Source organism: Lolium perenne, chromosome 3 (assembly GCF_019359855.2).
Source record: "Lolium perenne isolate Kyuss_39 chromosome 3, Kyuss_2.0, whole genome shotgun sequence".
NCBI classification, from domain to species: Eukaryota; Viridiplantae; Streptophyta; class Magnoliopsida; order Poales; family Poaceae; genus Lolium; species Lolium perenne.
Window position 1 is genome coordinate 192,932,159 of NC_067246.2, and position 72,089 is coordinate 193,004,247.

Consider the following 72,089-nt stretch of genomic DNA (forward strand, 5'->3'; position numbering starts at 1 on the left):
AGATCTGCTCTTCGTCTCCTTCTTCGCTCGCCCCCGTCGCGTTCGCCCGCACGGCTATGAGGTTGCGCGGTGATGCGTCGCTCACCGGCGACTCTGGCGCCGTGACGCCGCCGTGGGCGCTGCCGTGGTGGTGATGGCGCGCTCGCGCTCGGTGACGCCAGGCCTGGCCGCGGCTTGGCGCTGTCGTGGTTGGCCCGTGCCGCCATGGCACGCCGTGTGCTCCGCTCCAGGTACGCGCGCCTCCATCCTATTCCTTGCTTCTTCCTTCTCTGTCATGCTCTACCACTTGAGCTTGTTGTGCATGCGTGTGTGCTACTGCTGCACTTCTGGCTAGCTGCTGCTGTTGCTCTACTGCCATGGCCATAGGTGTCTTCTTCTTGTTCTTGCTCTGGCCCTGCGGCCTTGGCCGGTGTTACCTTGGCCACGCCGGTGCTTGTCATTTTCACTAATTTCCTGCTCTGTGCCTCTATTCTAGTTGCTATGCTTGCCAGAATTCAAGTGTGTTCATGTGTGATTCCCTGGCTTGATTACAGTGTGCAATTTCTTGCAAATTTGCAAGTGCCAGTGCTATCCTAGGCTATAGCTTGTGCTTGATTTCATGAGTATGCTCAATTGAGCATTACTGTGGGCTTAACAGTGTTATTCAATATGATTTGATGTGTGCCTTGCTTGTGCATCTTGATCCAGTGGCTCATCATGTCTTTGATGTGCTCTGGATACAATCATGAATTATTATGTGATTATCTGTGAAGCATCTATTGATTAACTGTGGCTACTATCTTTATATAATTTGTGAATTGATGTCATGATTGATTCTAGCCTGCCTTAACAGGCTCTAGCAAGCTCTGGTGATCAAATGATCATCACTTGCTTGTTGATTGCATGCTTCCTTACTGCCTGTGCCTATCTGGTGCTCATCCTGGTGTCTGTGTGAACACATACTTGTGCTGGTGTGTGTTGATGCTTGCTCAAGCATCATCTGATGCTTGCAGTGAGCCATTGGGTCACTGGAAAGATGTTGGTGCTTTGGTTACTTATCTGTTTCATTTATCTGTAATTCCTTGCTTGGCTAAGTGGATAAATGATGTGAACTGCTTGCAGTTGTGATCATCTTACAGTTAATTTAATTGAGCTAGAGGGATGCCAACATCTGTTGGGGACCCTAGCTCCTTTTTGAACCCATCTGGGTGATGATATCTGTGCATGGCTTCTCTGTTGGGTTTGGTAAAGTGGTTGAGGTGGCCCTGACAGCAATTCTTTGCTGTTAAGGTAGCTCCCACCTTTGTTGGCTTGCTGTAATTTGGTGAATGCATTACTGGTTAATCCCTTTATGGATTCCCAGTGGTCTTTGATGTTGACAAACATGGATAGACACATATTGTCTATCAGTCTGATGGTGAACCCGGTTTTAGGTGCTAGGTGACTTTGGTTGACTAAGTAGGTTCTTTTCCTTGCTGGATTGCCTTGGTTAAGCCACTGACTTGGTCTAACCAGTGTTCCCTTGGTGATTACCTAGAAGCTCACCCATGTTTGCTTGCACCACTGACTTGGTAGCCAGATGATGACACAAACAGGGTACTCACACCCTTTTGCTTGTGTGTGTTTGATGCACATGCTTATTTATGAGCAAGACAGATGCTTGCTCATGATTCTTTGTGTATACCTCACTCCAGCTCCAAGAAATGGGTGTTGGTGTAGAGGATTGCTTCAGTGATTTGCTTGATTTGCTTGCCCTTCTTCTCCTTGCAAGCTTGTGATGCTGGATTAAGTGTTGTGGTTGTTTGAGCAGGTTGAGCAGCAGTGGTTGTTCTTCCTGTTCTTGAGTTCTTGTGTTTCTGATGAACTTACCCAGTGATGTCCTGTCGATGGAATGGCTAGGGTTTATTGTGGAGGCTTTTATGTGATCTCCTTCTCCTTCTCTGATCGACAACAAGGCCTGGCAGCCTGTTGGTGACTCACTAGCTGTGTGTGTGTGCTGTGCTCCATGCACACAGCCTTGTGAGCAGGCTGTGTGTGTGTGTAACCTGATGCTTTGCATCTGGCTTGGGACTTGGCTGTGAGATGGATCAGCTCGGCAGCTTTGGTCATATCCTCTAAATTATCATTTCTTAGCTAACCTGCCAAGTGGCATTGCCACTTGGCATAATGTTGTGTTGGTTTTGTTTGTGTGCAGGGATCAAGCAATTGATCAAGATGGACCTGAAGATTATCAAGTCCAAGATCAAATGAAGACTACTTTGTAGTAATTAGGATAGAATCTTACCTTGTAATTTTCCTTTATTTTCTTTCTTCTATTCTGCCCATTTATGTAATGAGTTGTAACATTTCATATTACTATCCTGGATATTGTAATTGACAATGTATTATGTGTGATTATCAATAAAGCTCCCATTTTCCTTAATGAGCTTTATATAATTGTTGTACTATTTATATTCTTGATTACTTATAATTTTTTATTAAATTATCTCAAGTTTGAATTATGAGATATCAATTTGATGTTTGAATTTGAAATTCAAATTCAAATTTGGTTTGAATTCAATCATGCAACTTAATTTTGAATTCAATCATGCAACTTAAGATTGTAATGCAATCTCTCTTCTCTCTTCTCAAAACCCTAATTTAGATGAGTAGGAACAAGTTTGTCGCACTCTCGAAACCCTAACCCTGTAAGGTGTCGAGAGAGAAGCTTGTCCCCCTCTGATGTAGTTTTGTTTTAAAAGCGCGAAATTTCCCCGGAATTTACGATGCAATGCACATCCCTTTCTAAAATCTACCCCTCGATCGTCTCTAAACCTGGGACATTACACTCTCGAGACTGTTTGAATCCGACGTGGCCCAAAAATAGGGCCCCCAATTCAACCCTGAATAATAGGAGCAACCTGACGCTGGACAAAAGCGGCAAAAAAAGCAAAATATAATCCTATTTTTGTAAGGCGTGGCCTAAAAATAGCGGGCACGATCGAATCCTATTTCACTTTCCGTTTCCTTTCCCCCTCCCATTTCATTTATCTTGCCTGCTCTATCGTGGTATCGCCACGGCATATGCCATGGGGTGGCTAAAGTCGAGTGCTTCCGGCCTTGGCCTACGGTCAACGGCGGCTCCAGGAAATTGCTGGTGGGTATTCCCACCAGCCAAAAAATGTTCTCAAAGCAAACAAAAACACAAGCAAATGCGTATAATTTTCACAAAGCTTAGAAAAGCACAAACAAAAGCCTATATAGGCTATATTTTCAGTTGGACAGTAATTTCAGTAGAACTATAACAATTATTCCAGTACAATACATAATACTAAAGTGCTTAAATCCATACAAATCGAAGTACAACAACAAATTTCAATGGAAAGAGGAAGTACCTCTTACAATATAACTTTGCGGGCACCCTTTTGGAAGAGATTGATGACATCCTCATCCTTCACTTGATTGAATAATTCTCTCTCAACAAATGTAACCATGCAATTGTTTAAGTAATCATCACCCATCTTGTTTCTTAGCTTATTCTTCACATAATTCATGGAGGAGAATACCCTTTCAACACCGGTAGTAGCTACTGGCAAAATCAGTACCAACTTGAGAAGCTTGTAAACAATAAAGTACTGTGCATGCATATTTATCTCCACAAGCATAACTGAAAGCTCAACTATATTCTTCAAGTTTTTGAACCTTTCATCTCTACGCACATGAGTTATATACATGTCTAGTTGCCATGGAATTCTTGCCAATTCATCAATTGTGAAATCAGTAGCATAAAACTGTGAAGCAAGCTTGACCAACTTATTTTGATCATAAGAGGCAAATGAGCGAACGGGAGAGAATGCTGCCATGCAATTAAGTAGTTCTGTGTTTACCTCATCAAATCTGCCATTTAGTTCTGAAGTTTGCCTATCAATCACACTCACAAACATATCAACATGGAAGCGATGGTAATTATCTGCACCATTAAAGAGATCACCTCTTCTAGGTCGACCAACAGGATAGTAACGAGCCTTCATATCAACAACTTTGATGTTGTGCTTTGTACAGAAAGATGTTACCTTAATGAGGAAATCGTCCCATCCGGGATCAGACCTCAAGCCCGCCAAGTGATACTTCGTATTGTCAAGTAGTTGAATAGCATGAACAATATCTTGGTCTTTTGTTTGCAAAGCTCTACTCAAGTCATCTGTTTATCCAAATATTTCTTGCAACAAGTGTGCCATGAAAACAAACTCAAATGACAAAATTGATGTCTCCACTGATAGAGCAGCTTGAGCCTCGACACCATGGTACTCTTTTCCAATCTTCTTTAGGACTCTCTTTATTGCAGCATATAGAGAGAGGACACGGTTCACTGTCCTGAAGTGAGAGCACCATTCTTTTTCTTCATCTACATAACAACCGAAACAATGGAAAATTTGAGTTATGAACAAATGGCCTACTCTGATTTTCAATCTACTATTGTTAGTGCTAGTTTAGTAATCTACAGCTCTTCTAAATGCCTAAAATACCAATTTGGTGCAAGTAATTTCGAATTTAATAGACAACTATGAACATCCAAATCCTAAATCAAAATGGGGAAGAGGCAAGAGAGAGAGGATTCGTACCTGCCGAGACGCCGAGTCCTCCTGCCCTCCTGGCCGCAGCCCGCAGGTCGCCGGTGAGGTGGTCTCCGTCGGTCGCCTCCGGTCGCCGCCGGTCGCCCTGCCCAGCGCCCCAGCTGCCAATCGCCCCGCCCAGCCGCCTCGCTAGGGTTGGCTCTCTCTGTCTCGTGCGGTCGTGCGGAACGATACGGAGACGGGAGACGGAGGCTGGAACGCTCACGCTGGGTCGTTCGCTGGGTTCTGGGAGGAGGCAGCATCCCGCTTGGGCCTAATAAAAAAAGTTTTGGGCCAAAATGTATTGGTATGCCTGGGCATACAGGGGCATACCCCTGGCGCCGCCCATTCCTACGGTGGTCTCCTGATGCGGGTATGAGCACGAGCGACACAGCAACGTACCTAGGTTCGGGGCCCTCGTATGGAGGTAACACCCCTACTCCTGCTCTAGAGATGTATATGATGTATAAACAGTACAATGGTGCTCCTTGAGCTATGGCCGGCTTGAGAGAGGGCTCGAGGTAGACGAAGGCCTCTCTCCCGAGCGGTTCTAAGTGTGAAAGAGTAGAATGGATCGATCGGTCCCCCCAAAGGGGTGCTACTGAGCCTTATATAGTGCCTGGAGCATTAGAGAGAAGTCCCTATAAGCTATGGCGCCGGCTCCGCCGGCTCCAGCTTGGTTGCGTGGTCCCGAGGCGTCCGGGGGGCCCCGGCTGCCGCCCACGTCTTGTCCTTCCTATCGCGGCCGACAGGGACAGGACGGAGCGAGCGACGGGCCGTAGGTCGGATCTAGCTTCCGGCCGTAGCATGCGGCCCCTACGTAGCGTCGCCCCGATAAGTCGGGCCATGATGGCCTGTCACCACGCGGATCCCTGTTGCTCTGCAGTGTTCCGGGATCCGCGGGATTGGATGTCCTCGTGGACTTTTGCACCCGGATGACTTTTCTAGAGCCTTCTCCTGCAAGGATCACCAACTCCTGTAGCCGGCCACGGGAAAGATGAACAAAGCCGGATATGGCATGTTGAAGCTGGCTCAAACCATGGCTCAGTCGGCCATGGCCAAGCCAGCGTAGACATGGTTCCAGTCGGCCCCAAGGCGGCCGACCACGGCTCCAGCCGGCTGCTCCTCAGTCGGCCTTGGCCGCGGGCCAACCGCCCCTGAGCCAATTGTTTCCATCTTTTGCCATACCCGGGGTCTTCCCCTCGACACGCTCCCCTTGTGCCCATCTCATCAGGATTCCGCCAAAGTGTTGAATCCAAAGGGACCACCGAAGTCGATGGTGGTGGGGCCTACACCAAGGCACCCATGAAACCGGCGCCAAAGGAGAAGGTGGTAGACGTGTCACCGAATGTGTGGGAGAGGGACTGCATCCGACGGGACTACCCGACGGCGAAGAATCGAAGCAGCGGCATAAACTAGAGCTAAAGAAGGTTCTAGCGCTCCGTGTATCCGCTTGCCAAGGGTTTAGGCCGGGTGTTGCCACCATATGGAGTGTTTTGTCGTTCATACACTCAAGGGGCTCATCGCCATCAACCCTGGGCTACTTCATAGAAGGCAACGGCAAGACTCCACGCACAAGGTTCTCCCCCAAGTACTCGCCCCCTCCAGAATTTGACAATTGTGAGCATGGTGGGTTCAATCATAACGCCATGTTTTCGCCGAGCATCAACGATCCCTGTCAAGATGTGTCCAGTGGGGCAGCGAACCTCGACCTCAACTGCCCTACGTCGACTTGGTGGCGCCCCCTGCGGCTCAAAGAGACGCGCTATCGCTCGTTTGGTACTACCGGCATGCCGAGCGCTAGCAACATGTCGACAGAATGATGGCTAGTGGCTTCGATGCTTACGAAGAGGTACGTGACCGCCGACAATGTTCTTCTGCGCATATGGAAGTGGACTCAAGGCCGGATTTTGTGTGCAATGTTACAACAACGATGACACCCTTCATGAAATTATTGCCGATTGAAGCAAGGATGTGGTTGTAGGTGCCGTATGAAATGAGGGTAGAGAAGAAGAAGAGGTCACATCGGGTAGTGCCGCCTATGCTATCAAGAGTGACGCAAGTTGCAATGAGATGTTGGAGAATCAGAACACTAAGATCAAGCTCAAGGAGCATGTTGCTCTGAAAAATAGGAAGGAGGACTTCGTCTTCATGACCACCAACACATTGTAGATGGATGGCAAATGAAAATTCTATGAAAAGTAAAGATTTTTGTTTGGAATGCTCTTCACGGTGCTAGCCAATAGACACATTGAAACCTCAGTCTCTTTCCTTGTCCGGTCTGTAATGAATAAATCAGAGTTAACCACCTAGAATACAAAGGTACCACACACAAACAACATATCACATTAAAATTGTGTGGGTTGTAAGAGATACGAATCCGCTTGCCCGACGGATTTTTTAAGTGTATGCGTTTATTTAGGGCCTGAAACAACCCATAGCATGGCTTTATCTTATTGATACGTTACAAAAAAAACTTCATTTGAATCGTCTAATTCCTTTGTACCGAAGAAGCCTGTGCGCTCGCACAGGCTTTTCTGGTCAAAACGTATCTTGTCTTTACCACTCATGACCCCGTTTTAGGGGCTCCTAACAATCGAGCACGGGCTTTTCTGGTCAAAACGTATCTTGTCTTTACCACTCCTGACCCCGACTGGAGATAGTCTAGCGTCATTTTGCCTGATTACTTGGCTAGGCGAGCTTTCTTGCTGACTAGTCCAGAAACTAATCCCTGGCTAAATACTGGACCAGACCTTCCTTGTCTGGTGGTGAAAATATATATAGCAATTACGTACAAGCTGTCATTATTTATTTGTATGTAATAATAAAATGTCACCAACACCAGTTTGGGCAAATAATGTTCAGCGTCAACATAAATTGATCACACGATAACACCGGCAAATAAATAAGCAACTGATCAATTGGTATTCAGTAACAGATACATGTGGTACAAAAAAACTCAGTTAACATTGATCATTATTTGTCTGGACAGACCGAAATAGAATATCTATGTCCAGAACCAACTTGACTAATTTACAACTATGGGGACAAAGGTTGCAACCGCAGGGGGTAGAGCAACCCCCAATACATCCAACTACTGCAAATAACAAGTTCACGGTTCACAAAAATTTGAGAGTAACTGTATTATGCCAAAAATGTTGTAGTCCAACAAGTGCTCAGGTGGCACTCTGCGACAAAAAGAACCAACAAGGCAACAAATTCAAGATAGGCTTCGGCAAAAGAATCATAACATCCTGATGCTGCCTGGCAACAAACCATGGCAAAGCCTCATTGTAACTGGGGTAAAAGGTTTGACCTTTCACCAGACAACATGACAGCGAAAAGGTACAAGCTGGAACTGAGATAATCACCGGAGATTGAAAGATCTCAGCTGCCAATTAATAATTTACTCTTCAAATGAATGCATCGAGAAGTCGATCCCTGCGCTCGAAACACCTCATTCAGATATTCTGTTGTGCACTTGGTTAATTGGGCACTGGCTCCAGTTCTAAAATATGTTCTCTTCCAGCTGCAACCAGGCTGCGACATGTTGGCGTGTTTACCTCATGCTAAGGTTGCTCAGGTCATCCACAATGTGCACAGTTCCATTCAAGGTGCCCGCATCGCCCTCTTTGATTTTTGCTTCTGGGTTTAGCACATTTCCATTTTCTGTTGAACTCTCAAAACTACTGTCAGCAATATATGACGTAGCACTCCTGGCACCTTCAAAGTAGGTTGAGCATGGGAAGTATTCAGCGCAGCGTACCTTCCACCCTGCAGAAACAGCGAGGTTAATCGTGACAATATATAATAAACAGGCCCAATATAAAGGTACCTAGCCAGGCCAGGGACCAGCGCAGTTCAATAGTGTGCCATATGTTGTCAGTTTTTTATGAGCTATTCAGTTCAACAACCACAATACTGTTCCATCATGATATACATATAATCATTTTCTGTAAACTGATGGTGTACCCACAGCATGAGGCACGCCATCAGACCTCAGAAGCAGTACATAACATTAGTGACAGCAGGATACTGCACCCAGTGGACAGATATGCAATGGCAACATCACGAAAGCAGCAGAAGGAAAACATCAATGAAATGTACTTCCTCCGATCCAAATTAATTGACTCAACTTTGTCTAGATGCAGATGTATCTAGACGCATTTGTTGACTACATACATCTGTGTCTAGACAAAGTTGAGTCAATTAATATGAATCGGATGGAGTACAATAAACAAGTTGGGGATGCCATATTGAAACTTACTGTTCGCAACATCATGTTCAGCTAAAATAGTATCCAGCAATTTATGAACATTAATACAATCTTGAATGCCCCATTCCTTAATGGGACCAACCACACCGTTTCTGCATAAAGTACAAATATTAAATAAATACAATTTGCATAGCAAGTGAACGAAATCAGAGGCTCTATCTTTACCCTGACGCTGTGTTATTTGTTGAGTCCTCAATTAATTTAATAGCCTGCAACTTCTTATCTGGCTCCAAGAGGTACATCATTTCAGCTGCTGCTGCTCTGTGTGTCAAAGAAGCTAGCAAAGAGAGATTTGGATAAGTAAGATTACTGAGTAAAAAAAAGGTCCATAAACCAAATATGTATATATATATAATTACCATTGTGCTTTTCAAGAAAGTTACTATTTACTTCAACAAGAGATTTTCCATGTAATTGCCTGCAAGGACACGCTAGTCAAATACTGAAGCAAGTGCATACTGATAAAATCAATCAGTAGCTTAGAACCTTAGATCTGGTCGTTCAGCTTCCAGAACGTTCCAAATTAATTTTTCAGAATCAGTTCCTGGGGCAGGAAGACTGTTTATCTTGTGGAAGAATCTTATCTGCAGAAGGAAAGATCAAGCAGTAAATAAATAAAGAACAGGTTTACTAAAGAACTGCTTAGCTCAATGATAAAATACAAATGAAATCTGGATAATATGTATACATTTTGATATATTGCATTTGCTAAAATTATAGAAGTGTTATATTTAAATATACACTACGAACATACTAAGAGTAATTCTCAGAAAGTATTACTCCCTCCGATCCGAAAAAAGTGTCCAGCACCATAGTATAATTACGTTTTACAATTATCACCTTCTAAATTCAGCTAAATTCACAGAAAGAAGCACAACAAGAACGCTCCAAGGCGTAGCAAATCCAGGGAATCAGGAAAAGGTAGCCTCAAATGCCAGATTCGTGGAGTCTTAACGCTGATCCACCGCAAGGACGCCCGCCACCCTCGCTGCCCTCCTCCTGGACCGCACGCCGCTGTTCCTGGCCGCAATCGAGGTCCCGCCGCCGCCCGACGCCCTCTGACGCCGCGGAAAATTCTCCGATGCTGGGGCCTCTCGAGGCCGTCGCCGGCACGCACGAGCCGCTGCGCATTGAGCCGCCTCACCTTCTCGCTTTTGCCGTCCAAAACGCTACCAATTCCGTCCGTGCCGGTCGATTTTGTCCCTACCGGAGATCGATTTTGTACAGGCAGACGCGCCGCGAGCTTGATTCCTTGCATGAAGGCGACGACCGGCGGGAGGGTGGCTTGGGTGGGACAGGCGGGGGCTGACGGGAGGATGGCTCAGGCGGGGGCCGGCGGGGGTGACTCAGGCGGATCCGCGGATGTGATGGGGAAGAAGAGGGTGCGGGTGAGCTGCTGCGTGCCTGCGTGTGTTCAATGCGGTGGAGTGCGGGCTGAAGGAAAGAAAATCACGGGGTTTTTTCTGCAAATAGCACGTTCCGACACATTTTCCGGATCGGAGGGAGTACAGAATTATCAAAAAAGAGCAACCTGATCAGATTAGAAGCCAAAAAGTAACAACTTTGTCATGGATAGTGACATGAACACCCAGTTCCTAGAGGGATTTCATTTCTAGTTGATGAACTTGGTCACAACGAAAAATACTTGGTAACTTTCATTTAGCTATGTAATCCGGAAAGAATTTAAGCATTAAAACAATAATGAATCCTGTAGCTCAATAGCCATTCCTTACAGGGCATTACTATATACAAGTTTCAGCTCATCAACTGATTCCTTCCAAACCAGGGGGGAAATTTCGAGTATAAAAAGGCTGATCAATTTATAGTGCACCCAATGTGTAGGCCTAATTCTGTGCTGACAATGAAACCAAAATCTGAGCTAGCATACTTTCTACACAAATATGTCAAACTCGTGGTGCCAACGTCAGGCCAACAGAATTTAGATTAGTATGACGCCAAACCCTGACCTCTGGAGTCTAAAATATTGTTAATGCAGTTATACATAAATTTTAATAATTAATAAGTACACAATGAAACATAAATTTATGATGTTCCATATACTTCTTATAGAACAATCTAAGTGCGATGTGTACTTTTGGATACTTACCAAACATCGGTGACTGTCTGGACTATTTTCGTCCAATCTAATGAGCTGTTTAACTGCCTGTAACAATAGATAGATAAAGAGTACTAAGAAAACTATTACACCAGATTAAAATAATATATCTATTTCTAATTTATAAATACACTACAACATCAGTTCATAAGTAGACAATTCTGTTTGCATATATATACTATGTTAACTCTTTTTACCACTATTTTAAGATTATTGCTATGATTAAAGTAATAGTACTCCCTCCGATCCATAATAAGTGTCGGGGCTTTAGTTCAAATTTGGAACAAATTGAACTAAAGCTTCGACACTTATTATGGATAGGAGGGAGTAGTAGATTTGCCATAAAGGTCTGCAATATTACGATACTAACTAACATGTTGATGTACAACCGTATATTGGGAAACGTCCCAATGAACAGAACAACGTCTATTTTGAAATAAAGCACTATGCAGAACTCATTTATTTCGCGGATTTCACCTGGATTTCGTTTTCCGAAACCCCAACTACACTACAAAGGCAATAACAGCTTGGCTATACAATGGCGAAACAAGTACTCCTGTAATGATATATTGACATATGCACCGCACTTGAAAGTTAAGAATACTGGTTTACAATGGTGTTGCCAGGATGAAAAATCAATTCATTCGGCAATGTTATAGAATCTTATATATTAGGAAAACACAAATATACTACATAGCATACTAATTGTAGATATCCATATGTTTTTTTGTGTTGGTAAAATTACAATACATAAGTTGATAGAACATTCTGACAAATACTTCATCATAAAGAAATAAGATGTCAAAAAATTTAGTACCAACCTATCAAAGCAATAGAGGTTCTATCAAATATGATCAGGCAAACTAAAATCTTAATGGTCAAGATTATTCCCAACACATGAAAAGGAAAGAACAGGAGACTCGAATATCCCAAAAATACTGAGGTCGATAGTAACAGACATACCTGAAAAGCGAGTAAAACCTTTTGCTTTCTCATGTTAAGTTCAAACGAAAGTAAATGGGTTTCTAATGAATCTGACGAATTGTTCTGCAAAAGCTTCAGATATTTCGTGGCTTCTGTGAGTGGATCTTCAACCTGCGAACAGAAACACATAACCAGCATGAGAATATTTGGATGAACAGCTCACACTATACAAATCCTTGCATAAAAGAAATGAAAATTATTCATTGGCCTAGAAGATCAAATCTGGTGTTCTTGAAGAGCAGCACTACAATGAGTGTACAACTGATGGCTTAGAAAAATAATACCTGGACCAGTTTTTCACCATGTGGATCCAAATCAACCGGTCTTGATTGTTGTTTCTTCCCAGATTTCGTACTGTTGGATGAAGTTGTTTCATCCTCTTGTTTCTCTTCAGCCTCCTGGAGAGATTTAAGGGCAACATAAGACAGGCTTTTAGTAATAGATCTGAAACTAAGTGTGTAGTTAACAGATCTGAAAGAAAGTGTGTGGAGGTTACCCTTTTAGCACGAGCTTCTGCCTTCTTTTGCTTTTGCCTCAACTTCTTCCTCTGAGCAGCTGGCAGTTTTGACATCTCATCATTCTCCTCAGCGGATGATTTCGATGGAGAATCATGTAATTTCATGTAACACCTACAATTTGTGACGATAGCTTTACTAAACTTCCTGAACAGAAGTACAAAATAATCAACAGAAAAGAACAATAGTAATCATTACCTGATAGCTCCTGCAGCAGCCTTGTGAAAATATTCATGAGCATGCAAACGATCTTGAAACTTCAGCATAGAGACGTACGCCCGTAGTGTCATTTTGCGTAAGCAATATGAATGGAAGTCAAATTGATCTTCAGTCATATCGGTGTAATGCTTTTCAACAGACAGGAAGTTTTTAAGAGCCCTGCCAAGATCACCTTGCCGAAAATAACTCTCACCAGAAGCAAGCTCATACCTTAAAAGAAACCACCGAGTTAGACTGAAAAAAATCTTGAAAAATGGTGATGTCGAGGGGGGGGGGGGGGGGGAGGGGGGCACGTACCACATGCACTGCATGTCATGGAGATTATTGTGCTGGTCTCCGTCTTTTGTAAACAAAACAGCAGTCTTCTCAGCAAGCCCGACCTTCACAAGGCGAAAAATAAGGAGTTGGTGTACTGTTCACATCCATGGGATGTTCGCCGACAAACACAATGTAATACCAAAACGATTCGCTTCTACTGAAACCAAACATCAGCAACAAACATAGTTGTGTCTTTAACTGAATCATACCTGATCAGCTTGAAGCATCTGCATTACACATTCACTATTTAAATAACGATCAGCAAGGTCCATGGACCTAGCTTCATTTGCTAATGCTGCAGCTGCAGAGAAATTGCCAGCATGTTGCAATATATTCCCCTGAAATAGAAGTATGTGCAAGCATGGTTATTAACAAAGAAATATGCCATCTAAATTAGTAAAACATGGTCAATTCAACACAATGTACAGTGAAACTGAGTAAATTTAGTTACAGTTATTTAAAGGAGGAATAAGAGCAATAAAATATAAGTGGAAGATTGATAACTGGAGGAAGAAAAGGTGCAGATTAGGCAAGACAAAAGATGGTTAACAAAGGTAAATAATTTTACTTCTTGGGAAATACTCCCTCCGTGCAGTAAAGTAAGATGTTTTAAAAATATTTAAAATTAGACATATTTAAAACTAGATGGAATCAAAAGAGTGAATCTACACACTAAAAATTAGACTAGATACACCAAAAAACGAGTGAACCTTCAAAAAAACAACACGTCATATAAAACTAGACGGAGGGAGCACAACTTATTAGGAAATACAACAGAACCTTGCTGGTTATGTACCCAAAGCCTGAAACAGCAGTGCAACAGTGGTGGAAAAACTACGATATAGTCTACTCTATGTCTCTATCAGCAGTAACGCACTAGCATATGGTACAAGCAGCACCACACTGAGAAACCACTAAGTAAATTTTACTTCCAAATAATTGTAAAACTTTAACCCTGTATTAGAGAGATGTACTAGCATTTAGTGGCCATAATGAAAGAAACCATCAACTACAAGTAAAGTTTAGTTCCAAATAATTGTGAGATTCACAGAGAACCATATAATTAAGAGATGGTGATAAAGCTTTTTCACATGCGCGCACAGAGAGGGGGTACCTTTATGGAGTACAAATCAATCACAGTTGGTGTGTGCAAAATTGCCTCGTCAATTTTATCTAGAGCAATATCATACTGGCTCCTTCTGTCATAGTGCTGCATCAAGACATGTGACAAAACACAATGATGCAACTGAAAGATTTAAAGTATCTCGGTGGTTCATCGAAAGATATATAAAGTGTTCAAACCAAATGCTAACCTGGGAAACCAGCAACAGAGTCCACATGAGCGTGGACGGGGGTTCCATCTGTGGACTGCAAGAAGAAACAGATAAAAGAAATAAGTTGCTAGATTAGCAGATCAAGTCAAATTACAGTAACAAGCAGCTCATATAACAACTGTTAGTGGTAACACATTGACTGCATTTTAAGGAGTATAATAGGTACTACCTCCGATTCAAGGAATAAGGCGCCCTCGTTTTACGTGCTTTTCGTTTGACCAAAAAATACTTTAAATATATAAAGATTGTTTGTATGAAATTAGCATCATTAGAAAGTGTTTTTCAATACGAATCCAATGATACTAATTACATATAATTTAATCAAGATTTTGTTCCACAATTTTTATGGTCAAAGTTCGTCTTGAAATACGTGTGCGCCTTATTCCTTGGGACGGAGGTAGTAGCATTTTTTTAAGCACAAGCATGCTTGGAAAGAGAAACACAATTGTAAAGCACTTTCAAGTTAAGACGTGCAGCATCACATCACAGAGCTGTGTATGACTTCCAATAGCATCAACACTTTGCAGTGGGATATTTCCACGATACAACTTTGGTGTCTCATTATTCTGTCATATGAAGCAAGTGAGTATCACTGTTCCTTGTATAGGAAACATTGAAATGATGCCACTGCATTCTACCTCATTATTTCGTGCATTTTGAAGGACGCAAAATAAAGAAGAGCAGAAGATAAGAAAGCTGATATTGCAGTAGAAGCACATAAATATCTTGATATGCTACCAAGTGTTCAATTAGTTGCCGCAAAGAGAAAATGTCTCGGTTGGATGTTAAGAAATTACAACCTGACACGAAGATTTGGCCAATAAAGGTGTCAACCAATAAATATAAAGTTCCAGATTGATTGGGATACAAGAATACATGATACTACCCCCATTCGAATGAATGACGCTTTTTTTTAAGTCAATCTAAGCAAAGTTTGATCAAACTTTTAGAAAAATCTATCAACAAATATGATATCATATAGATATCATATGAACATATATTTCATGATGTATCTAATGATATTTTTTATTTTTAATTTTGCATGTTAATGATTTTTTGTAAATACTTGGTCAAACCTTAGATGGTTTGACTTTTCAAAAAAAAATATATGCCTTATTCATTGAAATGGAGGTGGTATATCGGAAAATAATGGCCAGGGACAAAGGATTACCTTCCAGGAAAGCATCCAGAAGTCCTAATTGAGTCTTCTAGCTTAAGAAACAATTGCTCCAATATGTTTGCCTATTAATGAGATTCAGACTTGTCCGGTAAATGCACCTCTGACTTGTAACACGAACAGTAAAATAAGAAAAAATAAATGCTGTTGACTACTCCAACTTGTGTTACCTTCCCAGGGTGCTCATAAAGCGGGCTTAAATCAGAGAAAAGTGACGGTACTCCCTACAAGATATGTGGCACAATACGATCAATTATAACAATAAGTAACAGCATGCTGCCCAGTAAGCCCCAAAAATCTTAAGGTGAAATGTCCCACACACCTTTCAGGTACTAACAAACTGTCAGTTCAAAATTACTATAATTACCTTGGTTAATAGAGGTCTGACATAATTATCTGCTGCCTCCTGGAATTTATCACCTTCCAGGAAATCAAGAGGTATGCGCTGTTGCAAAGAAGGCACGGGAAAAGTTAGATTTGCCGGTTCTTGAGTATATGACCGACCTACAGTCAGTATATAAACAAATTTCGAATTTGCGTATAGAACAAATTTTGACTTTGCGTATAGAACAAACTAAATCTCATCAAATATAAAAGGAAATAAAATATGCCTACATCTTTGGTATTTTTGTTGTGCCTCAAAGGTCTCAACCATGGATACTCGAAAGAACCAAAATAATATCAAATGCAAATGAAATTACAAGTTATGATGGTTTACCTTAACAGCTGATGACCAACTATATTCTTCCTTAAGTGATTTATATAATGCACTTAGCCTTTCAACATCATCAGCCGAGTATTGACCATTCTCAGAGTAAAGTCCAAGGCACTTCTGCAAGGCTATCAAATACCTGAGCAGAACAGGGTGAAATTAAATCCAGAGTATCAGAAGTAGGTTTACCATGCCAGCTAGAACCTTGCACAAGATGTAAGGAGGTACAGTATTTCTACTAGCATACAAATGAGTTCCAGAATCAAGTTGACATCATATTTTAGGTCAAACTTTGCAACACCTCCCTTTCTAATCCCAAACGTGTGGCTGTTTATAACTTCATGCTGTTAGAGGGAGATTGAAATACCACTGGGAGCATTAACCACACCGCCACTCAAGCCTAAAGGGGCTAGGATTTGCAAAGTTTTGCCACACAGAAATTGTGCATGTGGAGGCAGATGATCGTAACCAGCTCAGAATACAAGTAGCTTAGATGGTCAAAATGCCGATTGGATAAAGTTTCCTAGCTTCATCTAACTGCAATAAAATTCTAGCCAGGTCACATATATGAAAAGGCGATAATTCACCAAAGCTTCTAGGTTTGTACCAACTGATAAAATGCCTAAGTTGGTTAAAGAATAATAGTGCATAAAAACAGTTACCCTCTGAATGATTATAGTACATAAAATACAGGCACGTATCTAATCTGATGAAAGACAAACATAATATGTAAAGAAAGTAACAGCAAAAGTACATAGACAAAAATTACCAACGAATGCAAGCTTAAGGATGAGTGTAAGCATCTTACTTGTAGTTATCAGGATTCATAAAAAGGAGGGACCTATATATTTTCTCAGCCTCCTCAAAACGGCGAAGTTTCAATAAAATGCAGGCCATTTGTTCTCTGAATGATAGCTTGTCAACCTGGTAGACGAAATTTAAGAAGACAACATGTTATACAGTAGTTCTATTTTTTTCTTTTACACATGGAAAGATAACACTTACAATTTTGCTCTCCATTTTGTGCATCTCCTCGAGGGCTCTGTCCAGCATCCCACATTCCTCAAGCAACGATATCTGCAAAACCATAATAGCATGATAATGAATAGCAAGAAACAATGCGAGTTAATTCTAAAGTAGCATTAAGTATCTATCGAACTAAAGGTGTAGCAGGGCAAGATCGAAGACAGATAATTATACCGCACACTGAAACCATGTACTTCCTCTAGTCACAAACAAGTGAAATTTGAAAAATTAATACAAAGCCCACAGCACAACTTTGACCAGCTATTTTATTTTATTCATGGAGGATGGTAATAGTATATAATATGAAGGATGGTTTTTAGACTACACAACTCAACTTCATATGTCCAATCTAAATGTTCATAAATATAGTGACAACTGAAGCTCGACCATTTACAGCAGCATGCGTTGAAGTAAGAAATCCCACTAAATATCACTTGACTGATTTAGAAACCACAAACTTTATCGAGAATGAAAGTGGAGCTAAAGCAATAGAACTGATACTGCACACAGAACAGAAGTCACACCAAAACAACAATAAGTCTATAGCAACGTAAGAACACAATTAAAATGGCATAAAATTAAGAAGGCAGCAAAAACATAAGCAATGCTCAAACAAGAGATGGCCAGCAAGCTAGTGTCAAGATTGCGGAATGCTTATAAACTTTCCAAATATTATGCTAACAGCACTATGTCAGCTATTACATGTAGTTATACTAACCAAACCATGACATGAAAAACATATTTGATCCCTAGAGATATCTGATCTGCTGTGAATTAAGGTTAGAGTTCACTGTGTTCAATAAAGTTGCAAGCAGATACTGACAACATTGTTACTCGTACTGCAATTCCAACCGAGAAAAGTGAGAGAAGTTGTAGGCACCTTATACAAAAGCATTTCACCGTGTTCATATCGCTCATTTTCCGGAGGATAGTCATCTTCCAGTGTCCCCTCATAGGCCTCCAGTACTTCTATTGCCTTGGAAGAACTACAAGTAGGTGAAAGAAACGACGGTGTTAGTGATGAGGTTTTGGCATCATAAAGGTTACATCTTGCCATATATGAAACAGCAAGCAGCATCTGAATAAGAAAACGAGAAAACCCTCACAACTGACATAGCACAGAGATAAGACAAGAACAAATACTAGCCTGCCAAAAAATACAAAGTGGCATTCGGTTCATTAGTTATGCCATTGTTGCGGAAGCAATCCAATAACAACTGACATGATATGTGAAGCCATGAGCTTTTAGTCAAGTCCACACTTATTTACTGCTGAATTAGGCATATCACACAAGGTCTTGTTAAGAATTTGACAGAGGTTCTGAACAGTACCGCCTGGTACTTGAGTTTTACCATTCCATGTTTAGCATATAAATTGAGCATGAGATCAAGATCTTATTTCTTTGCTCAAATGCTCATATAAGTCGTATTGATTGATCTAAATTGACCACTACCAAAGAAAGTGGCGTACTTGGAACTCAAATGATGAGCTACAGCAAAGCCAATCCAGTTCATGCGGTGATTTGGCTTTAATGTCAAAAGCTGTTGTCTAGTCTCAACAAAGCCAGATAAGTCCCTCATTTGTGCCTGTGAAAACAGAAAAATAAGATCGGTTTATTAGAAGGCAGAAAACCATTTATAACACTTGGATCACTTACACAAATTACTTTGAATAACAGACAAGTATAAAACATTTTGAAAGCATTGGAATGGTAAAATCAAACAGAATTTCTTAGGGAGTGTTAGGTAATGTTACCAACACTAGTAACAAAATATTTCGGCATACAAAGTTAGTTATATTATTTTCCTCCAAAATCAAATGCTTGGGAGTCCAAACATCTACAAATGCTTATGAGCCAAGTCTATGATGAAAAATAGATGCAACATTACATGAGAAATAAGTAAAGATGGATGCAGCCATATGTTAGGCAGCAAAGTTCACTTAGGCAAATTAAGCAAAAGTTGTTTATGAAGAAAACAGGGGGGAAATACAATGGTTTATCGTACCAACCTGGAGAAGTGACAAGTCACGTAAAATTTCAATGTTATCTGGATCGATCCTCAAAGCATTTCTGTAGCATTTTATAGCTTCCCTGTATTCCCTGTCTGATCTGTAAAGCAACCCGTAGACATGCCAGCACACATGACTCTTCAGATCATTCTGCAAAAGTTAGGTGCAGATCGATACATTTTAGTTGTACTGTCATAATGATCACAAAACAAAATTAGGGCCAAAAATCCCTTGTACAAATTAAGAAGGAACCTTCAAGCCACGTCGAACAAGCTCGTATGCTTCAGATTTCCGGTCCATGCAATTTAGTGTCAAACCTTTCATCGACAAAGTTTCTACAAGGAACAAGAGAAAGTAGTTATGTGGTAAGACAAGGCTGCAGGGAGAAAGAAAACAACAGTAGAAGTTAAAACAAAATCAAATGCTAACCTCCATGATCAGGAAACTTTTTTAATATGGAATCTGCAGCCTTCAGCCCTTTCTTGTACTGCTTAGTTTCATATGATTTCTGCATACACAAACGTAATGAAATCAGAAAACTTGGGGGTACGGAACGTTAAGAGGGGGGAAACCATCATGCCACAGCCAAATAGATGCACTGATGCTATTAAGCATAGAGTCGTGCAAGACTCAAAAGTAGCACACTCTAAAAGAGCAAATTATGTAGCTTCAACAGTTGTAAAAGAGCATTATCTATGCTCCGGTCATCAACCAAAATGTTGAACAAGAAAACCAGGCTCCTACAAAGTAATCAAAAGTTGTATCTATTACATTATTCCACCTCCTGCATAGTTAGTACTCGTGTTAACATAGACAGAAACTTCAACATGCCCACGTAGTAGAACTCCGAGTCCCAAACTCTGGATATCGCTCAATGCTAATGGGGCAATATTGAAGATGCAGGTCCCCCACTGACTTATGGCACACGATTCATTACGATGATTCAACTATAGATGTCAATAAGGTCGAGAAGACGCGATATCTTTAGCTTTTAGCACCAGCAAATTCGAGAAAGTCGGCCTCGTGAACGAAGGAAAGCTCGACCTCAGCCGTGAAGCAGCTGCCAGGCGCTATACTGGCGGAACCACCGTTCTCCCAAGCTACAGATTCCCTACTGATCCAACCCTCGCAAATCAAAGCTTCAGATACCAGCCTGACGACCCGAGCAATCACCTAGACAGCGAAACCGCTGGGTACGGCCACTCCCGCAGAACATCACGAATCGCCGGACTGGCGAATCGAGCGGGGCGCGGCCAGGGAGCAGCGGATTCGGAGGCCGGACACGAACAGATCGATTGGAGTAGCGGGGGGGGGGGGGGGGGGGGGGGGGGGGGGGGGGGGGGGGGCTTACAACGATGACTTTGAAGAGGTTGGCCTCCTTGGGCGGGAGCGAGGAACCCATGGCTGCGGCGGCGCGGCGGCGCGGCGCGAACCCTAGGTGGCGGGGGGTGAGGAGAGGAGAGGAGAGGAGAGGGTTTTGGAGGCGCGGGGGCGGGGCGGCGGGTGGACTGTCTAAAGTTGCGGTGTGGTGCTCTCTCTCTCTCTGTAATGGTAGGCGTGGCCGCTTCGGCCGAACCCTACCCCGTCCGTCTCTTCTTGTGTCGCTCGAGGCAAAGAGATCAGAGACTTGTGCACACACGCCACTCTTGAGTTCACCGCGTTCTGCTCATAAAATTGTCCACATAAATGGGGCAAATCTGAGCTTGCGTGGTTAGGAACATGGTTGTTCACGACATCTGCCAAACGTGAGGATCTAAACGGACGTGTTGGACCGTCCGTTTATTTGGGTGGCCGGGCGGACACGCGCACAAAGTCCCGCTTTCGCGTGTCTCTTTGGGTCGCGCGCTGCGTCCAACGCGGCCAGATTTGGGTCGTGCCATAGAAGTTGGTATTTCCCTTTAAATTCACTATCAAAGCTAAAAAATCATAAAAATATATACAAATAAGTTTAAATGTTCAAGATTTATTACATAAGATTATTGTCCACGTACTCAATGATAAAGTAGTATTATTCAAATGAAAATGTAAAATGATACAAATGGACTAGGCATTGTTTCCTTCGGGATTTTCTTCATTGTTGTTGTTTGCAGCATTGTTGTCAACATGCGCACACGCGTGCTCAACCAAATCAGCCTGGAGCTGGTTGTCTACAGCTTGATCCAGAATTTCATGGTGCACATGAAAGATATCCTGGAATGATGCCAGACCACATTGAGGAGTAACCAACTCTCCCTGGCCATCCCACTCATTATCAAACAGTGAATCATCCCGCTCTACCTCAACAATCATGTTATGCATGATTATGCAAGCGATCATCACCTCCCACATAGTTTGCACACTCCAGACTCTAACAGGGTGTCTGACGATAGCCCAGCGAGCTTGGAGGATACCAAACGCCCGCTCGACATCTTTCCGGGCTACCTCTAGCTCTTTGGCAAACCTTGCCTCCTGCTCTGAGTTGGGACGTCGGATTATCTTCACGAGTGTAGCTCAAGGTGGATAGATACCATCAGCAAGGTAGTACCCCTTGTTGTAGTGGTGGACATTGATCTCAAAATCCACGTCAGGGGACTGGCCATGCGTTAGCCTATCAAACACCAGAGAGCGCTGCAGCACATTGATATCATTGTGCGAGCCGGCCATTCCGAAGAATGAGTGCCAAATCCATGTGTCATGTGAAGCAACAGCTTCAAGAATCACTGTGCACCCCTCAGAATGGCCGATGTATGCCCCCTGCCAACCAAAGGGGCAGTTCTTCCACTCCCAGTGCATGCAGTCTATGTTGCCAAGCATCTCGGGAAATCCCTTGGAAGCGTTGATTGATAAGAGATGGGTTGTGTCCTCTGCATTTGGTTGCCGCATATATTCTTCACCGAACACACCGGTCACTGCTCTGCAGAACTTGTACATCGCTTCCAAGCAGCTCGACTCTCTCATGCGCATGTACTCATCTACGAAATCACCGGCAACATCATATGCGAGCATCCTAATCGCTGCCGTGCATTTCTGATACGAATAGAGGTCTACCTTGCCAATTGCATCCACTTTGGCAAAGAAGTAGTTGTCGTATACCTTGACGCCATCCATTATCCGGGTAAACAACGATCTGGACATCCGAAAACTACAGCGAAACATGACCAGCGTGAACAATGCCTTGCGGTAGAAGTAGTCGTAGAAGAGCTGGTCGTGGCCGCGTTCTCTTTTGCGGTCCAAGGCGGTCGCGCGCCCCGGCAAGGACCCCGGTACACGAGGATCTGCGAGACATTGTGCTCGTGGATGATTAGCGCTACCTCCGTGAGAAAGTCGTCGTCAGACTCCTCGTTTGACGATGTGTCGATGAAGTTCTTGAAGAAGTACTCGTCGTCGTTGTCCATGATCTACAGATGAAATGGGAAAAAAATTAGATCGCCCATTTCATCGAACACCTCGCAGGCGGAGGCCATCCAATGCGTCTGTAGGGACCTGCAGGAAATGGTCGTCCCGGCCGACTTTCGGCCTAGAAATACGGTGCACGAGAGCTCACCTCTGGCGAAGCTGCTGACGGCGGGAGGTCTCGCCACGGCGAGAGGACAATAGTGTCGGCGACGACGTCCTCCAACTCTGCTACGAGGCCGCAAAAGCACAGCGCTAAAGCGCGGGGCCGCGTCCTATGCTTCTGCACCGCTTGTCGGCGTCTCGACGACGGTGGCCGGCATCGACATCGCTCCCAAATCGCCGGAGGAGGAAATCATCGCCAGAGACATCTACATCACCATGCCAACCTCCGAAGTGACGTGTGAGTAGTTCATCCATGGACTATGGGTCCATAGCAATAGCTAGATGATTGTCTTCTCCAATTTGTGCTTCATATATAGATCGTGTGAGCTGCCCTACATGATCAAGATCATCCTTATGTAAGCCTACATGTTGTGTTTGTTGGGATCTGATAAATATTGTATACTATGTTGAGGTCGATTATATATTCATGGCATGTGTTATTTGTGATCTTGTATGCTCTCTGTTGCAAGTAGATACTCTGGCCAAGTAGATGCTTGTGACTCCAAGAGGGGGTATTTATGCTCGACAGTAGGTTCATGCCTCTAGTTTTCTGGAAGAGTGACAATAACTGCTAAGATTGAAGATATGTTGTTGCTACTAGGGAGAAAACAACAATGTTTTATCCGAGGGTAATTTTATTGTTTACTTTACACACATTGCTTAATGCGATAATATATTGCTTGCAACTTAATACTGAAAGGGGTTCGGACGATAACCGGGAGGTGGATTATTAGTCATAGATGCAATTGGATTACGGTTATGTATTATGTTGTAATGCCCAAACGAAAATCATAGTAATCATCTTGTCATGTATGGTCGATATTCTGTTAATTGCCCAGCTGTAATTTATTCACCCAACATACTATTTATCTTTTTGGAGAGACACCTCTATTGAACTGTGGACCCGGTCCTTTACTTTCCACTGATAAATTCAACCCCTGCAATCTTGCTCTTTTACTTACTGCAATTCTTGTTCTCTTTAATTACTGCAAACATATATTTTCACTCGATACATCTAATCCTTTGTGTTCAGCAAACCGGTGAGATTGACAACCTCACTGCAAGTTTAGCAATTGGTTGTGTTGTGTGCAGATTCCACGTTGTTGCTGACGCCGGCAGTGCGCCCTGCCACTTGTCAGCTAGTAACACCTTCAGAAGTCACGCCTTTCTCCTACTTCTCGATTAAACATTGGTTTCATACAGAGGGAAAACTTGTTGTTGTGCTCATCACACCTTCCTCTTGGGGTTTTCCAACCGCTTCCACAACAAAGCTTAGCAAGATTGTCAGCGCCATAACCGGAGCACCATCAAGATTTTCTAGCGCCGTTGCCGGGGAGAAAGAGGATTTATGCAAAAAGGAGTATCTCATCTCCCATCTCTTTACTTTGTTTTAGTTTTGCTTTGTTTATTTTATTTTCTCTTGTTTGCTTTATTATATTAAAAATATAAAAAAATTATTTTCTGTTAGAGTTGTCTTTATATCAAAAACATAAAAAAATAGTTTTTATTATAGCTGTTATTTATGTTGCTTAGTTTTAATTTTGCTAAAATGGGTTCTGCTGAAAATACTAAGTTGTGTAACCTTACTAGCACCAACAACAACAATGATTTTATTTTTACACCTATTGCTTCACCTGCTCCTGAAGCAGCATTCTATGAAATTAAACCTACTTTATTAAATTTTATTATGAAAGAGCAATTTCTGGTGTTAGTACTGAAGATGCCGCTTCTCACCATAATAATTTCTCCTATAAATGATGCTAGAGTACCCGGCCAACCAGCCCATCCAAAGGGGCAAATCAATCTGGGTCACACGTTTGCCTCTGCACAGTAAATCTACTATCCCACTTTTCACCACAGCCGTTGGATCGGTCAAAATGTTTCTCACTCCTTCGGCTTCGGAAAGGCTCCATGACGCGTGGGACCGGCCATGTGCGGGCCCCGATGACGAGAGGCGGACACGCCCGTTCCTTCAGTCGCCTTGTTTTTCCTCTCCACAGGGCACGGGTGAAACCCTAGATCGCTCCTCCAATCCCCGGGCCTCATTTCCACCCAATCCCCGTTTCTCCTCTCTCCTCCTCTCCAATGGTGGCGCGCCGCTCTCCCCGGCATGGAGACGGACGGGAGACCGCACGCAGGCGGGCTTCCGTGCGGCGGCGCCATCGGCTGCGCACGGCGCCCTTGGCCGCCGCGACCTGCTCGCGCCTCCCGACGCCGGCGGCCTCCTGCGCATCCTCTGCTGGAGGCGAGCTGCGGGGAGAGCAGACGGGGCCGGACGGGACGGCTGCCGTGGCGGACGAGAGGAGGCACTGCAGGAGCAGGTTCCGGAGGAGGGCCCCGGCGGCGCCAGCGGAGTCCTCGCTCGTGACTTCCTTTCATCTCCCCGCGGCGGTTGGTGGTGCAGAGAAAGGCAACGAGCCGCGGGAGCGCACCACGCGCGTGCAGCTCGTCCACCAGCGGCGGCGGCGACACGCACGACGCCCATGCCCCTCCTTCTCAGCGCCTTTTCGTCCCCGTTAGGCAAGTGAGTTCCTGCTTCCTTTCTTTGTCTCTCGTCGATTGGATGCGGGTATTGTGCTTGTGTTCTTGTCGTTGTGGGCTACTTTTGCACGATGTACGTGTCTTCTTTGATGCTTGTCGATGCGTGTGTCTTCTTTGCAAGATGAAGGAACACATGGATCTGCTGTGTTCTGCTTGGTGTGTGTGTGTTGTTGCCGTTGTGGGATACTGTTAGATGTGTGTCTATCTGAATTCAAGTTTAATACATGGATCTGATGTATGTTTGTCATGGATATAATTTCACATGGTCTGTAGGTTAGATGACAGACAGCAGCAATGCCTCCAATAGAGGCCTCAAGCAGGTCACATGTAGGTGTCTATTCTTTATTGGTAAGTGGCATTTTCGTATGATCTTTGCCAGTACAATCTTAGTGGTAATAACTTTCCAGTAATGATTTTTCTTATTTTGATCCCTGGATCTGTTTTTATATGAAATAGTAGCCTGTTACTAATTGTTTATTTACTCTAGCTCTTGCATTATGTAAATGTTTGATTCAATTCTTCTCTAAGATGGTAAAGTTTTATTTCTCGCTTTGTAGATGTGCAGCCGCGGCTTGGAATGTTGTATTTGGGTGGCGGAAGATTCCTACGACGAAGGTGACAACGACCAAAGACCTTTGGTGCATTATAATTTAGTGGTTGATCCTAGGTGAATGCAGAATGCCTACTCTATTTTATTACTTTGGCATGATTTCTATACATAAGGATTGCATTAGTTCTTCCAGAAAATAATTTATTACTATTGTAGATTGGTTTTATTATGCTTAGCTGCAGGTGAGTGGTGAATTCAGTTTTACGTAAATAGCTTGCAATCTGACATGGCTTTAAAGTTTATGGTAAACAAACAACATTCGTGGAAACCTGATGATAGGAGCACACATATTTCTATGACAACTAATCAATACAGTATAGCAGAGTAGTCTATTGAAAAAAAGGATGCAGGCATAAGAAGAATTTTGTCTAACGGGTCTCTTTTTGCTAGCCAATATTGCTTCTTCTGGAATTTAGTCTTTATCTTTATAATGTATAATATGAGCCTGATTATTTTCTAATATGAGTGTCCTCTGTGTTGCTAATATGAGATTGTTCTCTATTTCACAGCTTGATGATTTGCGAATTTGAGTTTGTACTTTGTTTCACAGCCTGAAGATTTGCTAGGATTGGTTGTTCGCCTGTCCTTGCCGTGCACCGCTTTCTTCTACTCCGAAGGTTTGCTTTCTTTTGGCTCTGTAGTCTGTATATGGAAATAAATACATTCTTGCTTCAGTTCCCCTCGCCTCTCTTAACACTGTTGCATATCATTTTATGCACAAATTTACCTTTTCTGGTTGCTTTTCCTCCCACTGAACTGAATACAACTAATGATCAACATAGTGTCTCGGATTCGCCACAGAAAGATAGTGAATAAAACGAAAGAAAGGCAATGTCCACCCATTTAAATCAATCTACAACTTTACATGTGAAGCCACCATTCTTATAGGCTACATCCCGGGGTTCCCTTTACCATGCTGATTTATTCATGTTCAAAATAATTGTTCGTAGTGTACGCTTTAGTCAAGAACATGATGGCATTTAAATCAATCTACAACTTTACATCCCGGGGTTCCCTTTACCGTGTGTAATGTTTATTTCCATGTATGCTTTTGCTTTAGGATGTTTAATGCACATGGGGCTCAACCACTTATTGCATGCAATATTTCTGGTCATCATCTCCCTTCCATCAATTCTTGAGTGGTTTGCTCATCAGGGTTTGAACTTTTTAGTACTTAAAACCAATATTACTTGAAATTATTTCACCTGATTTATCATTTGTTCTTCCATTCCGTTATTTTGACTCTGCTGCTCTCCTATCTATTCACAGAAATGCTACCTGAATTTTTCTTTCTTCATAAGAGATCATTTAGTTGGTATTGTTGAATGTTACAGATTCTATTAACCAACTCTGTTACAGCTGACAGAGTTAAGTGTATAAGCTAGCGACAGAGGCTGCAAGCATGGCTTACCTAAGTGGAGCGTCATTTGTTGTTTAAATTTCCTACTATTTGTGAGCTGACACCATGCTTCATTCTCTGTTTCCAGATACCGTGGTTCTGTCTTCGTGTCTGATGGTACAAAAGAAACTGAATTTGTGCTCTCTAACTTATTCTGAACTTGTTTTTCTTATATTGTTTCTAGGACTATCACTTAAGTCTCGGGATTTGCCGGCATTGTTTCTAGCTGTTAGGTTGTACATCATCTCACCCACACAATGCTTTGGATTCGTACACTAGCTACTACTCTTTTTGTCATTTACTTGATTCGATTGATGAGCTCAACATATATATACCAGATTCTACGCTTCTACTGCCATTTTGGCGGTGTAAATGGTATATAATAATGCATTTGTATTCTAATTAGGTATTGATATGTCGTAGATGGAGAGCAAGTATATGCATTTCAGTATCTCGCCTAGGGCATAAAATTTACATTTAGATGCAACTAAATAGTTGTTTGTACCATTTTTTCCGTTTCTCTCACCAATAGTGAGTGCTATATTGAGCTTGATGATGTACAGTATCAATGCTTGATCAGTTGTTTGGTTCAGTGATTGGTTGCAGTTCGGACATAAACTTATTTATTATTGGATTATTTGTATTTCGAGAGGCTTACCGATGTTTTTCCCTAAAGGGCTGGTGTTTACTCATAGAGGTTTGTAGTCAAACATGTTGGAGTGATCCATAATATGTCCGTTGTTTCTGTAGAAAGTATGGTTAAGCTCTACTGATCTCTTTCCAAACTCTGAAGATCATTTGCATTTGTCAAGTTGATGAGGATGGTCACTGGATCAAGATATATAGAATGAAGATCATAATGCAAAGTAAGTGTACATGCGTGATTCATGACCGGTCAAGTAATTACCATACAACAAGTAGTATCTACTTCCCTTTTTTAGATGCATCTGGTCATTATCCTTGATTAAGTTGATGCGCTGAAAAGCAAGCAACCGCTAAGCTTCCTAACATTTAATTTCATATACTGCACTTTTAAATCGTAGATTGACATTAATGTCAACATCTCATGGGTGATAAGGAAACTATCTTTGCAGATGAAATCTTGAAATATGGCCGGTCATGCCATGACAATGTAATATTTTCCTTAATCATATTAGAGCATGTCCACCGTTACATTACTGACAGTTGTTTATCTAGCACGGGGTAGTCTTTTTTGTTGTTATCATCTTTAAGAGTACATTACTGTTAGATGACGTTTACCGATATTATAAATTTGCTTAACTGAGACTCTCAGCGTATGTTGCACTTTTTTGGATATCTGGTCGGGAGTGTTGTCGATATGCAGAAAACTTTTTGCAGATGCACATCATGAACTTGTGTCTTCCTTTTGTCATTGCGTATTTTGCCTCTGTTTCTTATTCAGCATCGTCGGTCATATTTTAAATTGTAAGATCACTCTCACTTGGATAATTGAACTTCTATAATTAAATAATCTGATGCTCTCTCATAAAAGTATCAAGTGTTATTTTCATGAAACCATGTCGTATGATTATCTTTCATGCAGTGATAAGCTGGCTATTCTGGCCTGTTTTGGTTCTAGAGTAACATACAAGTTTTAACATAGTCATTGACGTTTCCTGATTGGATTTGTAGCTGTAGAAGTTTATGTTCTTCCTTGCATGGTCTGCATTTTTAGAGCTTCTACCGTCAATTTCTTTTTGAACTTGTTTCTCCTATAAATATTGAAAGACTACCCTCTCAACCAGGCCATCTGAAAGGGGCAAATCAATCCGGTTGTGCCATTAATTTATTTTTGCCTCACTTTTAAATTTCCCTTAGATAATCTTACCATTACTATGATATTAATATTTCATGTAAATCATGGTTCATCAAGCATAATCAGTAGGTCTTTCCCAAGATGTTCTATTTTATATATGCGTTTTTTTGCACAAAAGCAACTGCATCTCTCTTGTGGCACTAATGCATGCCTATCTTTTTAAATTTCCCTAAATAATCGGTTATTTAAAGATGAATCTCTCTTGTGGCACTAATGCATCTCTCTTGTGGCACAAAACCAGAAATTTTCTTGTGATTTTAAGATTTTGTTACACAAAAGATGAATATTTGCAAGCATAGATATGCATGTGAGTGAGCAATTGAAATGCCACTTGTAAACAGCTCTTGGTGACTAAAACTATTTATGTTGTTACTTACCATGCAGAGAATGCCCCAGTGTGCTTCTTGGTACCATGATAAGACGAGTTGAGACATATGTATATACTTTGAAGGTCCATCTGGCCGTGTTAATTCATAGTGATGCCTTCTTCATTGGATTCCTCCCTTTATAAAGCAACCCACGGAAAATCCATATTAGGTGCCCCTCTCTCTTTGCCCTCTTGATTCTTATGTCTGATTCCAGTTTTCTAATATAAATTTGGCTTAGGAAGGAACATCATGGAGGCCGCTTGCCGCATAAGAGGCTGGAGCGGCAAATTTGGTGTGGCTGATCCTCCATGCAAAGGTCTTCAGTTCATAAATTATTGCTCCTTACTTTTGTCTCTTAAGGAGCAGCCACATGCTTTGTTTCGTTTGTCCTATAATGTGTATTTAGGCTTTCGCCACATCACCGATTCTTGATTTTTCTATCTTCCACCTTTTAGCAAAAGAAAGTAGAGAATAAATCAATGAACGTTTTCTTTTAAAAATTACTATACCATTTCATCGGATGTAATAAACTTAAAATAGTTATTTGTGGCTTTAGTTTGCTGCTTAAATTTCATTTTCTATTGTGCAGATATTTGCTAGGTTTAGGTTCAGATTTAGGTTTAAATCTGATTAGGAATAATATAGTAGACACCTTTTAGCTTTAGATTTTGTTATGCCTACTTCAGTAGGAACAATATGAGGATTAGGATGAAAAAAATATGCCTAACAAAAAAACACTGCTTTATTTTCCTGTTCTCCTCGGTAAGAAGAATATAATATGATGTGAGTCCAATATCGCAGGCTGAGGTCCAACACTGACCGCAGGCAAGCCCCATGGCATTCACCGCTTGTCTACGTGTTGCTGGAGGATGGCTCACAACATGCGAATCATTTAGCTTAGGTGAGATCTTCTCTTTTCCACTTGGGTTCTTTTTCCTTATGTCTATATTTATGAATTTCTATCGCTGTTTTGCACATTCCTTGCTGGGAATAAACAGTGGGGAAGTTTGAAGGCATTTTATCCAGGAAAATGTGCATGCTCCAATGTATGATCAGAGTTTTTAGTTAATTATGTTTGCTTCATCTGATCCTATGTGAGAGTTCCTCTCTCTGTTTTTAGTTGATCTTCTTGCATCCTTTTTTTAGAGTATACTACGTAGCTTCCAGTACAGCTACTTGCAAGTATTCCAAACTGTAATCTATCCAATCTATCAATCAGTAACATGAAAATGGAAAAGCTTTTCGAAATATAGCATGCAACATTCATGAAAGTCTTCATGTATTTTATCAAATGTTGCTTTCTTACCCGGTGGTCTGTGGTCTTTCTTCTTCAGTTTGAATGTAAAGAAAAGATCTACTAATATGGTTTGCATATATATAATTTATAATGTTTTTCCAGTCTCATTTCATAAGCCAACATGGTAAGATCTCTAGCGAATTTACTCTTAGTGTCTATTGTAATATTTTAATTCAGTACTAGAGTTATCTTTCACTCTGAAAACTATGTGAGAGTTCCTCTCTTTGTTTTTAGTTGATCTTCTTGCATCATTTTTTTAGAGTTTGCTTGCTCAAACGGAACTAACAGATGACTTCTTTGTATAACATTAATATTGTTTGCATTTATGTTCTTTCACTTTGATAGATATTAGCATTCAGGTTACTGCCTGGTGGACCTCAGTATTTCATTTCAGTTTACAGTGTTGCAGATCTCCTGTTTATTTCTTTTTAATTGTATATTTTATTAGAATTGAACTTTTAAAGGATGTGTTCTGCCAATGGTATTACTGATGGTTTAAAATGCATCCTTCATAGTTATGGTTCAAGAATTATTTTAGGTCACCTCTAAAAAATAAACAGGAAGCAGACCATCGCAACATTCAGTTCGACCATTCAAAATCACGTCCTGAAAGTATCCCTAAGCACTTCCCTGTTTCATGTATATATTGATAACTTTTTAGTTCTTGCACTTTCAGTTTTAAACCATTGTATACATCAAAGTGCCGAAATATATTTTAAATTATTATCTTGTGTATACTACGTAGATTCCAGTACAACTTCTTGCAAGGCTTCCACACTGTAATGTATGCAAGCTATCAATCTATAACTTGAAAATGGAAAAGCTTTTCAGAAATATAGCAGGCAACATTCACGAAAGTCTTCATGTATTTTATCAAATGTTGCTTTCTTACCCGGTGGCCTGTGGTCTTTCTTCTTGATTTGAATGTAAAGAAAAGATCTACTAATATGGTTTGCATATATATAATTTATAATGTTTTTCAGTCTCATTTCATAAGCCAACATGGTAAGATCTCTAGCGAATTTACTCTCAGTGTCTATTGTAATATTTTAATTCAGTACTAGAGTTATCTTTCACTGTGAAAATTTATTATGTTACCTTTTAGATTTTAAATAAGGAGTCATCCATGGAGTCATCAAAGAAGGGACCGAGACGTACACGGCCGCGGATCAAGAACCGACCTGGCGAGATGCCGTCTGCGGCACCTTAGGAGGAAATGAGAAGCATGGGGAACTCGACGGGGGAAAAGGTTGATTTTGCTACGGTTCTCTTGCCCGATCCTCATAGAAGATAGACAGTCCACACTTGAAAAGGTGAATGATCCCCTCCTTGCCCTATGAAATTGTCCAAGCAACACTTTATCCCTGCATGGTGGTTGGCTTAGACGTATGCCGTGTCGGTCGAAGGGGTGACCTTAGTCCTGGTGCTTTGTCCATGTCACTCCTTCCTTAGTGAGCGCGACCTCATTTCCATGGGTGAACCCAGCCATAATGCCTCTCTTGGCTTATTCACATCACTGAAGTTCCAAATACTCTACTTTGTTCCCCTTTAGTCTCATTTAATCTTTCATGTGTATTTTGGTGCATGGTGGACACAAAGCAGGAGAAACAAATATCATGTGCTCTATTCCATTCATAATAAACCAATATTTTTTCGTTCTGTTGCATAGGGTGCAATGATGAGTTGATACTGACATATTGGAATGCCAGCTTCGGAAATGGAATATATGGTATGATCATACATTGAAAACAAGGCTGGAGCACCGCTGCAACTCATGCTCACTAATTTAAGCTCGAGTACCCCAAGCTGCAATTCTTCAAATATCTTTGGCATGTTTCTTGATGAAGTGCCTTTTGCTAGCCCAAATCTGTTCTTAAATATTATATGCCTCCACCTTGATGCCTTTGTGCTGTGCTCTCCGTGCATTCCTAACAGAGTATAAATGGTTTTAGGATTTAGGGTTGTATAGTTCATATATTCTTTATGCAAAAAATTCTACTGATTAATGACTTCAATATCGTGAGAAACACATTTGTCTGCAAGGCTGGTACATCAAGTGTAAAATTAATGACTCTTCTGGGTATTGCTCTTTCTTACCTGTCCATTGGTTATATCTGAGTGTGGGGCTGATCATTGGGTCTACATGTTATCTTGGGTTCCCTTTGAACTTTTTACTTTTTTTGAACTTCTGTGCAATTTCAGTTGCACTTGATTTCTGTTGTTCCGGTTGAATGTTATGTATGATGTTTCCAGTTTCCAAAAGAAATGTCTTCCGGCCTTGACAGTTACCAGATCTGCGTAAAAGTGTTTGTCCAGATTCTCCTCGCACGGGCGCGCCGCGCCAATCTTCCTTGTTAAGTATTATGGTCGTGGGGTTTTCCTTGAAAAATACTTATATGAGCTACTATTTCTCTTTTGCCTTTGCCTTGAAATTGTCATATCTAATTGCAACACCTTGATAGAATGTTGTGTCTACAATTATACTAAAACATTTATTAAATTTCAAGCTAATGTTTAATACTAAATAAGCTAAAACTTATAATTTAAATTTTCATTTGATTCTGTCATTTGCGCGATAGCGCAACGGGTCATCTAGTTTTGTTGAACTTTGTGAGATGCAAAAATATAAGGATATAGATGGTGACATTATAAAACTGAAATGTTTTCTTTCTCTTTGAGAGGTAGAGCTAAAGATTGGTTGTCATCTTTGCCTAGAAATAGTATTGATTCTTGGGTTAAATGCAAAGATGTTTTTATTGGAAAATATTATCCTCCTGCTAAGATTATATCTTTGAGAAGCGACATAATTGAAAGGATCGTATGCCGCACCTAGAGGGGGGGGGGGGGTGAATAGGTGCTAACCAATTTTTAGTTCTTTTTCAATTTAGGCTTGACACAAAAGGTAAATTCTCTAGATATGCAACTAAGTGAATTTACCTATATGACAAGGCTAACAACTAAGCAAGATATAGCTAAGCAATATAGGAGATAGAATAGGATAGAGGTAACCGAGAGTGGAGCACGCGATGACACGGAGATGATTCCCGTAGTTCCCTTCCTTTGCAAGAATGTACGTCTACGTTTGGAGGAGTGTGGTTGCTACGAAAGCCAAACCAACAGCCACGAAGGCTTCACTCAGATCTCCGGTGAGCAACGCCACGAAGGCCTAGCTCACTTCCACTAAGGGATTTCCTCGAGGCGGAAACCGGGCCTTTACAAGGTTCTTGGGGCACACATCCACAACCGAATTGGAGGCTCCTAAATCTGTTACAACACAACAATCAACAACAATACATCAACACAAATCAACTAGGGAACCAAATAGGAACACTAGCATGAGATCCCTCAAACAAGAGAGGGGGAAATGAGAATCGCTTCGGTGAGGATGTAGATCGGTGTCTTCTCCTTCGAATCTCCAAAGATCAAGAGCTTTGGTTGGGGGAGGAAGGAGATCTTGCAAATCTTGTGTTTCTTGAGGTGGCTCTAATGGAGGTGGCTTGGCAGATTTCTTGTGCAATGATTGAGTAAGCAACCAAGGTAGAAGAAGGGGGGTATTTATACCCCCCCCACAAAAATGAGCCGTTGCAGCTTCCGGGGGGGCGGATATTCCGGCCTAAGTAAGGGCCGGATAATCCGGCCCCCCGGATAATCCGACCTTCGGGACAAAACCGTGACAAAATCCGGCCAAATGTCCGGCCCTATGCCAGACTTGATTTTCTTCCAGTCCTTAGCCAAATTCGAGGGGGCCGGATATTTCCAAAATATCCGGCCCGGATATTCCGGCCCTGGTACAATACCGGACAATATCCGGCAAATGTCCGGCCCCTATCTTCTTGTTGCTTTTCCTCAAAGACTTAGCCGAAATCTGGGGGCCGGATATTTCCACAATATCCGGCCCGGATTATCCGGCCTGACCAGCTTTTTGCTGATTTTGACATACCGACCATATCCAACACACATGAACATGTTTCTATGTAATCCCTGTACCACTTAAACAAACATTAGTGTATCACATATATTGACATCAAACACACAAAACATAATGTGAGAGATGTTCTTTCAATCTCCCCCTTTTTGCTGTTTGATGATAATATACGGATTTGCAAGAGAAACACTATAGAGACAAGCATGATGGCAAAACATAGAGGCACTCCCCCTACATGTGTGCATATAAGTAATTTGCATTTGAATACAAATACACAACACATAGGAGTGAGGTGCCTCAACACAAGAGATATCCAACATGAGCTCTAACAATAGACATCGACAAATATGAAGTTGAGATAGGATGCAAGAAATCATACCCATGTGTAGATATATAATACGGAGATATAGCATCACACATAATGTAATATCCTTGATCTCAACAAATAGAAATCCGAAAACCATAACAATGTCTCACACCACATAGCACATAGTTTTGAACGACACACAAACAAACCAAATAGTTCAAATAAGAGGGAACACAAGCAATATAAGAATGATAAACGCATATGCTTGTGCCCAAACCATGCAAATCCCCGAGAGTCCTAATAGAACACTTCTCCCCCTTTGGCATCGAGACGCCAAAAAAGGGAACAAGCGCGATGCTACACATCCCATGGGAATCACTCGGAGGCATCTTCATCATCGGACTGGTATGCCGCTTCCTCATCTTCATCTTCAGTGTCAGGTGCATCCGGAGAGCGGCGAGAGATGTTGGACCTTTGAAGGCAATCATCAAGATCACTCCATGGAACCTGTGCAGAATGCCATCCACTGTAACCTTGGTGAGCTGGAGGCTGAGGCGGGGGTCCTTGATCACCACTGAGCTTGTGTAGAATAACCGCCTGAGTATGCTTAATCTCAGAACGCTCACGGCTGGCCGCATAGTTCTCCTTATGGATCTCAATGTTCATGCAAAGGATGTGACGCTGAAACCAACTAAGCCGGCTTACTTGCTTCCTCATAGCCGGAACGTCAGGATGGCGAGCAAGAGCAAAACCACTAGAACGAGCATCACCCATGAAAGAGTCAGGTGCAGGTACAGCAGAAGAGACTGGCTTAAGTTTGTAGGCCTTCTTGACACTGTGCTTCATCAAAGGGTACCCGCTCAAGTCTTCACCACCCAAAGCCACAGAGTTGTTGATGAGAAGCTGGATGTAGGGAGTATAAGGTATGGTGGTCCGGGAGACCATGGCATCATGGATCTCATGGAAGATGAAGTCCATGACATCAACAGTGTAGTTCCGTTCCTCATTAACATCACGAGCACACTTAAAGCTGAGGTGCATAAGGTCCACAAGGGCTCCCCGGAGAGCATCATTGTTACCACCACTTGGGCAAATGGTTGCCCGAAAGAACCGGAGCAATTGACTGTAGATGGGAAGCAGCCCCTTGGCATAACCAACTTTTCCTGCTGAGGTATAGAGATCCACCAGTGCATTCTTATCTGTCTTTTGTGGTCCATGAAGGCGACGACCCCCTTCTGCAGGAACTCCAAGAATACCGGCAAATCGGCGCAGAGTGGCACTACAGTGAGAGGAGCCAGTCATCCATTCCATAGTGCGTTCCTCATCTTTCTTGATTGCCAAAGTGGCAAAGAATTGCTTCACCAAATCTGGGCTATAGTCACATTGAATCTTCATGATATCAACCAAGCCCAACCTGCCAGCTACCCAGATTGCATCTTAAAAGTGATTGTTGACAGCCAGAATGTCCACATCGATAGCTTGCATGGGTCTCAGATTCTTCATGGGCTCATAGATGTCCATGTAGATGAAATCCTGCTCCATGCACCAGTATCTCCTGCCCTTAATCTCTTCATCCCTTGGGAGGTCTTCATACCAGTTCTTCATGCAGATAGCGGAATAAGAGATAGGGTCCATGGCCTTGTAGTTCTCCCTCACTTCCTTGTTCTTCCGCCTTGAAGCGACGGACTTGCGAGGTGCATTGGGTGCAAACTCGTCACTTGATCGATCATGCCTAGAGTGTCTCCGACCACCCCGAGAAGCACCACCTGTGAGAAGCAAAGGCGGGTAGCAAAGAGAAGGTAATGCTCATAAGTCATGTAAGATACAGTAATATACTCGAGAAACATACTATAAGTCGGTACAAATCTAGACATGATAGATTGAAGCAAAAACTGCAGCGGCGATGAAGCTCCAGGCCGGATAATCCGGTGTCCCCAGGGGGCGGATAATCCGGCCTGGCCGGATAATCCGGCCTGCGCGGGGGCCGGATAATCCGGCCCTGCGAAACTTGCAGTTTTCCAATCAAAAGTTTGTCTAAGACTAGATCGGCCTCATAGCATGCAAGAGGAGTACACTACACTTGATTTGGAACAACTAGACACCAATTCCACCAAGAAAATAGCACATATAAAACACAACATCTAGGGTTAGAGATTGTGAATCATACCCACATCCATTGTGGAAACCGCTTGGAGGAGAAGGTAGCTAGGGAGGAGATGCACCCGATCCACCCAAGAACTCCGAGAGGGAGCGGACGGAGCATCTCCGGCGAGGAGGAAGAGGTCCGGCGAACTTGAGAGGAGAGAGAGGAGAGAGAGGCGTGTGGGGGGTGGTGTGAACCGTTTGCCGCCCCCCACCCCCCCCCCCCCGCGGCCTCGTCCTCAACCCTTTCAAGATCTGCCCAGGCCGGATAATCCGGCCCTAGCTTAGGGCGGATAATCCGGCCGGGCCGGATTTTCCGGGGTGTCCTGAGGCCGGATTATCCGGGGTTCTGGAAAATTCCAGAATCACCGGGAATCCGGCCCATCTTTCGTTGGTTATTTGCATGACCCATATATGCGATGCAATAATGTATCACGTCACATATAAGGTGCAAATTTACCAATAAGATGGAGCAACCTAGATCATCCGACCGAAAAACCTCAAACTCCAAGTTTTTACCAAACATGACAAATGAGCAAGATGGAAATGGCTTATAGGAGAGAGTAGGCTTAGGTTTTAGAAGATACAAACTGTTAATGGTACATGGTCACTCAAGTTTGCAAGATATGAGCAAATAAGGCCAGACTAGAGTGATTTCCCATAAGAACATGGAGTTGTCAAATAAAAGGCGATAAGATTCAAATAACTCCAACTCTTCACAAAGAAGAGTGTGGTGGCCTAGGCCACCATATATGAGTGTTGTGGCATGGCACCGCGAAGATATATCTTGGGTCCAAGCCACTACTCATCATTGAAGCTCACATATCAACATATGATATAAAGAGAATGATTTCTTAATGTTGGCATTATGGGGGGAGGGATAGCTCAATAATTTAAACCGCACTCCCCCTATTTCCATGCCCACATCTAAACCAAATAAAGTTTTGAGACGAAGGTGTGTTTGCAAGATGGTCAAGCTATACTCCTTGAATCAATGATATTTAGCTCATTCATCAAATAAGTGAACCTTGCTTCATCAAGAGGCTTCGTGAATATATCGGCAAGTTGATCTTTGGTAGGAACATAGATAAGCTCAATATCACCCCGGGCAACATGATCCCTAATGAAATGATTCCGGATCTCAATATGCTTCGTTCTTGAATGTTGCACCGGATTATAGGCAATCTTGATAGCACTTTCATTGTCACATAATAGAGGCACTTTGTCACAAATGACACCGTACTCCTTTAAAGTTTGCCTCATCCATAACAATTGAGTGCATCCACTTGCGGCGGCAACATATTCGGCTTCGGCGGTGGAGAGAGATATACAATTTTGCTTCTTAGATGACCAACACACCAAGGACCTACCAAGAAATTGGCAAGCCCCGGAGGTTGATTTCCTATCATCCTTGTCTCCCGCCCAATCCGCATCGGTGTATCCATTGAGAATAAAACTTGAGCCTTTGGGGTACCAAATACCAAATCTTGGGGTATCAACCAAATATCGAAAGATTCTCTTGAGAGCTATCATGTGGCTCTCCTTAGGAGAAGCTTGATACCTTGCACACACACCAACACTCAACACTATGTCCGGTCTAGATGCACAAAGGTAAAGCAAGGATCCAATCATGGAGCGATATACCTTTTGATCCACCTCTTTACCATTGGGATCAAGTGCAAGATGATATTTGGTAACCATAGGAGTGGCAACACCTTTCATATCGGTCATCTTGAACCTCTTGAGCATGTCTTGGAGATATTTTGCTTGGTTGATGAAGGTTCCTCCTCTCAATTGCTTGATCTCAAAACCAAGGAAGAACTTCATCTCTCCCATCACAGACATCTCAAACCTATCGGTCATAAGCTTTGAGAATTCATCATTGAAAGCTTTGTTAGTAGAGCCAAAGATAATATCATCAACATATAATTGGCAAACGAAAAGCTCCCCATTGACCCTCTTAGTAAAAAGAGTGGGATCGATTAGCCCAACATCAAACCCACGGTCTACCAATAATTCCTTAAGGTGCTCATACCAAGCTCTAGGAGCTTGTTTGAGACCATAAAGAGCTTTATCGAGCTTGGAGACATGGTTAGGGAAGTTGAGATCCTCGAACCCCGGGGGTTGATTAACATAAACCTCTTCATGCAAAGGACCATTAAGAAAAGCACTTTTCACATCCATTTGTTGTAACTTAAAGTTATGATGCGATGCATAAGCAAGAAGGATACGGATGGACTCAAGGCGAGCCACGGGAGCATAGGTTTCTCCAAAGTCAATTCCCTCAACTTGAGAGAACCCTTGAGCCACCAATCTTGCCTTGTTCCTCACAACATTTCCAAACTCATCTTGCTTGTTCTTGAATATCCATTTAGTGCCAATAACATTGCGGCACCCCTTTGGCTTCTCTACTAAGGTCCACACTTTGTTGCGCTTGAAGTTGTTGAGTTCTTCGTGCATAGCTTCCATCCAGTCCGAATCTTCAAGGGCTTCAAATACTTTCTTGGGTTCCACTAAGGAGATATAAGCATGATGGTTGCTAAAATTAGCCAATTGCCTTCTTGTGGAAACCTTTGCCCTTATATCACCAAGAACCTTATCATGAGTGTGATCACGAAGCTCAAGGTTCCTTTCTCTTCTTGCTAGACGACGGGCCTCGATCTCCTCCTTGGTTCTTCTTGGCCTTGGAGGTATCACTTGATCAACTTGATCTTTTGGGTCCCCGTCTTGACCTTCAACTTGAGCAACTACAATTTCTTGTGGGTGCTCAACATCATGTGCTTGATCTTGGACATCATTTGGTGCGGAGCAAATATCCAATGGATACTCGCCGGAACCATCATGAATTCTTGGTTGATCTTGACCTTGATCTTGTCCTTGATCTTGTCCTTGATCTTGCCCTTGATCTTGTCCTTGATCTTGCACACTAGAGGGAGGGTTTTGTTCTTGTTCTTGGGTTGGTGCATCATTTGCTTCACTTGATGGGTTTTGTTGATGTTGAGAAGATGAGGGCTCCACCGTGGTAGAGCATAGTCCTTCCCGAGACGCCACACCGTGTCCCTCAACGGGGCGGAAAAATCCCACACCCATTCTTACTATGGCATCTTGAGGTATTTCATCACCTGCACATACATCAACTTGCCCCACTTGGGAGCCATCATTTTCTTCGAACTTCACACTACAAGATTCAATGATAATCCCGGAGGCTATATCAAAGATTCTTTAAGTGTGAGACTCGGCGCCGTAACCAACAAATATACCCTCCAAAGCTTTAGGAGCGAATTTAGATAAACGAACCCCTTTGATTTTGTAGAAAGACTTACACCCGAACACCTTGAAGTATGAGATATTAGGCTTGTTCCCGGTGAGTATTTCATATGGAGTCTTGTTCAAGCCCTTGCGGAGATAGAGCCGGTTGGAGGAGTGACAAGCGGTGGAGATGGCTTCGGCCCAAAAGTTATAGCGGGATTTATACTCCGCCATCATAGACCTTGCCATATCCATAAGAGTCTGGTTCTTCCTCTCCGCAACACCATTTTGTTGAGGGGTGTAAGCAGCGGAATATTGATGACGAATCCCCTCATCACTAAGAAAATCATTGAGTGTGTAGTTCTTGAACTCGGAGCCATTGTCACTTCTTATTGCCATAATGAGGAGGTTGTGTTGGCATTGCACCTCGGTAGCAAAGTCAATGAATATTTGTTGAGTCTCATCTTTCGTCTTGAGAAAGTAGACCCAAGTGTATCTTGAGTAGTCATCGACAATCACCAAGCAATGTTTCTTCGCACCAAGACTTGCATGAGTAACGGGACCAAAGAGATCCACATGAAGGAGCTCCAAGATCCTCTTGGAAGAGATGATGGTCTTGCTTGGGTGCGGAGAGTCATGCATTTTGCCTTCAACACAAGCCCTACAAACACGATCTTTGGCAAAAGACACATTTTCCATTAGTCCCACAATATGGTTCCCCTTGTGAAGACTTTGCAAAGTTCTCATGTTGACATGGGCTAGGCGGCGATGCCACAACCAACCCACGTCCGCCTTTCCGAATAGGCACATCGCACTTGTCGTGGTGGTCCCCGAAAAGTCCACCACATACAAGTTGTGTTCGCGATACCCAACGAATGCGACTTTTAGAGTCTTGCTCCACAAGAGGACCACAATATCATTATCAATAAAGACGGCGAAACCCATCTTGCCAAGGGCGGAAACGGAAAGCAAATTGTAACCAAGGGTTTTGACAAGCATGACATCCACAAGAGTAATGTTGTGTGCAACCACAACCTTGCCAAAACCCAATACCTCGGATGTAGAATTATCGCCAAAGGAGACGGTGATATGGTTTATGTTGGGCCTCAACTCCTTGACGAGGTTCTTGCCGCCGGTCATATGACTTGTACATCCACTATCAAGTACCCATTTTGAACCTCTGGCGGCATAGTCCTACATGAGATCAATTCTTGGATTTAGGTACCCATTTTTCAATGGGTCCTCTTTTGTTAGCAACAAGGGTCTTTGGGACCCAAATAGACCAAGCAACATAACCATCATATGGACCAACATATTTAGCATAAACATCACCATAATAATCTTTAAAGAGAACATAGTGAGGGTTATCTATTCCCGCACCATCATCATTAATGGTTTTGCCCTTTCGGGTTTCACCATTAGCTTTCTCATGTGCGGGTTTAGCCTTTTTCTTGTTGGCATTCTTAGCCTTGGTATTAAAACCAAGTCCCTCCTTCCCATTGTTTGACCTTTGCTTACTCAAAAGATCATCCAAGGAAAGTTTACTTTGGGGAGAGGAGGCCTTAGCAAGTTCATCTTTCAACCTAGCATTTTCCTCAATAATATTTGCATGTTCACATGAAGGAGTAGAGGTACTAGGTATGTCATATGAAGCAAGCCTAATTTGAAGTTGCTCATAAGACTCGGAGAGGAGAGAGTATTCACTCTTCAAGGCTTTGTGAGCCTTGTCTAGTTCATCTAGATCCTTCACAAGTTTCTCATGATCAACACCAAATTTGGCCTTTTCCTTTATAAGCACTTTAGTCTTAGCTCTAGCAAGATCTCTAGCTTTAGTGAGCTTGTTAAGTTTATCTTGAGGTTCTTCAAGATTTTCTAGCTTCTCTTCAAGAGATGCTATAGTTTCTTGACATTCCTCAAGAGCATTTTTAAGAGCATGTATTTCTAGAGAGTCTTCTCTCTCTATTTGGCACTTTTTCTCAAGAGTATCATTTAGTTGAGCCATACGTACCATGAGACTTGAAACATGCTTCTTAGTGTTACCTTGTAGGTTACTAATGAAATCATCAAACTCTAGCATTTCTTGTTTCACTTTTAGACTAGCGGGGTCAACCCCTAGATCATTAGAAATGTTAGGCATAGAGGGGTTAGGAGATGATACCTCGGAAGATTTAGCCATGAGGCAACTTTCTTCCTACACATGAATGACTTCATTGGGAGATTCACTTGTTGATGAAGAGTTAGTAGAGAGGGAGGCAAGGGCAACCAATCCATTTGAGGTTGCATCTTCTTCATCATCAACATCTTCATCTCTGGAGGTATACTCTTCTTGAGTTGATAGCACAATAGATGTGTCCAAGGTGGACCTTGCCATGAAGCAATGTGCATTCTTGCGTTGAGGGTTCTCATTGGGTGAATCAAAGAGAGAGGAAGAGGGGATGTTGGTGGTGACAATGGCGGCCACTTCTCTTGAGCTTTCCTCTTCATCATCACTAGCACTTGCAATCTCATCGGAAGAGTATTCTTCATTAGCAACTAGCACAATCCTTGAGGGCCTCTTGCCCTTCTTGTTCTTGTTATAGAATTTCTTGTTGGGGGGCTTTGAATATTTGCCCTTTGAGTCTTTGCTCTTGTCCTTGGGGATGAGCCTTCCACCATGAGTCTCCCTATTCTCATAGGGACATTCGGCAATGAAATGGCGCTTGTCATTGCAATTGTAGCAAGATCTTGTTCTTGGGCCCGAGCTTGAGGGACCCCTTGAGTTGTTTCTCTTGATGTTGTCCTCCTTGGCCTTGGAAGGATCAATCCAAAAGGTGTTTGCATGGAATGCCATGTGGTCATGGTAGTGGTGTTCCAAGTCTTCCGGATAGGTCATGCTCCAAGATGCCCTATAAGATTCTTGAGGAATCACTTCTTGCACGGGGTCAACCACCAAGGCAAGGTTGGACCCTTTTGTCATCCCAATGGCACGATTGCGGGAATCATGAGAGTTTTGCTCAAGCACCTTGAGAGCTTGCATCTCGTGCACGGCTTGTTGAGAGGTGAGAGAGGCATATCATTCTCTTTCGACAAGAGTCTTGACATCAATAGGCTCGAACGGCATCATGCACTCAATGTACTTCTCCTTGATCCAAGAGTCATTAATGTGAGTGGCTCCAACAATCCGGAAGGCGTCGGCAACGGTGAGGAGTCTTCCATACATGTCTTCATGATCTTCATCCGGAAGCCTCATGAATCCTTCGGCTTTATTCCGAAGGGCATTATACTTGTTCCTTCTTGTGCTCTCACTTCCAATGCAACTCGTGGCCAAAGCATCCCAAGCATCCTTGGCGGTGGTGAAATGCCGAACACGAGACAACTCCTTTGTCCCCACGGCAGTTTGAATCATGTGCAAGGCGGTGTTGTTGAGTTGACTATCAACCGCTTCTCTTCTAGTCAACTTCTTGGGGTTGTAAGGATTGAAGCCTTCCTCGATGATTCTCCAAAGTTCATTGGAGGCACTGCGAACATGAGAGCTAAACTCAAATTGCCAAGTATCGTAATCATTAACGGAAAACTTAGGTGGGTCGCCCCGGATGTTTATATGAGGATGGGGAACCGGTATATCGTGTGATTGGAAAGGTGGAGGTACTCGATTGTAGCTCTCACTTCCACTAGTTCCCTTGGGAGATGCAATGGGGGGTTTGATAGTGTTTAAGTTATCACCATCCATGGGTGTGGTAGTGGAAGGTAATACCGAAGTATCACCCTCTACAACCGCATCCGTGATATTAACCTCTATGGTGGGAGCCACGGAATGGGGAGGAGCCAAAAGCTCGGAAATCATTTTTCTCATGCTTTCCATTTGAGCATCCATGGATGACTTCAACGAATTGATATCCTCCATGGTGACCGGCCTAGTCTCCCCTTCCGAAGGTCCATCGTCCGGCATACTCTTAGGCGGTTAAGCCCAAAATAAGAGCCGAGGCTCTGATACCAATTGAAAGGATCGTATGCCGCACCTAGAGGGGGGGGTGAATAGGTGCTAACCAATTTTTAGTTCTTTTTCAATTTAGGCTTGACACAAAAGGTAAATTCTCTAGATATGCAACTAAGTGAATTTACCTATATGACAAGGCTAACAACTAAGCAAGATATAGCTAAGCAATATAGGAGATAGAATAGGATAGAGGTAACCGAGAGTTGAGCACGCGATGACACGGAGATGATTCCCGTAGTTCCCTTCCTTTGCAAGAAGGTACGTCTACGTTTGGAGGAGTGTGGTTGCTATGAAAGCCAAACCAACAGCCACGAAGGCTTCACTCAGATCTCCGGTGAGCAACGCCACGAAGGCCTAGCTCACTTCCACTAAGGGATTTCCTCGAGGCGGAAACCGGGCCTTTACAAGGTTCTTGGGGCACACATCCACAACCGAATTGGAGGCTCCCAAATCTGTTACAACACAACAATCAACAACAATACATCAACACAAATCAACTAGGGAATCAAATAGGAACACTAGCATGAGATCCCTCAAACAAGAGAGGGGGAAATGAGAATCGCTTCGGTGAGGATGTAGATCGGTGTCTTCTCCTTCGAATCTCCAAAGATCAAGAGCTTTGGTTGGGGGAGGAAGGAGATCTTGCAAATCTTGTGTTTCTTGAGGTGGCTCTAATGGAGGTGGCTTGGCAGATTTCTTGTGCAATGATTGAGCAAGCAACCAAGGTAGAAGAAGGGGGGTATTTATACCCCCCACACAAAAATGAGCCGTTGCAGCTTCCGGGGGGCCGGATATTCCGGCCTAAGTAAGGGCCGGATAATCCGCCCCCCCCGGATAATCCAGCCTTCAGGACAAAACCGTGACAAAATCCGGCCAAATGTCCGGCCCTATGCCAGACTTGATTTTCTTCCAGTCCTTAGCCAAATTCGAGGGGGCCGGATATTTCCAAAATATCCGGCCCGGATATTCCGGCCCTGGTACAATACCGGGACAATATCCGGGCAAATGTCCGGCCCCTATCTTTATGTTGCTTTTCCTCAAAGACTTAGCCGAAATGTGGGGGCCGGATATTTCCACAATATCCGGCCCGGATTATCCGGCCTGACCAGCTTTTTGCTGTTTTCTTTTGACATACCGACCATATCCAACACACATGAACATGTTTCTATGTAATCCCTGTACCACTTAAACAAACATTAGTGTATCACATATATTGACATCAAACACACAAAACATAATGTGAGAGATGTTCTTTCAATAATGAAATTTAGACAATTTGATAATGAACATGTTGCTCAAGCTTGGAAAAGAATGAAATCTTTGGTAAAGAATTGTCCCACTCATGGACTGACTACTTGGATGATCATCCAAACTTTTTATGCAAGACTAAATTTTTCTTCAAGAAATCTCCTGGATTCAGCTACTGGAGGTACATTTATGTCCATTACTTTGGGGACTGCAACAAAACTACTTGATGATATGATGATAAATTATTTAGAATGGCACACTGAGAGAGCTCCACAAGGTAAGAAGGTAAATCTGTCGAAGAAACCTCCTCCTTGAGTGATAAATTTGATACTATTATGTCTATGCTAGTTAATGGCAAAGCTCATGTTGATCCAAATAATATTCCGTTAGCTTCTTTTGTTTCTCAAGAAGAGCATGTTGATGTGAACTTTATTAAAAACAGCGATTTCAACAACAATGCATATATGAATAATTTTGGTAGCAACAATTATAGGTCATATCCTTCTAATAATGGTAATGCTTATGGCAATTCTTATGGTAATTCCTACCGCAATAATAAAAATGCACCCTATGATCTTGAAGTCATGCCTAAGGAATTTATTAGTAAATAAACTGCTTTCAATAAAATTGTTGAGAAAAGTTTGGAAAAATTGATATTCTTGCTTCTAAAGTTGATAGCATTGCTCATGATGTTGATTTTCTTTAAATTAAAAGTGTTTCCTCATGATGTTAAAGAAAGTAAAACTTTTAATGATATTCAAGTTAGAATTGATGAAAATGTTAGGATGTTGGCGGAATTGCATGCTAGGTGGGAAAGAGAAGATGCAATTGCTACAAATAATAATTTAACTAAAAAATTTACCATCACCACCAGTAGTAATGAAGTTTCAAATGCTAGCCACTCTCCTACTGTTAATGTTAAAATAAATGATGTAGGAAAAGTCCCCGCTCCTTCTACAAAATTGCCTAGAACCACTGAAATTGTTCCTGATAAGTGTGCTGAAATTTTTCGAAGTATGGGAGACAAGAGTCCTTTCACCTTTGATAATAATGACTTTAATTTTGATGATTGCAATATCTCTGAAGTAATTTAGTTCTTATAAAAGCTTGCTAGAATTCCTAATGCTAGTGCTATAAATATGGCTTTTACAAAGCACATTACAAATGCTCTCATGCAAATTAGAAATGAGAAATTAAAACGCGGCCAGCCGCCTGCCCGCTATAAATATGATTTTATAGCGGGACTATGAAACTATTCTGTATAATACCGGCAGGATAAGCGGCTAGCCGCCTGCCCGCTCACTCCCGCCAGCGATGGCCCAGCTATTGTGGGTATACTTTATGGGTATATCAACGACATGGCTTAGATCCGGCAAGCCCGGGTGGCCCATAGATGGTGATGGTGGCATGCGGCCCATCAGGTGACCCAGTTGCTGTAGATCATGAAGGATGAAGTCCAGCCCAGGAGCAGGGAGCCGGATCCCAACCGACCTACGAAGAAGGCCGGGTCCATGGAGGCCCATAAAGTGTCCGGATCCAGTACGGCATAGATGGAAGGCGGATCCTTGACGTACACGGCAATGTAATATTCCGTAGTTAGGCAACTTGTATTCCGGCTAGGACTCTCCGTGTAAACCCTAGATCTGTGCGCGTTTATAAGCCGGATCCTGGGAGCCCTAGAGGCACAACTACAACTCATTGTAACAATGCGAAAGCGCCCAGATAATTCCAGACAAGCAGCAGTAGGCCCTGTCTTCGAGCAGGTGTTCTGAAGCTGGGTAAATTGCGTACCGCCGTCCCGAGGACACTTCGCCCTATGGCCCCTACTTTTTCTCCCCCTCGTGAGGATCCCTCCTCTGAGGCACCGTCGAATAGGCAACGACAGTTGGCACCCACCGTGGGGCCTGCGGCGTCTGGAGGCCGGAACCGGGAGGTTTCCGCCATGGGAAGCTACGACGAATCCATCGCTGTGGGGCGCGTTCTTTACGCCGGGAACTTTCCGATCGTCCCTCCGGACGAGTGCTGGATTCCGGCTAAAACCGACCCCATCAAGCTCTTCGTCGTCCCAATCGGCGGCATACACATCTTCATCGGCGAAACCGTCGATTCCGACGAAAACGCCCTGGTAAGTCACGCTGACGCAACCGCCGCTGAGCAGGACGCGGTCGCGAAGATCCGATCTGAGCCGCAGGAGCTTCCTAAGGAAGATTCCGCCTTAGATCTGGAAAATTCAAAGCCCACCCAATCCGCCCCTGAGCAGGACTATACGGTGGAAGACCAATGCATATCCGCTTGGGTCTCCCAGGTGTTAGAGAAGCAAAGGTGTCACTTCTTGCACTTCCTCACAAAGTGCTTCACAACTGATCGTACTACCTCGTCGATTTTTGGGAACTAAAGGATAGACCTGCTAAGTGGTACCGGAAATGCAAACGGGAGGATCCGGATGACATTTACGATGAAACAGATCGTCCCTGGAATATAGCACAGCTACATCCTTTCCACACTTAGCATTTTCCGCATTACATGCCTTATAATATCTATGATGCATGATCAATGAAATAAAGCATATGGTTCACTCTTAGAGTCTTTTACCTCCTTTCGTTTTTCATTTTTGGATCGTGTATGTTTTCCGACTAAAACCGCAGAGCTCGATCTTTCCGCCTAGGCGTGTATGAAAGTTGTGGTTTCCAAAATCGTCCTTTAGGACGTAAGCTTAAGTTTTCTGGTGGAAAAGTTCTCCGTTGCAAACTCATGGATTCCTGGTAGCGACTTCCAGCACCTTGCCTGGGGGCTTGTTTCCGCGGTTATTGACGGATTGTCATTGGGCTTTGTCGCCGCAGGCGAGCGTTTCCGGTTAAAGGTCTTCCGGCTCGTGGATGGAGTGAGCAATCCGAAAAACTTAGAAACTAGCACTTGCTTTTCAAACAAACGAAACATGCATTCATAAATAAAGGATCACAGGATAAGTTTTTCGCCCACATGCACTTGTTTCGTCCCTAGCTACTTATAAATACTTAAGTTATATATTACAAACCCTCGATGGGGCCAAAATGATGCATTGTTTTTTCCGCGGGACAAAGTTTTTTACTTCTCCTAAGTCGGAGAAGTGCCAGCTCCATCTTCAGTTCGGGCGGCTTCGTCCTCCGCTTCTTTAGCCGGAGACGAAATGGCGTCCTCATCCTCATCATCATCTCCTTTTGTCGGCGAAGTGGCGCTGTCCTTAGATTTGTCCTTTGAGCTGGTCCAGGTGACTTGGCCCTCATTGCCGGATCCGACAGGCCGCGCCTCCGCTTCTTGCTCCTTGGCATATTCCGCCTCGAGAGCTCGTTGGCTGGCAGCACGACCTTGTCGTAGAATTCGGTGTAGGGAATCTGGCGGGCAATCCGGGTATCATAGCCACTGCACGCATCTAGCAGTGCATTCACGTCGGTGTTCGGAGGAACCCCGGTGGTGGCGAGATCTAGATCCAGACCCGGAGACCGCGCCAAGCACATAGCCATCGACATGCAGGCCGCGCCCCTGGCGGAAGAAGCTTGGAGGTCCACAACCAGCTCCGGAAGCATGTCCATTCTCTTGATCAGCTCGTTGATGTCGCAGGTGCGGCTGTCCTTGATGTTCAGGTTGTGGCAAATCTTCCGGCAAGCGGAGATAAGCTCCCTACAATCGTCTGCGGCAAGCCGGATAAGATCATCACGGGGAAACTGGTTGTAGCTCTCCTCATTATATCCAAGTGGCTCTGCATAGAAAATGTCAGAGTCATATGTCAGTAAGGTTAGGCGGATGCGTTTTGATTCTTCAGAGTCCGGATTCTTACCCATGATATCGGCGTTGAGAAGATCCCAACCTTTCTCCGCCGTGGTCATATAGTTCTGAAGGCCGTTGACATCCTTTTGCAGCTTTTGCACTGTTTCACTGTCAACCTGGTGCTTCTGAACAAAGTCCGCTTCTTTTTGAAGGAGCTCGGAATTTTTCCGTGTCAGTTGTTTCTCCGCCCGCTCTCGCTTTTTGTCCGCCTCCGCCAGTTTGGTCTCTAGAACCTGGTAGGCGGAGCACAGGTTCTCAAGCTCGGAGGAGGCGGTGGCGAGGGAGGTAGATGCATCTATTAAATCATAAAGTTAAACATAAGTTTACAGTCAGAATTTGGAACAATGACAGAATAGGTCGGAGGCTTACTTTGGGCTTCCGCCAGCTGTTTTTCCAGCTCCGCAATTTTCTCTTTGTCGACCTGGACATCATCCGCTAGGCCAATCGTGACGCGGCGCTGCAGAGAAACATTTCTGTGCAGCTCATAGTGTAGCGCCTGCTGCTCCTGAAAAAGCCAGAGTTCGGATTAGTTTCCGGAGGCATTAATATTTTGTGTGTAAGTTCTTTCGAAGCATCATTGCCGGAATTTTCCGCCATGACACTTGGGGGCTACCACAACAATTTTCAGTACAAGTTACTCTAAGTTTCAAGGCGCTAATTATTGCTAGTTTCCACCTTGACACTTGGGGCTAATGGGAATGACAGTTTACCTTGCGCTTGACGAGGAGTTGGTCGAAGAAGTCACTCATCTCCTTCTTATGGAGTTGAATCTCGGAAGATTCAACATCCGCCTTCCCCCAGGTGTTGGCCATCATGGAGTTTAGGAGATCCTGCTCTAGGTCCCATTTCTCTTGCTCCGTTAGCTTATGGAAAAACTTGTGTGCGTATGCTTTCGTAGTGGACCGCAGGTTGGTCGGATCCCCAAAGTTCTCCGGGAAGGTTACGGCATCATTAGCCGGAGCTTCAGCCAAGTCTCGGGAGTTCACTTCTTTTTCTTCTTATTATGGGGTTTTGTCTGAGGGACCTTCCGGAGCCGCTCGTTTCACAGCAGATGAGCTCCCGCCTCTTCTCTCGCTGCTCACAGGAATTATCTCTGGTGGAGTTTGGGCAGCTGGAGTAGGGGAGGGCGGGGCTTCGTGCGGCGGCGAAGGCGGAACGGGGTGTGAGGTGCTAGGGGGTGTTGGCGTGACTGGAGGAACTGCTGGTGATGCCTTCAGATATTTTGTAATCTACTTCTGGGTGTTAACCCGAGAAGCAGGGGCCTTCTGACTCCTGCGAAATATAAGTAATAAGCTTACACGGAAACTGAGAGGTGATCTCGGATACTTACGTGTCTCCGGGAATAAGGGGCGCGATCCTTTCCCTGCGTTGGCGAGCAGCTTGAGGCGCTCGCGTTCCGCCTTCTTCGAGTCAACGGGAGGAGGCTTCACAGTCTTGGCCTTCTTGGCGGAGGCCTCGCCGCTGGCACCGGCTTCGGAGCAGGAAGCCTTGGCACGGGGACGCTTGGCGGGTCGGGGAGCAGCTTTTTTGGGAGCTTACTCCTCCTGTTCATCATCGTCCTCCGGATCCTCCTCCACCAGGTCATGGCTCAAGGGTTCTTGGAGAATAATTTTGAAATCCTCCTCCGCCAAAGAATCGAGCTGGAGAGGTAAAGATGATAAGTTAGAAGCACTTCCAATTTTGAGAAGTTAAAACATAAAAATACAAACACGTACCGGAGGACTTCGTTGTTCGTCTTGATATCCATCACAATCTCTGGGACCGGCTGGCCCCGGGTAACCTTCACAAGGGTTTTGATCCTCCTCTTCAGAGAATCTGCTGGCAGGTTGTCGCGGGTGACTCGGAGGGGATCGTCCACCCCGGTGTACTCGCAGATTTTCCTGTTGTTGTACTTCAAGGGCTAGATCCGGCGAGAAAACCAGCTGAGCGTCAAGTCTGTTCCGGTTAGCCCATCATGGACTAACCTGGAGATCCTCCGCGCAGCCCTGTTCAGCCCCAGATATTGCGCGAGCGCAGGGATCAGGCTCCAGCTGTCGAGTTCTTCCGGAGGCTCATTGATGAATTTGGGGAGCCCTTGGTGGACGTCCAGAACTTCGATGTTCTTCACATAGAACCATCCGGAATACCGGATGGATTCGTGAGAGGAGTGGGGCGGATACATCCTGCCGGGGCGGAGCATGAACGTCATGCTGCCGCATTTCACCATCGCCATATCTTTTGTTTCTTTCTTCACTCAGAAAAATAATTGCCACAGACGGATGTCCAAGTGAATTCCGAGGTGGCCTTCGCAGAGGGTCACAAAGTTGGAAAGGAGGAGGTAGGAGTTGGGACATATGTTGTGTGGCTGAAGGCCGTAGGTGGTGAGGACGGAGAGAAAGAATTCCGAGCAGGGAAGCGATAGACCGCGCTCTACCCAGGCCCTTGTAAGGGCGCATTTGTTCGTATTTGGTTTGGGGGTGGCAGAGTCTTTCATGATACTCCAGTTCGGAGAGATCATGCCCTCCTCTTGGAGCTCACTGAGGTCCGAGTCCTTAACTTCACAGGGCCACCATTGCCCTTTCTCGCCTTCCCGGTTCCGGGCCTTGGATCCTTTTTTCTGCTCCACCTCTTGCACTTTGGCTGACATTCTAGCTTGGCCCTCGAGTTCTTCCTGGATCTCTTTGAGGGTTAGGATCTGGCCTAATGCGTTGCTGGAAGATGCGGAGAAAGGTTGAGCTAAGCGTGTGTCGGAAACATATGGTGGTAGGAACGCTAATGGTTCTGGAAAACTTGGTTCTTTTGAGCTTGAGTTCGGACTATTTGGAGAACTATCAGTACATCTATGTGAGTTAGTTGACATGGATCCGGCTGCATGCATGCGATGAAACTGATTGAGTAGCCGGAAACTAAGCTAGTCTACTGTACTTCTTCTTCTACAAGTCCGGTGGACGTACCTCCAATGGTGTGGCGGTTCCCCGTCGCTCCGGCGAAGATGAGGTCGCCGGACTAGGTGCGCTGAGCTCCGGATGGCCACGGATCGGCGGCGGAGGCGTTTTCCCGATCAAACGTGATGATCTCGGGTCGAGGACGGCCTTGGAGCGGCGGCGGACGAAGGTCACTATGCGGAAACTCGCCGGAGTTCAGATCCGGTGGGCGGCACTGCGGGAGGAAGAAGACGAAGTGGAGTTCGCGGTGAAAGAATGGAAAAGTTACCGCTCGCGGAGGGTATTTATAGACCCCGCGCGATGGCCGCCACGTGTCTTAGGTTAAAAGCGGTGAAGTCTTAGCCACGACCCAGTTGCTGTAGATCATGAAGGATGAAGTCCAGCCCAGGAGCAGAGAGGCGGATCACAACCGACCTACGAAGAAGGTCAGATCCATGGAGGCCCATAAATTGTCCGGATCCAGTACGGCATAGATGGAAGGCGGATCCTTGACGTGCACAGCAATGTAATATTCCGTAGTTAGGCAACTTGTATTCCGGCTAGGACTCTCTGTGTAAACCCTAGATCCGTGCGCCTTTATAAGCCGGATCCTGGGAGCCCTAGAGGCACAAGCACAACTCATTGTAACAACGCGAAAGCGCCCAGATAATTCCAGACAAGCAGCAGTAGGCCCTGTCTTCGAGCAGGTGTTCCGAAGCTGGGTAAATCGCGTACCACCGTCCCGAGGACACTCCGTCCTATGGCCCTGATGACCCACTGTAAGGGTATATTGCCCCTATGTGTGGTTTTGGTAATTAATGACAACCCCTATGGACTAATGTTTTCATTGAGTTTATATGAAGGAATATTCCATAGGTACTACTTGTTCTCCATGTGTTGGATTCAAGTATGGATGCCATGAAGATAAAGGTATACCTTGTGTATTGGCATCAAGATCATCGGTTTGAAGATACATATGTGATATGATCAAGAAGAAGAAATGAAGATGGAGTTCTTATGTGGAACTCAATATTAGCCATGCTCTATCTTATGAGAGTATGAGAAGGTACAAGGTTAAGTCGGGCAAGTTCAAGATGAGCATCTCAAGTGGATCACATGCTTGAAGCTTGCCGTCCATTTGGTGATAATGGACATGTGAAGATGTGCATCAATAGAGCTTTCCCATCATGGTGTATGGGGGAGCATTTGTGAGTCTTCACGAAGCGACGATGATCAAGTGAGGCATTCCGGCTTGAGTGGAGCTTGAAGAGCTATCATCAAGATCAAGCGGGATGCGCAAGGCAAAGGTATGGCCTTGCTAGGTTTTCCTTTTACCGGTCTCAAGGTGGTTGTTGGGAGACCGGATTATAGGATAAATAGCCGCACTATCAAGAGGGGCTTTCGGTTGGGTAACTTGATCGCATCGTCTTAGAGAGCTCAATCCTTTGCATACTTTGCATATCCCTATTGCTTCTTGGTGTTTCTCTGTGTGAGGTTCTTGAGCTTGTTGCTAGCTTTACAACAAGCCCAAGTTCATCGAAAACGGAATCCGCATGCATCTTCTATTGCGTTTTCGAGTTTGGACGTCTTTACCGTTTCTTGACGGTGGGAGACTTCCTCTCTAAAATCATCTAAAATGTTCTGTGAGGAGTCTCCATATTTCCAGTTTTTGTTGGGGTTCTATTCGTCGTTATCTTTCCAACAAAATTGGTTTCATGTCAATCGGGGTCCGGACACAAAAGTTATCACAGTTTTTGTATAACATGATTTCCTGGCCGGTTTCTAGCCCGGCGTGACCGGCCGTCGACCGGATGGCCCGGTTCAAACCGGCCCCTGGACCGGTGCCATCCGGGCACTATCGATAAGCTTTTCAGCTTGGTCCTGGTCACTAGCCCGGTCGACCGGTCTGTGGACCAGGATGGCGATCTGTGGCCGGTCGACGGGTCTGAGCCGGACGGCCGGTCCCAGGCCCGGTTGACCGGCCTCCTCGACGGGTGACTCAGCCCAACTTTTCCCCAACGGTTATATTTGCTCTTGGGCTATAAATAGCCCTTCTTCCACCTTGGGCTGAGTAGTTCTTCCCATTCTCTCACCTCCATTGTTGCTATTTGAAGAACTTGCTCTCCCCCTTGATTCCTCCAATCATTCTTGCTCATATTTGAGGATTTGAGAGAGGAGATCTAGATCTACACTTCCACCAAACCATTTCTTCTCTAAGTGAGGGAATCTCTTGGGATCTAGATCTTGGAGTCTTTGATTGACTTTCCCCCTTGTTCTTCCTCTCCAATCTCATCCTAGCATTCGTTGCTTTGGTGGGATTTGAGTGTGAAGGACTTGAACACCTCCGGTGTTCTTGCTTTGCATCATTGCATAGTGTTGAGCTCTCCACCACGATTTGTTCGAGTGAGAGACCGTGAGCTTGTTACTCTTGGAGGGTGACCTCCTAGTTGGCTTGGTGATTGGTGCTCCGGTGATCTCTTCAAGAAGATTGTGAAGAGGCCCGGGCTTCTCCTTCGTGGAGCTTGTGAAGTGGTTGTGGAGCTTGCCATCTCCGGAGCGGAGGAAAAGCTAACCATAAGGAAAGGGCCATTATCCTTCGTGGGTGTGGTTCGGAGAATAGGGTGAGCCTTCGTGGCGCGGGGAATCCTTCGTGGGACCTCCACTCCTCCAAACGTGACGTACCTTGTTGCAAAGCAAGGGAACACGGGAATACATCCTCGTCTCCGCGTGCCTCGGTTATTTCTATACCCGAGCTCTCTTTCCTTGTGATAGCCATCGTGTTTGAAGTACATATATCTTGCTATCACTTGTGCTACATATATCTTGTGCCTATCTTGCTTAGCTCTAGTTGCTATTGTTACACTTAGTTGAGCTTAGCATATTTAGGGTTTGTGCTTGTAAACTAAACGATAGTTTAATTCCGCATTCATACAAGACAAATCCGCAAGAGTTTGTAATTGCCTATTCACCCCCCCCCCCCCTCTAGGCGACATCTCAATCTTTCAATTGGTATCAGAGCAAGGTCTCTCCTTGTTATAGGCTTCACCGCCTTGAGAGTAAAGATGTCGGCTAGTAATTTAGTGCACAATGACACAATTATCTTTGTTGGCACAAATTATCTTTTATGGCGAAATTGCTTGCTTTGCAAACTTCGGACCTTGTGTCCAAACATTGAGCAATTTCTAGATGTTGGTTTTTCTCCTCCGATGGATTCTCAAAATCTATCTTTAGTGGATGAGAAAAACTTACATCTTGAAGCTCAAGTATCTAATGAGCTTTTATTCTCCTTGAGACCCGATTTTCGTAGGTTCTTGATATATATAAAGAGAAAATCGTCTCATGAGATGTGGATCAAGCTTAAAGAAATGTTTGGTGGATCCACTTCTCAATTGGTCGGTGGTGACTCCGAGGAGCTCTCTTCCCCTTCACATCATGAAGAGCTCTGATGCGGCCTAAGGCCACGTGGGTTGCCCGATCTCACGAATTGACCGAGGGAAAGGCGTGGGAGAGGAAGAACACGAAGAACACGGCGATGAACACGATGAACACACGCAAACACACGCCAACCCGATACAATTCCGGTTTACTCCCGATAGCCCGAACCACTATCCCGATAGAATCTCTCAAGGGAGAGACACGCGGTAGAATCCCCGAGAGGAAGATCGGTATACGATCGGTGGAATCACACGAGTGAGAGACCGGTGGTAGAATCACAAGTGTGAGAGACTAATCATATAAGGAGTGCCTTGTACAATAGATTTGGGTAATCTAAGGAGGGGGTTTCCCTAATCCCAAAGGGATGGTGGAGGCATGAGCCTAATTCTCTCAAGTTCATTCCTAACCTAATGAAGGGGGAGGTGGGAGCCTATATATAGGGAACCACTAGAGGAGGGGTAGTTTAGGCATACAAAGAGCATAGTGGGATGGTTCAGCTCATGGGCTTCATAGTGGGGACGGCGGTGTCGGCGTAGGCATGGCGACAGTGCCGTCTTCCTCCGGCGTCGAGCAGGGTGGCAGTGACGACCATTCCGGGGCGGTACTGCCGGCCTTCCTGGACGTATCTCCTTCTTCCGTCTCCTCTTCCATGCTTCCGTGACGTCGGACTTCAACGTAGTTCTTGATGATGACCATGATGCGGATACGACCGAAGGTCGGGCTGCATCATCTCCCCCCACTTGAAAAAGAGTCGACCTCGACGATGAGTCTTCATGAATGTGTAGAGGAGGTAGATGACACCAACGCTTCAATGTCCCTTCACTTGTCAAGAGCCCTATCAATAGCACAAGAAAAGCAAAGAGCAATCAAAGCGTAGCCAACGTTCAATGGATTTAGGATGAGGGCGCAAGTAGAAGGAGGTCACCTTATCAAAGTGTCGGTGTGCTCTCATTGAGAGGTCTTGTGTAGTGGAAGTGTGCGGGCAAAACCTCTCATTGGAGCTCACTTGTATCATGCTCTCAAGAGCTCTTTTTGTCAACTCGTGCTCAATCGAGGTTGACATTGGAGTTTGGGTACCTACACACACCATAGGTAAAACAAAGAACGTGTGTGCATGGTATATGAACACATCATCCATCATGATGTTCCATTTCTTTTGCACATCACCATTAGTGTTAAGCCAAGCATCATAATAGATATGGTGAATATGCGGAGTAAACATGGGAACATGATCAACATGGATATATGCAAAGTCTCCAAAATTTGAGAGAGCTATGGGGGCAATCTCATTTACAAGCATATTAACACTATTGCAAGCCAAGCATTGGAAAGAGAAATTGTTCATCATTTTGGTTGCATTAATGGGAGAATATTGCAAGCATGTAGCACAAAACATGTTCAACATTTGATCATTGTTGTCGACAAACCTAGGGAAAGAGCAATTGTTCGGCAAGGTTGTCACAACACAAGCATCATTATCAACATTGCAAGCAATACATGGGAAAGAGAAATTGTTCGACATATTGCAAGCAATAGGATAGAAATCGAAACACTCATAGCATGGCATGGTCATGTTATCACAAGCAATCAAGTCCACATGATCAACAATGTTGGTATCAAGCAAAGCATCACATGGGAAAATGAAAGAAGCATATGACATAGCACTTGGATCATCCAACTCATGCATGCACTCACAAATCATCATGTCCACTAGTGGGATCATGGCATCATCAACACCCATATAGGTACCTTTGTAGTCCCGCTCATATAAGGTAGGTGTTGTGGAAGAGGTAGGCTCGACGTGGCCTCCATGTTCATCTTCAATCAAGCATGGTGTGATATCATCATCTTTATGCACCATGTACATCTTCTCCATGATCGGCGTCTCGTCATCCATGGCACCTAGTGAGACACAAGGAAACACACTAGAGGTAGAGGGTAAGATGTTAGAATTGAAAATGGCCTCACATGACCTATCAACTACCACTCTCATCTCACTTGGTGTTTCACTCATGCTCTCGAAGTGGAGGCACTCATCAAGCTCACATATAGTGGAGTCGCTCGTCTCACATATAGTGGAGTCGCTCATCTCACATATAGTGGAGTCCCTCATCTCCATGGCAATGGCGTCGTCGATATCCGAGCAACCTAGCAAAGAGGAAGAGAACACAAGAGGAGTAGAGGTTAAGTTGTTAGAAATCGAAACATCCTCACTCGACTCATGGTGTGTATCACTCTTGCTCTCAAGGTGTTTGAAGTAGGATTTGCACTCGGCTTTGTCTTGGAGGGTCATTTTGGCCTCTCGAGCATCTAGCTCGGCGAAGTATGCTCTCATCTCGGCTTGCTCTTGTGGGGTCATCATGTATATATCTCACTAGGAAGGTGTATATGTATGTGGTGGGAGGAAAGCTACACAAGTATCTCACCTATCAAGAAAGTATCGGAAAATGGTTCAAGCCAAGAGCAAAGTCGAAATGTATCGGGGTTACTCACACACACACTCAAAGCACACGCAAAAGGCTAAGAACTCTATATGTGGTGGGTAAGGGTGGATAGCAAACGAAAAAGATCAACGGAAAAGTCTATTGTCAAATGTGGGTAAGATCCAAAGTCAAATGTCAAAAGTGGTGATCTATGTCAAGGAAACACGGAAACACACACAACGGAGAACAATGGGGTTAGCGCGACCAAGGAAGTGAGCAAGTGACAAAGATGGTCCTAACGAAGACTATATGCTCGATGTCACACCAACACAAGAAAGACCGTAGCTTGGTTGCACAAGAAAGAAGCAACAAGATTTGCACAAATGTCACTCTTCTCTTTTCTCTCTTAGTGCTCACAAGCTTTGCACTTCTCGGTATCGGTGAACACACACTCTTTTTTTTTTCTTTTCTCTTTTTTTTCACTTTTTTTCTATGCTTAGAAGCTTTCTTTTTCTCTATGTATAAGTCACACTTTTCTTCTTTTGTGTATTTTTTCTCACCGAGCTTGCTTCGGAGCTTCGCTCAACACAACGCACACACATACCCTCTCACGGTCGTGACACTTGTGCAATGCTTCGCAACGCTCGAAAAGCCACTCTCAATGGGATAGGTACGCAAAGGAAGAAATGGGCTACAAGGGGTAGGGGAGGCAAGTTATACCTATTGACGTTAGGCGGTGTCAAGCACACGAACTTGCGATGGTGTCGACGATGGCGGTGTCGAAGTTGCGCCGGAATCCGGGGTGCCGAAGGTGTCGCCGCGGTGTTGATGTAGACGCGGACGCTTGGTAGACAATCCTTGCACTCCAAAACGGAAACCGAGCAAATTAAGTCAATGCCCGAAAAGTTGGGTCAAAATGGGCGGTCAAAAAATATGTTCCAAAAATCGTCAAAAATTGAGGGTAGACTATGTGGAGTATTTGGGGGATGCTGTTAAAATTTGGAGTCAAACGGGCTCCAGAAAGTTGTCAAAATTTGGGGCAAAAAATGGAGTCAAAATTGGACGAAATTTGTGCTGGGCGGTAGTACCGACCGAGGTACCGGCCAAAGTACCGGTGAATAACGTGTACTATACCGGGGAGTTAGAACACGGAGCGGTAGTGTGAGCGGTAGCGCAGGCGGAGGCTCCGGCCAGGAAAAAAAATTTGCCCCAAGCTGCGCGTGAGGCACTTGCTGATGGTTGGCCGGATTGAGGAAATGGTGATGCGTGGTTGGTGGCTTGGCGCGCGCAGTGAGCTAGTGGAGGCGGACGGCTGAGCCAAGAGGAGGGCCGGCCTGGCCGGATGAGCGGGCGGCGCTGCAGATTGGGCGCTGTGCGGCGATTGAGAGCGAGCGGGGACTGCGCGTGCTGCTGCGGATACGGCCGGACGCCAGGAGGTGGTGAGCTGCAGCGGCAGAGTGGAGCGGCCAGGGGCGATGCTGGGCGCGCGTTGTGGCGGCGGCGGGTGGCCCAAGGCGCGGGCGAGATGGTTGACCGGGTCGAGCTGCGCGCAGGCAAGTGGAGCAGCGGGCGTGAGCGCGAGCGCGAGCAGCCTGGGGCGACGCTGCTGGGTGGGATCGAGCGGAGCCAGGGGCCTTGGCCAGGCGAGCGGCGTGGTAGCTGGTGGCGCGTGCGAGCGCTAGCAGCGAGCGGGAGATGGGCCGCGCGGGGTCGAGGCGCGGTCGCGCTGAGAACGGAACTGGCAGCGGCGGCGGGATGCAGGTGGGACCGGGCGGCCAGGAGGTGGTTGTTGAGTTGACCTGCTTGGGAAGATGGCCAGGGGCGCGCGCGAGGGGATTTCAAGCAGGGCCAAGCGAGCGGCGTGGCAGCTGGTTGCCTTGCTGCTGCGCGCAGGTGGATGGAGATCAGTACGTACGGGCGTTGACCCTGGAATCGGGATGAACTCGAGCCCGATGAACACGAACAGGAAATGGCTCAAAATCCCTCAGATCCGGACGAAATACGTGGAATTAGAAGGTGAAAATTGAGGGAAACATAGATCAGCACAAACAACATCAGATCTGTGGATCAAAACCACAAAAAACGCAACAAATTCGGAGATCAATTTTCGAGCTATTTTTTGGGGCAAAATTTTTTGGAAATTTTTGGGCGAAATTGATGAAATTGGAGGGTCAAATTCGTAGCAACCTTTGCTCTGATACCATATGATGCGGCCTAAGGCCACGTGGGTTGCCCGATCTCACGAATTGACCGAGGGAAAGGCGTGGGAGAGGAAGAACACGAAGAACACGGCGATGAACACGATGAACACACGCAAACACACGCCAACCCGATACAATTCCGGTTTACTCCCGATAGCCCGAACCACTATCCCGATAGAATCTCTCAAGGGAGAGACACGCGGTAGAATCCCCGAGAGGAAGATCGGTATACGATCGGTGGAATCACACGAGTGAGAGACCGGTGGTAGAATCACAAGTGTGAGAGACTAATCATATAAGGAGTGCCTTGTACAATAGATTTGGGTAATCTAAGGAGGGGGTTTCCCTAATCCCAAAGGGATGGTGGAGGCATGAGCCTAATTCTCTCAAGTTCATTCCTAACCTAATGAAGGGGGAGGTGGGAGCCTATATATAGGGAACCACTGGAGGAGGGGTAGTTTAGGCATACAAAGAGCATAGTGGGATGGTTCAGCTCATGGGCTTCATAGTGGGGATGGCGGTGTCGGCGTAGGCATGGCGACAGTGCCGTCTTCCTCCGGCGTCGAGCAGGGTGGCAGTGACGACCATTCCGGGGCGGTACTGCCGGCCTTCCTGGACGTATCTCCTTCTTCCGTCTCCTCTTCCATGCTTCCGTGACGTCGGACTTCAACGTAGTTCTTGATGATGACCATGATGCGGATACGACCGAAGGTCGGGCTGCATCAAGCTCCAAGTTGCTTCTACCTCCGGTCGTGATGAGTCATCATCTTCTTCCACTTCACCAACGTGTTGCAAGACACAAGGTAATGATATGGTGAGTGGTGAGGGAAATTGCAATGTTGATATTGTGCTCAATAGTGATGACTCTTCATCTCTATCTCATTGCAATGTTTCCTCTTTGGACTTAAACACATCTTGCATTGAAAATAATCTACATGCTTGTGTTGATAGTCCTTGCATATCATGTGTAAATTGCTTACATAGATCTCATGAGGATATGCTTGCCTTGTCTTGCTCCCATAATAAAAATGTTTCTATTTCCTCTAGTTTCTTGTTGACTAACAATGTAGAGGAAACCGAACACTCTATGGATCAAGACATGATTTCAAATGAGGATTCAAGAATATCTTCATCTTCATCCTCCGGTATGCACATGTGCCTTATGGCAAATGGATCAAAGGTATCTCCTACTTTGACTCCTAACACATCCTCTAATGATGAGAGTGATGATGATGATAATGATGAAGAACATAATACCTTGGTGCATGATATGGCAATGGTATATGCTTCTCTTCGTGGTAATAAAGAAGCTCGTGCTTATCTCGAACACTCTATGGATACCTTGAATAAATATAGGGAAACCATAGTGGAGTTGGAGTCCCATGTTGAAAATGGGGAAATGAGATTCACTCTCCTCAAGCATGAGCTAAAAGATGAGAAGCATGCTAATTTCATGCTTACACAAAAAATTGAATCCTATATGCATGAAAATGAGAAAACTATTGTTGATGCTTGTGCTACTAACTCTAATTCTTGTGAAGCATCGACCTTAAAGGAGAATGTTGAGCTAAGGGCTCAACTTGAGATGCTAACTAGCAATTATAGGGAATTGGAAGAAAGTCATAAAAAGCTCTCAAGCTCTCATGATGATCTTCTAATTTCCTATGATGGGCTAAAGTTAGCTCATGAGGCAAGTATCGCTAAGGTAACATCTTGTGAGCCTCATATGGATGATAGCACAATCTCTACTACAAATGTTATATTGCCATGTGCTAGTCCTTGTAATCCATCTAGTCAAACTAGTGATACACCTTGTGTTGGATTACTCACTTTGCCTTGTTGCTCTAACAATGAAGCTTCTACTTCCTCTAGTACTTGTATTTCTACTAACCATGTAGAGGAAATAAAAGAGCTCGAGGCTCAAGTCCTTTCTTTGAAGAAAGACTTGGAAAAGTGTCATGAAGGGAAATCCGCACTTGACAAGATGCTAAGTGTGCAACAATCCCCCAATGACAAAAGTGGACTTGGATTCAACTCCAATAACAAGAACAAGTCCAAGAGCAAGAGCAACAAGAAGAAGGGCCAAGACAAAGTCAAGGATCCGGCCAAGTTGGTTTGCTTCAAGTGCAAGGTTGAAGGGCATCATGTTAGATCATGCCCATTGAAGAAGAAGAAGCACTTGAGTGAGAAACAACAAGGGAAACGGCCACAAGGTCAAGGTCAAGCCCATGCTCGGCCTCAAGTTGAAGATAGGGCACTTCCCAAGAAGAATCAAGATATTGTTCCCCAAGAGAAGAAATCAATAAAGAAGAGAAAGGGGAACACTTGCTACTTATGTCGTGAGAAGGGGCACTTTGCTTCTTCTTGCTTAGGTGGTACCTTATCTAACCCTATAATTGTTGATAATGATTATTCTCTAGGGAAGGATAAGGATGGCAATGTGTTTGCCAAGTTTGTTGGAACTCAAAGTGGTTTCAAGAAAAGAACCATTTGGGTTGCCAAGCCTATTGTGACTAATCTCTTAGGACCCAACTTGGTTGGGGACCAACAATCTCAAACTTGATCAATAGGTACAAGTGGAGGGCATTGGAGATTTGGCTACTTCATGAAGAATTAAGGGATCTTCATATATCAAACTTTGACCAAGCCAAGTCATATGGATCATCATCTATATCTTATATCCAATGTTCCTCCTTCCGGTAACTTATATTTCAAATCTTCATGTATATTGTAAGTTACTTGCCCCTTTGCATGTTTGGTTTTGTACCAAATATTTGTGTGTATGTGTTGTGTCTTACTTACCTATCTTGTGTATTCAAGTATGTTTGTTTGACTCATCATATACTTGTGTATTATTTTGAGCCTAATACATCTTGATGATATTTTATTTGGCTCTCTTTGAGTGATTAATGGAACATCCCATTTTGGGGGAGTGTTATGCTTTGTGCATTTCTCCTTCTATAAAATGTGTGTATATGGGTATCACCACTTAGTATTGATATTGCAAGATTATCTAGTCACTATGTGGTGTGCCATACTCATTAGAAATTCAAATTCTAAATATCCATTAATCATCTCTAGTTGAATTTTAGTTGCCTCTTATTTAGAAGAAATGTTTTATCACATTATGGGGGAGTAATATGTTTTGTACATATCACAAGCCTAGAAAATGTGAACATATGAGGTTATGCCACTTAGAGTTGATGCTCTTAATTATCTTGTTCCTAGGTGGCATGTTTGCTCAAACAAGCTCCATTCCTAATAAAAATATTTTATTACTCACCTTGTGGGCTTTTGTTTGAATATGAAATTCTTGGTGCGGTTTTCCTCAAATACATATCTCTATATCTTATTTGGGACACCGTTTGCTTCAAGTTATTCTAATCATTGCCGTGCGTGATTGTGTGACTAGTTGAAGCTATCAAGAATCTTCATCCGTGCATAGTGCTCAATTCTATATACTTATCCTATGCCTTTTATTGTGAAGTTGATCCTTTCTAACATTGTCAATACTCCACCGGAAATTATTTCCAATATAATCATTGTCTTTGACAATTGATAACCTTGTATGTGGTTGAATTTTTGGATCATCTTCACCTTGGATTGTTTCTTATTGCCTTATTTTACTTCCAACAAATCTTTGTTGCTCCCATGTGTCTTCCTTGTCCCTTTGAAAAATCTTTTGATAAATTCTCTTGATTCATATCAAGTGTTTGTTTTGGAAGACAAACCTTTTCCTTACGGTACATTGTGCCATTGTGAAAAGTGTATAGAGTTTGGTTTATTTTGTTTGAACCTTGCTCTTTTGGGGAGTTTGCTATCTCATTCTTTCTTACATGATTTATTTGCTTGAATGAGATAAATCCTTGAGCATGTTTGCTTTATTTCATCCTTTATGCTCAATGGTTTCTTCTTAGTTCATTTGTTGAACTTTGTTGAACAAATCTTTTGTGATTTGCTTCTTAGATATAACTTGGACAACAAATTTGTTTTGTGGCACCTCTATGCCTTATCTAATTCTTTTGGTGTTTTATCCAAAGTATATCTTTCTTGGATCTTTAAAGGTTTTGGTGCATGCTTATATGTAATTTGTTTATACTTGTAGCATGCTTGCTTTCTTTGATCCATTATGTAGGATATACTCCATCAAATCCTAAATGGCTAAGATGTGCATGAAATTCAAACTTCATCTAAATATGCACATATTTATATGGAGTGTGTCCTATATATTGTGGTTAGTCTAACCATGTTGGACCCAATAAGTTTGGGGACCAAGATGTACTTGAATGATGTTTTAGGTACATTGGAGATGCAATGGAAGCTTGTCTCATCTATAAGGAAGGTGTTGTCAACATATGAGAATTGGAGTCAAGCTAGGATGATCGATGAACTCTTATCTACTACATCAAGCCATTGCTATCTCGGTAACAAGTATCTTATTCATGCATTCTCATATATCATCCAACCTCTTGTAGGTTGCATCTTGCATGAAATTCCTTATTTCGAAAATATTGAGGTTCTTGAAAAATCCTTTTAAAGAAAACTTCTTATTGTACACTTGAGTAATTTGAGAAGATGCATATGATGGGGATATATATAGATATATATACATCATGTTTATGATTCACCTATCCCAAATATGCCCTCTAGCAATTTGTTGCATATCAATTCCTCAAAGATCTCTTATGTGCAATTTTGATGAAATTGCGAAATAAATCCCTATTTGTGACACTTGTTGCCTCTCTCAAAACATTCCAACTAGCTTTACTTCCCTTATTGTTAGTTGTGATGTTTTTGAGATTTTACTTGGTTGAAGCTCATTCATATACCATAAGTGAAAATTGGAGCCATAGGCTATATATGCTTTTTAAGCAAACATCCTTTGGTATATTTTATGACTTCATCTTGGATATCTTGTCTCATTTAATTTGTTAACCTCTTGTGTGTGCATGTTTCTTTATGGATCATTGTCCACTTTAGAAACTTATATACATAAGAGCGTTAATCCATCACCTTGATATCCTTGTTCTTTGCCGACCATCTTTTATCCTTTTGTTTCTTAGTGGTGTTGGTAAAGAAGATTTATGAGTGCTTAGTTTATTTGTTTTCCTTCTTGCACTCATATCTCGTAATTGTTGGACTCAAGTTTTTCTTGATAAGCATATTCTCTTTATCTTAGTCATGTTCTAAATGATATATAGGGAGTAAGGATTCCATGTTTGTGCATATTGTATTCAAATGCAACCATTATAAATTGTGCACGAACCTTGGGGAGCTTTCTTATCTTCTTTAGAGCACCATATCTCTCTTATCATGATATCTTTGTTTGTCCAATTGGATCCTTGATTGCTTGCCTTTATTTGTTGAAGCTCACTTCACCATATTATCTTTATGCAATCTTTGATCCTCAATATAGTTTGACTTCCTTCAAGTATTCATCATTGGATATGTGCATTTGATTCCACTCAAATTATGAGAAGTGCACACTTTGGGGAGGAACTCACATTATATTGGCCTTCTAAATTTTTCACCCATTTTGACAATCGATGCCAATGGGGAGAAGTTTAGAGGGTTTAAGGGGAATGGTTTTGTGCTTAAGTTTGGTTTGTACTTAAGTGTTTTGCCTCTCATGCATTCCATATTTATATGTCTTGCATGGTTGTATATATATAGTGGAAATTGTCCCAAAGGTTAATCTTGACAATGTATGCAATGAATTCATGTTCATCACACGTGCATACATTGTGGGGGAGTTTTCTCTATATATATTGGTTCTACTCACATCCCGTGCATTTGTTGTAGTTGTGTGAGTAGAGCCGGTTTTGTTATGGGCTAGTAGCTTTGTGTTACTCGACCATATCAAATACAACCTCTTGTATACAACTTATTCTCGGATAAGTTGCGTACTTGTTCCTAATATTCATTATATAAACCCTCTTATTGTGGTTGTCATCAATTACCAAAATGGGGGAGATTGTAAGGGTATATTGCCCCTATGTGTGGTTTTGGTAATTAATGACAACCCCTATGGACTAATGTTTTCATTGAGTTTATATGAAGGAATATTCCATAGGTACTACTTGTTCTCCATGTGTTGGATTCAAGTATGGATGCCATGAAGATAAAGGTATACCTTGTGTATTGGCATCAAGATCATCGGTTTGAAGATACATATGTGATATGATCAAGAAGAAGAAATGAAGATGGAGTTCTTATGTGGAACTCAATATTAGCCATGCTCTATCTTATGAGAGTATGAGAAGGTACAAGGTTAAGTCGGGCAAGTTCAAGATGAGCATCTCAAGTGGATCACATGCTTGAAGCTTGCCGTCCATTTGGTGATAATGGACATGTGAAGATGTGCATCAATAGAGCTTTCCCATCATGGTGTATGGGGGAGCATTTGTGAGTCTTCACGAAGCGACGATGATCAAGTGAGGCATTCCGGCTTGAGTGGAGCTTGAAGAGCTATCATCAAGATCAAGCGGGATGCGCAAGGCAAAGGTATGGCCTTGCTAGGTTTTCCTTTTACCGGTCTCAAGGTGGTTGTTGGGAGACCGGATTATAGGATAAATAGCCGCACTATCAAGAGGGGCTTTCGGTTGGGTAACTTGATCGCATCGTCTTAGAGAGCTCAATCCTTTGCATACTTTGCATATCCCTATTGCTTCTTGGTGTTTCTCTATGTGAGGTTCTTGAGCTTGTTGCTAGCTTTACAACAAGCCCAAGTTCATCGAAAACGGAATCCGCATGCATCTTCTATTGCGTTTTCGAGTTTGGACGTCTTTACCGTTTCTTGACGGTGGGAGACTTCCTCTCTAAAATCATCTAAAATGTTCTGTGAGGAGTCTCCATATTTCCAGTTTTTGTTGGGGTTCTATTCGTCGTTATCTTTCCAACAAAATTGGTTTCATGTCAATCGGGGTCCGGACACAAAAGTTATCACAGTTTTTGTATAACATGATTTCCTGCTGGCCCGGTTTCTAGCCCGGCGTGACCGGCCGTCTGACCGGATGGCCCGGTTCAAACCGGCCCCTGGACCGGTGCCATCCGGGCACTATCCAGTAAGCTTTTCAGCTTGGTCCGGTCACTAGCCCGGTCGACCGGTCTGTGGACCGGATGGCCCGGTCTGTGGCCCGGTCTGACCGGGTCCTGAACCGGACGGCCCGGTCCCAGGCCCGGTTGACCGGCCTCCTCGACGGGTGACTCAGCCCAACTTTTCCCCAACGGTTATATTTGCTCTTGGGCTATAAATAGCCCTTCTTCCACCTTGGGCTGAGTAGTTCTTCCCATTCTCTCACCTCCATTGTTGCTATTTGAAGAACTTGCTCTCCCCCTTGATTCCTCCAATCATTCTTGCTCATATTTGAGGATTTGAGAGAGGAGATCTAGATCTACACTTCCACCAAACCATTTCTTCTCTAAGTGAGGGAATCTCTTGGGATCTAGATCTTGGAGTCTTTGATTGACTTTCCCCCTTGTTCTTCCTCTCCAATCTCATCCTAGCATTCGTTGCTTTGGTGGGATTTGAGTGTGAAGGACTTGAACACCTCCGGTGTTCTTGCTTTGCATCATTGCATAGTGTTGAGCTCTCCACCACGATTTGTTCGAGTGAGAGACCGTGAGCTTGTTACTCTTGGAGGGTGACCTCCTAGTTGGCTTGGTGATTGGTGCTCCGGTGATCTCTTCAAGAAGATTGTGAAGAGGCCCGGGCTTCTCCTTCGTGGAGCTTGTGAAGTGGTTGTGGAGCTTGCCATCTCCGGAGCGGAGGAAAAGCTAACCATAAGGAAAGGGCCATTATCCTTCGTGGGTGTGGTTCGGAGAATAGGGTGAGCCTTCGTGGCGCGGGGAATCCTTCGTGGGACCTCCACTCCTCCAAACGTGACGTACCTTGTTGCAAAGCAAGGGAACACGGGAATACATCCTCGTCTCCGCGTGCCTCGGTTATTTCTATACCCGAGCTCTCTTTCCTTGTGATAGCCATCGTGCTTGAAGTACATATATCTTGCTATCACTTGTGCTACATATATCTTGTGCCTATCTTGCTTAGCTCTAGTTGCTATTGTTACACTTAGTTGAGCTTAGCATATTTAGGGTTTGTGCTTGTAAACTAAACGATAGTTTAATTCCGCATTCATACAAGACAAATCCGCAAGAGTTTGTAATTGCCTATTCACCCCCCCCCCTCTAGGCGACATCTCGATCTTTCACCCACAAGTATAGGGGGTGTATCGCAGTATTTTCGATAAGTAAGAATGTCGATCCCAACGAGGAGCAGAAGGTGTTGACAAGCAGTTTCGATGAAGGATTCACTGTAAATGCTCACAGACAAGTATTCAGGGAGTTTTGATGTAGCAGATGAATAAAGTACGAGTAAGTAAAGTGCGAGAGAAATAATTGCAGCGAGTGGCCCAATCCTTTTTAGCACAAAGGACAAGCCGGTTTGTTTACTTATAGTGACCAAACGTTCTTGAGGACACACGGGAATTCAGTCTAGTGCTTTCGCTTCATATAGCCGATTAATCTTCATTGTTTTGATAAGTGTTGTGTGGGTGAACCTATGCTAATGCACCGCCCTTCCTAGGACTAATACATACTTGTGATTATACCCCTTGCAAGCGTCCACAACTATAAGAAAGTAATTAAGATAAATCTAACCACAGCCTTAAACTCTGAGATCCTGCTATCCCTCCTGCATCAATATACCAACGGGGGTTTAGGTTTCTGTCACTCCGGCAACCCCGCAATTGGCAAACGAATACAAGATGTATTCCCCTAGGCCCATAAAGGTGAAGTATCATGTAGTCGACGTTCACATGACACCACTAGAAGAATAGCACCACAACTTAAATATCATAACATTGAATATTACTCAACCATAATTCACTACTAACATTTAGACTTCACCCATGTCCTCAAGAACTAAACGAACTACTCACGAGACATCATATGGAACATGATCAGAGGTGATATGATGATGAATAACAATCTGAACATAAACCTTGGTTCAATGGTTTCACTCAATAGCATCAATAACAAGTAGAAATCAATATCGGGAGAGTTTCCCCTATCAAACAATCAAGATCCAACCCAAATTGTTACAGCGGTGACGAGGTGCAGCGGTGGAGACGGCGGTGATGATGATGGAGATGATGGTGATGGTGATGGAGATGATGTCCAACTCGATGGCGATGACGATGGCGTCGATTTCCCCCTCCGGAAGGGAATTTCCCCGGCAGATTTCAGCCTGCCGGAGAGATCTTTTCGCTCTGGTGTTTTCCGCCCCGCAGAGGCGGCTGTGACTCTTCGCGACTATCCTCTGGAGCTTAGGTTTCCGGGACGAAGATGTACGCGAAGGAGAGGAGGCCAGAGGGGGCTGTGGGCCCCCTCCCCACATGGCGGCGCGGCCAGGGCACGGCCCGCGCCGGCCTGTGAGGAGGGCCCATGGCGGCCCTCCTCGGCTCCTCCTTTTGGCTCTCGTCGTCTTCTGGAAAAATAGGATTTTTCATATAAATTCCGTCAATTATTGATCTTCCGAAATATTGCATTCTGACAGCGCTTTTTCCAGCAGAATCCTGACTCCGGTGCGCGATCCTCCAATAGTCATGAAACATGCAAAATAGATGAAATAACATAAGTATCACCTCTAAATATGAAATATATCAATGAATAACAATAAATTATGATATAAAATAGTGATGCAAAATGGACGTATCAACTCCCCCCAAGCTTAGACTTCGCTTGTCCCCAAGCGAAACTGAACTCGGTAAACAGGACCACATGTTTATGGAGTGAAGAGTCGATAAATAAAATACGGACAAGAAGCATCATATTGATTCACACAAGACATTCTAGTGAACAACTTCCTCATATAATTCAACTTGAAACAAGTAGAAGGTAATCACAAATAAAGGTGCATAAGAAATCATAATTGGTAATGAAAAACTTCGTTCTTGGTCAGAGAACAATTAACAGATTATGTTAAAGCTTATATGGCACAACTTGCATACTCAATCATAATAATCTCTCATAATCATTGATAACTTTCAAAGCTATATTCATTCAGATAAAACTTGTACTAAACAAGGAAGAGTAAAAGACATGATGAAGTAAATCACAATATAGATGGTTTGATCACAACAACTCAAATACTTGCTTAAGATGGAGGGAAATAGGTTTACTGACTCAACATAAAGTAAAAGACAGGCCCTTCGCAGAGGGAAGCAGGGATTAAATCATGTGCTAGAGCTTTTTCAGTTTTGAAATCATATAAAGAGAATGAAAGTAACATTTTGAGAGGTGTTTGTTGTTGTCAACGAATGGTAGCGGGTACTCTAACCCCCTTGCCAGACAAACTCTCAAAGAGCGGCTCCCATAAAGTTTTACTTTTGGTTGGCACTCCTTCCAACCTTTTCTTTCACAAACCATGGCTAACCGAATCCTCGGGTGCCTGCCAACAATCTCATACCATGAAGGAGTGCCTTTTTATTTTAGTTTTATTTAGATGACACTCCTCCCCACCTTTGCTTTCTCAAGCCATGGCTAACCGAATCCTCGGGTGCCTTCCAACAATCACATACCATGGAGGAGTGTCTATTTGTAAAATTATGAAAGTTAATTAATCGAGGCTGGGAACCCCATTGCCAACTCTTTTTGCAAAATTATTGGATAAGCGGATGAAGCCACCGGTCTATTGGTGAAAGTTGCCCAACAAGATTGAAAGATAAAAACTCCACATACTTCCTCATGAGCTATAAAACATTGACACAAATAAAGGATGATAAATTTTGAATTGTTTAAAGGTAGCACACGAAGTATTTACTTGGAATGGCAGGAGATACCATGTAGTAGGTAGTTATGGTGGGCACAAATGGTATAGGTTTGGGTTAAAGTTTGGATGCACGAGAAGTATTCCCTCTCAGTACAGGTTTTTGGCTAGCAAGGTTGATTAGCAAGCATAAGAGTTGAGGGAAACAAACAAATATACATGTGATAGAAACAATCATGCATCTTCCTTGTAAGCACAAACAATTTTAACTTCAGAATAATAAGCTAAGAGCTAACAAGAAAGGAAGACAATGAAACATCTACGTGTATTTCTCTTTTCTACTTAAACCTCAAAGTGTTGTTGCTATTGACCAATGCTAAGTTTGCCAAAACCAAATAGATTTACTCAATGCTCCCAAAGTGATACCAATACTAATAACAAGATTAATCATATAACAGAGATTGCAAACTAAAATAAGATGTGCAATATGTAAATGATAAGACTTCTCATTCATATTCCATAACGATAACTCACACCAAGGGATATATAGACAACCAACTAAGGAGAGATACTTCCACACTGCAACCCATCTTATATGATAACTTCCCTACTCATGATATGACACTACTCGACAGTAAAAAGTAAAAGATAGTGATGATGTGATACCGCGGCACTCCCCCAAGCTTGGAACAAACCAAGGGGATGCCAATACCGATGATGAATTACTCCTTCGGCGGTGGTGGTGATGAATTCCCATCATCGGACTTCCAAGGAAGAGGCTCTCCATCAACAAACGACATCTTGGTCTTGGGAATCCTGAAACTAGCAGCATAGCTTATGTGTTTAAACCTATTTTCATAC

The 72,089-nt window shown here is 43.6% G+C and overlaps 1 protein-coding gene and 2 long non-coding RNA genes across 3 annotated transcripts; 2 read left to right on the forward strand and 1 right to left on the reverse strand.

Annotated features, from left to right (window-relative positions):
- Positions 1 to 7,473: 7,473 nt before the first annotated feature.
- LOC127342957 (N-terminal acetyltransferase A complex auxiliary subunit NAA15) lies at positions 7,474 to 20,774 on the reverse strand. Its single transcript, XM_051369022.2, has 26 exons — positions 20,610 to 20,774; positions 19,688 to 19,766; positions 19,511 to 19,593; positions 19,259 to 19,408; positions 18,719 to 18,834; positions 18,129 to 18,234; positions 17,228 to 17,299; positions 17,031 to 17,146; positions 16,229 to 16,361; positions 15,878 to 15,955; positions 15,681 to 15,734; positions 15,505 to 15,575; positions 14,313 to 14,367; positions 14,114 to 14,209; positions 13,209 to 13,337; positions 12,979 to 13,061; positions 12,661 to 12,891; positions 12,444 to 12,576; positions 12,232 to 12,345; positions 11,927 to 12,058; positions 10,955 to 11,011; positions 9,334 to 9,431; positions 9,207 to 9,265; positions 9,013 to 9,124; positions 8,839 to 8,939; positions 7,474 to 8,345 (listed from the first exon to the last, which is right to left on the reverse strand). The coding sequence occupies exons 1-26, from the start codon at positions 20,658 to 20,660 to the stop codon at positions 8,131 to 8,133; spliced, it is 2,724 nt and encodes a 907-aa protein (XP_051224982.1). The 5' UTR covers positions 20,661 to 20,774; the 3' UTR covers positions 7,474 to 8,130.
- A 4,293-nt stretch (positions 20,775 to 25,067) lies between these two features.
- LOC127338469 (uncharacterized) lies at positions 25,068 to 25,947 on the forward strand. The gene is made up of 3 exons (XR_007874374.2): positions 25,068 to 25,319; positions 25,610 to 25,684; positions 25,894 to 25,947. It is a non-coding gene; the product is annotated as an uncharacterized lncRNA (long non-coding RNA).
- A 3,694-nt stretch (positions 25,948 to 29,641) lies between these two features.
- Positions 29,642 to 32,072, forward strand: LOC127342958 (uncharacterized). Its single transcript, XR_011754170.1, has 3 exons — positions 29,642 to 29,719; positions 30,352 to 30,451; positions 31,953 to 32,072. It is a non-coding gene; the product is annotated as an uncharacterized lncRNA (long non-coding RNA).
- The last annotated feature ends 40,017 nt before the right edge of the window (positions 32,073 to 72,089 follow it).

Coding starts and splice junctions, on each gene's coding strand:
- LOC127342957 (XM_051369022.2), bottom strand. CDS start 20,660: ATGGGTTCCTCGCTCCCGCCCAAGGAGGCCAACCTCTTCAAAGTCATC. Junction 14,210..14,312: donor CTCTGTTGCTGGTTTCCCAG/GTTAGCATTTGG, acceptor GTCTTGATGCAG/CACTATGACAGAAGGAGCCA. Junction 12,892..12,978: donor CATGACATGCAGTGCATGTG/GTACGTGCCCCC, acceptor GTTTCTTTTAAG/GTATGAGCTTGCTTCTGGTG.